Raw genomic sequence first — 72,089 nt, 5'->3', positions numbered from 1 at the left:
CTCATGCTGGTGGTGACAATGTTGTTGGAGAAGTTGCCAAAGATTAAAAAGCTAGTACTGAACGTACCCCAAGAGGAAGCAAGCACATTTAGGGTGTTTAAATGCAATGCTCTTTAGTGCAATTCAATCATGTATGCATTCACATTAGGATTAGTGATATCAATATACTTTCTCCTAGACCATGATGAGATAATAAAGAAAACCACGATCTATTCACTTTATTTCCTAGGGTTGGTTGTGTTCACCTTGATCGTTAATATCCTCCAACAGTACCTTTTTGCTTACATGGGAGAGTGCTTAACAAAAGAGGTCAGAGAACAAATGCTTTTAAAGATACTCATTATTAAAGTTGGATGGATGAATTCCAAAAGTGTTGTTTGCTCTAGACTTACCAAAGACGCCAATGTGGTATGTTTTTATTGCTATTTATATTTCGCACCAATATCTTATGCTTTTTGGCATGCCATATATGCATTAATTTTAATTTATTTATACCTACTATATAAAGATCAAACAATTACATTAACTCGCATTCCTAAATTAGTGGTTGATCCGCAACATTTATTGGAATTTTGACCTATATTTTTTATGGAATGTATGTACAAAATCTTGACAAAAGTTCTTTCAAATAGGATTAAAAGAGTTTTGGGAGGTGTCATTGATCAAAGACATAGTTTATTCTTGGAATGAAGATATTTGTTGCATAGTACTTTTGTGGCAAATGAGGTGGTGCAAGAAGCAAAAAGATAAAAAAAAGAATTGCTCGTTGATTAAAGTCAATTATAAAAAAGTATACGATTCGGTGATTTGGAAATTCTTGCTTTACATGTTGAAGATCGAGGTTGGCATTCCATGATAGGTGGATCAAGGGATGCTTGGTCAGTAGTAGGATCTTAGTCTGGGTGAATAGTAGTTCTACTAAGGAGTTTGGTGCCTCTAGGGGATTACGACAAGGTGATCTGTTAGCTCATTTCTTATTCAACATTGTGGTGGAGGGTTTATATGTGGGATGGTAAGAAAAGCTATTGATAAGAAGCTTTTTAAAAGCTACCTAATTGGTAAGAAAAAGGTAGAAGTGAATATTCTCCAATATGTGGATGATGCCATCTTTATGGGAGATGTCTTTGTCAAACATACTCACTATAAAAAGCATTTTAAGATGCTTTGAATAAGTATCTAGTCTCAAGGTGAATTTCTTCAAAAGTCGGTTTGGTGCTATTGGAGTGGAAAAGCAATTGTGGAAAGGTATGAAAATGTGTTGAATTGTAAATTATTGCTTTTGCCTTTTGTATATCTAGGAATTCCTATAAGAACAAACCCTAGGAAAATTTAAACTTGGCATCCTATTTTAGAAAAATACAATAAAAAAGTTGTTAGGTTGGAAATTCAAAAGCCTATCCTTTGTAGAGAGAATTTGTTTAATAAACTTGGTGATCTATTAGCAGGGAAGGAAGCATCTTGAAATGGTTTGATTCTTTGGTAAAATGTAGAGTTGGGAAGGGTGAAAAAAATTCTATTTTAGAGGGATGCATGGATGGGGGGACAATCCTTGGCAAATAAATACACTAGGCTCTTTCTAAACTCATTAAAAAAAAAAAAAGCAATTCATTTGCAATGTGGATGGATGAGAGGATGATAGGTGGTAATTGATTTTTTTATGGAGGCGTCAGTGGTTTTCTTGGGAGTGTGAAATGGTGTAGAATTTTCGACAAGATTTGGTGGGTGTGAGTTTATAGAGAGAAACGTTAGACATTGGTATTGGCTTGGAAATAAATCTGGGTCATACTTAGTGAAATTTGTTTATTTTAACTTGCATGACCTCACGTATGGAATCTGCAAGGAGGATATTTTTTAGTAGTTCTGGGATATCAAGGTGTCATCCAAAATCAAAATCTTTGTGAGAAGCTTGGTAAGAAATAGGATATTAACAATAGGTAACTTGAGGAAAAGGAATGTTGTTGTTGTTGGTAATCCATCCGTGTCTTTTTTGCAATCAAACGGAAGAAGTGACACAATTTATTTTCTGATGAGTGAAGGCCAAAGAGGTTTGGAAACTGTGCTACTCATGGGTGGATATCATTACAATGCAATCGGTTTGTATCATTTCATTTTTGGCAACTTTATCTAGAGTTTGCTACCAATAATGTGAATTCGGAGTGGAGAGTAGTTCGGTGCAGGGTGGCATGGTCACTTTGGAAGAGTAGAAATGATATAATCTTTAGGGGAAAACAAATTTGAAAAAAATGATGGTATTCACTAACCAAGAAATGAGGGGGTGAATTAGTTTTCAAAACAAAACGAACTTTAAAAACTAGAGTTACAAAAACTTCTTTTGTACAAATTGTATCACAACTTTCATAAACCAAACTCAATCAATACTAAATCAATCCACCCTTTACACAAGATTATTGTTAAAGTTCCTTCTTTCAAAAAATATTTTCTCGAACCTTTAGAAAACTGATCAAGACTAGAATGAGAAAGAAAGATAAAAAAGAAGAAGTACACAATCTTTTTATACTGGTTCACTCTCTATCATTAGAGAAGTTACTCCGATTATCTAATCCAAAACTTGAATTAGATTTTTACAATGCATATAGAATCCTTACAAGCAATCGTTTCGAGACTAATCTTGAACACACATTTGTCGGTTTGAGACCATCATAAGCCACATTACAAAGTTAATTCACCTTTAAAAGATTTACTCTATCACTGTTTTTTAATTAAATTATAATTAACAAAAGACACAAAAAAAAGAGGCTCTCATTCTTTATTTATAATATTTTTTGGAGGTTCTATTTTTATTTTTTCTTAATTAAAAAATATTGTTTCTTAATCTTATTAATTAATATTATTTAAATATGACAAGTGATCCTTGTAATCTTTCTCTTTTTAATGTCATCAATTGAGACTTAATTATGGAAGATCTTCAATTGTTTAAGTGGCGCATGATGCAAGTGGACCATAGACATACAAAATTACTGCATGCATACAAAATTAGTATGTTATACTTCTCTTTTTTTTGGAAGAGGATTGAAGAATTGAAGTGTCGCGCCCAATGCGGCAACCTCACTTAGCACATAAGGACCGCTCAGCCCAAGAAGCCCGTTTAGCGCAAGAAACAACCTTGAAAGCCAACTATCACATGCAAGCACGCACCCTACAACTTACCGCGTGGTCACTTAATCTAGCTAGACATACGCGCTTAACGCGAGCATCACGCTAAGAACATAATGGTGGTTTTGAGCTAATAACAAGTGGGAAGATATTTTTGAAAGAAGATTTTCCTTGATTCTAAAAAAAGTAAGAAGCAAAGGAAGAAAAGAGCCATTTTTGGAGAAAATCACTCTCTGGAGCACTAGCTGATCCATTTCGTTCCATTTCTCTTCCATTTCATATTACCTTTTGTATTTGTAAGCTTCTCATGACACTGAGAGGCTAAACTCACCGTTGTTGGGAGCTCTACAACCCAAACTCACTTGATATAATGATTCTAAATATCTATTTAATGTTGATATTGTTGTTCTTTTATGTGCTTATTGTTAGTTGTTATTCATGAGTTAGTTTGGTATTGAATATTTGTAAAGAAATAGCGCTCTGTCTCCAACTTATGATTCTTTTGTAGAATTGTACATACTTTTCTTTATTGTGTGATTTTATAGAGTAGAAACTCCATTTTTGTGACTTATTGTTGAATCCAACTAAGTTTTAGGCCAAAGAAGAGGAGGTTCAAGCAGCTGATGACTCGCTTAGCGAGGTAGATCCGCTCAATGAGAGGCATCCACTTAGCGAGGCATCTAGCTTGCTTAGCGGATGGGAAATCCTGGAAAAGGATGAGCCAGAGATCTGCACGCCCAATGCGCAGCCAGCCCGCCCAGCGAGGATGTTGTCTCTTCTCGCGCTCAGCGCGCCCACTCTCGCTAAGTGAAAATTCACTAACTCTCGCTTAGCGAGACATGCTCACTAAGCGAGCCTTCGGAAGCTGAAAGGTCCAAGAGCCTTTAAAACACTGAAGTTGGTAGAAATGAAAAAAAAATGCAGTAGAGAGATGAGTTTTAAGCAACAGAGGGAGCTTAGTTTAGGAAAATAGAGAGATTTAGGGTTTAGAGGCTGGAGGAGACATCCTCCATCATCTTCTTCCAATTTCTTTCACCAAAAATAGTTTCTTTCTTAGTTTTGATGCTTTGCTTGTAATGGAAGGCTAAGCCTCTTTGTTGGGGAGTACTACTGAACAATCTTGATGTAATATTCTCATTATCTATTTAATGTTATTTTTCTGTGTTCATTGCTTCTATCCATGCTTATTTTACATGCTTGTAGCTTGATTACCCATTTGCATGTGTAGTTAGGCTTTTTAGTATTGAAAAATGCTTTAAAACCTTAGAACTTGATAGAGCAAGCTAGAAATTTGTATGTTTAGAAATGAAGTGTAGTGATCTAGTCCATATTATATTGTAGGCTTAGTGCAACTCTTTTAGAACAAGTTTGTTGAGGGATCAAGGATGAAGTCTAAAGAGAGTTAGACTCATTCATGTGAGGAATCATGGTTTAAGTAGTTTCTTAGCATAAGAACACTAGGATAATGTTAGATAGAAAAAAACACATTTTATACATCAAGAGAAATTCAGTAGAACACTCCCCAACGCTCTTAACTTGATAGTTTTCACTTTTAATAACTTTAGATATTTTGTTTATGTTCAAATAGATTTTCTAGTACATAATTCACATTTGCTTTGTTTTTAATCCGTATAAGTGTTTACATACTGAATGTATATGGTCTGGGTGAAACAAATTCCCTGAGGATACGATACACAGTCTTACCGTTTTATACTACTTGTGTGAATCGATACACTTGCCAAACGTTCAACACTTATTATCATGTATTGTGGTCTGATTGTCCATGCTCATGTAGTGTTTTAGGATTTAGACATTGAGAAATGCTCATATTCTAAGAACTTGGAAAGAACATCTAGCTGATCCATATCTAAGGATATGATGGTATTGCTTAGCTTGATTTATGCATCTCTGCTCGTAATGCAAATCATTTGATATAGCTTAAGGGATTATGAGCATATTAGATTATTTAAGCTCTCTCACTGCAGGGATCATGGTTAGAGTAGACTAGTGGATGTGAGTAATAATCAGTTCAACGCTAAATAGAGAAAAATCAGTAACGATTGCATCAAGAGTTGTTTCGGTAGGCTGAGCCCCTAACATATCCTATAACTCTACATCAACGTCACTTTATAGCTTTGAGTGTTTATTTTTCTCACCCTTGCATCTTTACTTTGTAGTTTAAATTACGTCAAATTTATATTTATAGATCATCATTGGACAAGATTCGATTTGATTCATTAATTGTTTAAGAATTAGATATATATAAACTCTGAGTAAAGTTTCCGTGGACTTGATACTTGATCTTACCATCTTATTTACTACTTGAACAAATTAATACATTTGTCAAGGAGTCAACCATAAATTAGAGAGTATTGACTTTTATTTTATTTGAACAAATTAATATTTTACAATTATTCAATGCAATAATTCAAGTTAATATTCTAATATCTTCAAAATATATAATTTATAACCGTGTAAGATACAAAGATGATTAAGGGAGAAAAGAAAGAGGAAAAAGTCACATGTTCAATCTTTCCCGTTATTAAAAACTAGTAATTCTAACAATTAACATTTACCGATAAAAAAAATACAAATCTCTATTATTTTAAAATTAATTCTATCATAGTTAATTATACCCAATTTTAAACAAACCCGCCCTGAAATTTTGTTATCACATTGCAATGAAACCTGCTTTGTTCATGTTGCATGGTCTAAATTCGAAAAGGCCCTGCATTCTAGCAATGATGAATCACGGCATGTTTTGCATAGGAGTAGAAAATGAGAAAAGTTTGGGAACGCAATGAACCGAATATTCTTTTTTATATTAGTTTTTAGTAGATTCCACCCTTTCTGATCAATGATATTTGTATAATTCACAAAATTTATATTGTAAATTTTTTCTTAGTTGGACTTAGACCTTTCAACAATAGACCTAACATCCACCTTGATTATCAACACCAATTGTATTTACCATGCCTTGTCATCTAACAATAACCTTCCAAATCCTGCTATCCAAAAAAATGTGGGGTTTTAGGAAAAGCAATTATGTGTCATTTTTGTGATGACCATGACCTGGCTGAAAATTTGTGTCACCCCTTTAAACGAAAGTTTTATTTGCTAGTGTTAGCAGCCTTGTACATTCTTGGTTAACGACGATAATAAGGAAGATTTTCCGTCTTCATCTCCTTTGTTCATCCCCTGCCACAATTAATGGGAATCATGAGCTAAGAATATGAACACTTTTTTTTATATAGTTAGTTTGATTTTGTCACCGTGATTTAGATGATTTTGTCACCGGTGGCTTAAATAATAACTCTTACATAGAATACCGGGAACTTACATTCTTGGGATTCAACATTGTTGGGGGGATATTATGCAACCCCATAAGTCCTCTGTTAGATGATTTAATTTCAATCTGTGTAGAGAAAAGTGCTGAAACGGGGCGATGATCAGAGAACTTGCTTTCACTCCGAAAATAGTGAAGTTGCTCCACTCCTTTACCATACCATAGAATTCTATCACACCTGACCACATACAATTAAGTAACCACTTGTTTAATTTTTTTTATGCAAACAAATTCATGTATGATGTAACTAATCCATGGTCTATACTCTATACTAATATAATTTAATTCTACTTATTGTCAATGTAAAAAAAAAATTATACTATCAATTAATAAAAAATTATTGGTAATATGACTTTTAAGAGTTATGGGAGAAAATAACAAATTTATCATTCAGCAACAATATAAAAACTTTATATGTTATAGGTGAATAGACCAACTACTCTATTAGTAGAGTATAACCAAGAAAACATACAAAAGAAAAGTAAAAGTGATTGGTTAGTATGTATATACCATGCTGGAGTTCTTTGTTTTTCCCCGGATCTACTAGGGAGGCTACCACAGTATCTATTGGTAGTGGAGGATGAGTACTTATATGTTGGGGCGAATTCTATGTCACCTTCTTTCCAACCCTCGAACACTCCACCTTCTTCTAGTTCTTTCTGGAGCTGGTCAAACTCTTGCAAAGCCTTCCAATCTTGTTTTCTTATCAAATGCCTCGCAAAATTGTCCTCCAAGTATAGCCTATAGTTCAGATCCCCGAACCAGAATATACGGCTGGTACAAAGTCAAATGCCACATGCTTAACAATTATCATAATATGTTGTCTAGCACATACAGGGAATTAATTAAATTCGTGCTTTTATTAGAAATAATAGTATTTTATTGATATCAAATATTTATTGACTTTGTTAATGATTAATCTTTATCAAAAAACTTGAACTAATATTTACCTTTGTTAGAATTCTCTCACTCCAATCATATTATTTTTCATTAAAAAAATTCAAACTCAAAATCTTATTTAAATAAGATCGATACCATTCAGACTTTTTTTAAAGTAAGGATTAAATCTAAATTTATATATATTAAAGTTTGACTACTAAATTTATCAATATCAAAATATAAGAACTTTGACCATGTTCTACTAAAAATACAGAATTAAAAACACATATTTTTCCTATAAATTTTATGAAAACAAAAATTGCCTTACTGTTTATATTTATTGATAATTATGGATTGAGTAATAATGTTGGATCATGTTATGGACTTTTAGTTTAGGCCCAATTCATGTATACATACGAATTATATCATTTTATAAAAAGCACAGTAATGGTGGATAGTGTTAAGGAACAACCTAAAGTTTAAATTCACATTCATATTTTTCTCTCTATTCGCATTATATTTGTTGGGAATATTCTAATATTATTGGCTTGTAACTTAGAGACAGATGTCATGTGAATTATAGTTAGCGAGATACTGTAGTTAATTAGTGACTAAGTTTTTAGTTTTTTTTTTATCATTCAGAAAATCACTAAGTTTATAGTTTAGTTAGTCAAGTAGATAGTCAGTACCAATAATTATAAACAATAAATTGGGAAACCAATTGCATCAATCAAATCATTGATCTGAAGAACAAGGTCTAAGATCTAATGTGGGTAGAGGACCCAAAACATCGACTATAGAATGGGCATCCAATATTTTTTATTTTTAACAAAAAAAATTCAAAAAAGGAAATATGACAAGATATAATTTTGTATGAATTTAGTGTGCACCTTTTTTCTTGTTACCTTTTTTTTCTTAAATCTCTAATTCATTATAAAAATACAAATACTGATAAATCTGAAATTCAATCAAAAAATAAATAAAATCTGACTGATAATAATTTTAGTCTATAATCAAACTTGAATATCACTTAAACAATCTAATCTTAACTTTAACATATTAATTACTTATTCATAAATCAAACAATCAAACATATAGAAATACTGCCTACTACTTAATTTGATGTATACGCGAGTAGAGTGACTTCTTTTTATGATGCAAGCTAACAATTTTCTAGCATTTAGGAGGGAATTCGAGCCATGTTGCTCAATTTAATTGACATGACTCTAGCTACCACACGAGATATGTTTTAGTCTCATAATTGAAAATGACCTGCTGGTACACAAGATATATCCCATTTTTTTCCACTCTGTCAACATCTACAAATTGTGAGCTCATCATTTACTTTTCTTTATCACAACTTTTATTACTTAAGCTACAATTTAAAATCATATTCTCAGTTATTGGATTGGTATTAAATACAAACTCTATAGTCGAATTAATTTTCAGGTTGGTTTTGACTTAATTGGCAACCCTGAAGATTTTCTCTAGCACCATTCAAAACCAGTTTTATTAATTATTATCCTAAAAACAATAATTAAATAATTAAAAGTAAAATAATTTAGACTTAATAATTAATTACAATTTTAATCCCTTGTTTATTTCAAAAATTTAACCCTTCTATTTTTTTCATAAATTTAGTCTGATAATTTTTTAACTACAACGTAAAATTTAATATTTAACAAAAATACCAACGTGACACTCTATTACACATCCACCTCTGCATTCTGTTGTTACATTACCAATTCAATTAAGTATTAGAAGTTAACGATGAACATATTTGCGAAATTAGGATAGTAAAGATATCAAAATGAAATTAAGCCAAAAGACTATCAAATATCAATTACTTGTGAGAACAATAAAATACTAGTAGTAAAATGCAAAGTAGGGACAAACTTACTCGTGGCCTAAGATGGTTAGAGGAAAATGATGATGGTCTTTTGTGGTCCTAGAAAAAGAGGTTCTCCTAAAAATTTCTGCTACCTGATGGTTCCTTCTCCCTTCATCACCCTTCTTCTCCCCAGATGCTAGGTGTGCTGCTACAAAACAAAAACTTGTTCCTTCAATTGACATGCTAACTGCCACTGATCCTTTGTTTCCCAAATACCCCATCACCCCACATGCCACTGAGCACACTCTCACATTTGAGACACAATGCTTCCTCAGCACCTCTTCCCTCATCCACACACTTATGAACACTCCAACCATCTTCTTGCTGGCCACTAGTGTGTACTTATCATTGTTGCTGTTGTTGCCACCTTTGGTGTTTGGATTCTCCACATACTGGTAATTATTGTCATCATCATCACATGATGAACAATTTAGCATTGGTGTCATCCAAGGGCATCCAAACTTGGCATTCAGTGTTTTTCCTATTAGCTGGTTCCAGCTTGTTGCCACAGCTGGATCCTCTGCTCCTATCACAGTTAAGGTCTTCAAAGGTACAATCTCTTGAAACCTAACAAGATCCAAAATAAATTTCTTAATCAAATACAATATTGAGAATTCTATCTTAATTAATTAGGCCAATTTGTGAACTCCCTATCCTCAAATTAACAAAATCAAGAGAGGGGTGCTACTTTCTTAAGAAAATGATTCAAATTAGTAATTATATACATACCCCAGAACATATACATCTGCAGCATTCTTGAGATTCAACCACTCATCCAAGTCAACAGCCAAACTTCCTACAGGAGATCTTCCAGCAACATTCCAAGTACCAACAAAGACCCTGAAATATGCACAGAACTATATACATGTCACACACATAAAAACCAGACTAAAAACATTACATTAACATCTGAGCCAAATGGGAAGAACTACACACACATATATCACAGTTGATTAAAAAAAGTGATCACATGAGGAGACACCCCAATACTACCTCATGAAGGCGTCAATGATATGATGGAGCTGTCAGTCGAGGCCTACCCAGAAGATTAATATACACATATATAGTAATTAATTCATTTACCTTAGTTTATTTGTTGAAATGCATGGATCTAATTCCAATGACCGCAGGGAGAGATTGCCCTCATAGTCATCACTCTCATCTTCTGCTCCATCTGAAATACATGGTGCATGAACCCACAAGATTAATTCAAGTCTTTGAAAGCAGAAGAAAAGCATAGATAGATACACATAAGGAACATATATATGTACATATTTAATAATAAAGAACCTTGTATTTCGTTCAAACTGAATGAAGATGGCCTATCTTCCTTTTGCTTGCTATTGAACCAATTGCGTAGCTTTTGATATCTTCTTTGCTTCTGATTCTCCACCTCCATGACAAGAAAGGAGGGTACGTAACCTCTTCTGAAAATTTTTTTTTACATACAGTTCAATTATAAGATGACAAGTTGATGTGATATTGCTGTAAAGGTTTATTGTGTTAATCGCCCTTTACCAACAAGAGGAAGTGACAAAGAGGGTTGCTTTAAGAAGGGGTTAGGCTAGTTTTTTTTAGCGTTAAACACGAGAGAGGGAAATAAGGCATGTAAGTATATATTTATATTTTATTTTATATTTTGTTAGATTAAGTATCTTTTCTACAAGATAATCTTATTATCTTATGCGAGTTAAATAGAATTATTATGGGTGTCAAAATTTCCTTTCTAAATACTCAGACTCAAATTCAAAACATCTATCTAGTTGAACTGAAATAATTACAAATCAATTGAACCATGTGCTTGATGTTATTTGATTTTTTTTTTTCAAGTCAACCAAGTGGGTAAGAAGCCTCATTTTCCAACACTTGAAGGTGAGGGTAAAGGTGCAATAAATGATCTACATCCAAAGGGGAAGGAGAAATTAGATATAAGCCTCACAAGGTTCCATCATTTGTTTGATTATTAGAGCCCCGTTAGGTGGTGCTGGTCACGTATGTCTCATGAGATATCTACGTGACATAGCTGTTGTTTCGTTATTATTGCATGTTAAGTCAAATAATTTTTTGTATACCCTAACGTTCCTCCTCCTGTTTGGATTGGACCATTGTTCATCGAATGAAGACTAATAATATTATTGTACTACTTAAATAGAGTCTCTTGCTTTTACATTGTTAGGGAGCTAGCATATGGTTACAGGGCTACCTGTCGAGGTTGTTTTGGTTATCTATCACAAATATTGTCTTTGTTGATCGCATTTATATAAACAAAATATTATATGTTGTGCATTGTATTTAATGTAATTACAAGGTTTTGAAAAATTGAAGGCCGTGTCCTCCTACAACTATTGTTGAAAGATTATGAGAGTTATTGTAACGCCCTCTACCCCTCACATATATGTACTAATAATAAAATGAATAAGAAATCAGAATTAATTAAAAGTTTTTAAAACACATTTAAATACAAGCCTTTCAAAAAAGTAAAAGGCTCACATTCACTTTTCTAACATCATAGTAAAATTTGTCCAAATAAATAATAAATTATCTCGGTTCAAAACAAGGCTGTCATGCAATTAATATAGAAATTTATATCTCAGTGTCACATCCTATCAGAGTATTGTGTTTCCGTGTTCTCTAGCATGAGGTTTTTCATAGTCATCCACCTAGTCATCTGCTTCCACGAACATAAAGTTTGAGATCATCACAGGATTCAAACACAAATAGCACACGGGGGGTGAGTTATCACATTCCTAACTAATAGAGAAAAATAAGACAACATGTAGGTATAAATATCATATAAATAAAATACAACTTACTTAAGCATAGCTTACGTTATTTCACCACTTTATCGCGCAATATCACATCACAACACCACACGTCTCATTCGTTTTCACAACATTCACGTACTCAATGATCAAAACACAATATCACTAAATCAATCAATATCGATCAATACACAAGCGTTATGCAATAGATACACTAAGACTCAATCCTATATACAATGTGGTACTATGTCAGTGAAAAACCTCGTCGGGCGCCTATGAGTACATGACAAGACAAACCACACACTAGTAAGTCAAGTCACTCTCACTAGGTAAAATCATAGGGAGACCAGTCAGGGTCACGCTGTTTTGCGAGAATGCTCCAACCATGTGGGATCGGCACAGGCTTAAAGGAGCACTCAAACTGGGTGTATTTATCCCCAAGGCCTACACTCCAAAGAATTCGTCAGGGCCTCTCCCTCCTGATTCAGGTTCAACCCAGAAAATATTTTAGTACACAGACTCTATCTATGAACTGTACAAAACACATGACTCCTCAATTATTCTCAAAATAGTTTTATCTCGTCGCGCTTGTGATTAAACTCGTTGGGTCCCCACATTGGTTCCCATCACAATACTCGTCGTTCTTAAAGGGTCTTAGCATTAACTCGTCATCCTTAAAGGGTCTTAACATCAACTCGTCGCCTTTAAAGGATCTTAACATTAACTCGTCACCCTTAAAGGGTCTTATAGTCGTGTGACTGTATAATTCATAACTCACAACTCAATGCACACAACATTTCAATGCACTAATATATTACGAGTCAATACATACTCAATTTATCACATATATTCGGTCTCAATCACAATGGTATAATCCCAAAATAGCATGTTATCACATCTCATGAATCATACACACTTTACATATGAGCTATGCAATACACACAACTACTTAATTGTTTTCAAAATCATTTTAACTCGTCGCGCTTGTGATTAAACTCGTCGGGTTCCCATAGTGGATCTCATCACAATACTCGTCACCCTTAAAGGGTCTTATAATTGTGTGATTGCACAGTTTATAACTCACAACTCGATACACGCATCTCATCTCAACACACGTGTATTTCCCCATTCATCACAGGTTCAATTTATCACATATTCACAATTTGCATCACCATTTCATAATCTCAACATAACAATTTATACAAAAGGTTTATCACAACATGGGGAGTAAAACCCCTCAAATAATTTTACACAATTATATCAAAATCAATTAATCAAAATCGTAGGTCAAAACACAAAAACATCAAGAGCACTCAATTTTATCAATCAATTTTCATCAGAACATTAATTGGTACGTAAAACACAACAATATTGTATTTATAATCGTAAAGGGAAAATTATAATTCAATAAACATCCCAAAATAAATCTCAATTTAATCCTCTAAGGATTCCTACGCATGTTCATTCTAACCCCAATTGCGATAAACTCACCTCTTACCTCTAAGCAGGCTCACGTGTGTATTCTGACAGTGATAGCAACATCTCTAGCAATTTCCTGTGATTCCTCAAGTTTTTTCCTTTAACTGCTCTAATAAGGTTCTCAAACGTTTGAGAGAATGAGAAGGGATTGAAGCCTTCATTCTACTGTCTATGTGCGATGACTATTTCTCCCACCACAGGCGTTATTTTACAAATCCCAACGGTCAAGGTGTGTGGAAATGATCTTGAACCACATATCAAAATTTCACGATAATCCAACGGTTAACGAATCTGGGATCATAATTTTATTGAGACGGTTTTGAGTTTCTGCGGGAAAAGAAAAAACTACGATGCAAAGGATATTTCTCTCAGCTCAAACATTTTTTCTTAATTCTCAACGGTGAGAATGTTCGGAAATGAGTTCCGAACCTGGTGCTCAAATTTCACGATGATCTAACGAAATTAAGAGGAAGAGGAGGCGTATCTTTGGTCTCAAAACTAACCTAAATGTCTCTATTTATATATAGGGTACTCATAGCCTATTATTTACTTTATTTATTTACTTTTATTATTTTATAAAAATGAACTCTATTTTATTTTCTATCAAATGAATAAATCAAATATATTTTTTTCTTCAAACCATTATTTTAATACAGTTATTTCTCTTTATTTATTTAATTATAAAAACATCACCATTTTCTATAACTTTATTTTATTTTTTACTAAAAAGTCTTTTTAATTTATATACGAAAAAATGGAATGTTACACTTATGATGGGTCACGACTCATGATAAATGGAGTTAACTAAAAGACATCTATGAAGACCAAGATTCAGAATAAAATGAGTGTATTTCATAGTTATTTTGATCAAAATATAAATAATGTTAATCAAGATTAAGAAAATTTACATCAATAACATCAATTTCAATCCAAAAGGTAACATTAAATGTATATGACCACTTAATCATATATTTTTAGTTGTTTAAATCCTATAAAATTTGGATTACATTAATTTAAGTATAATTCAACTGCATTAGTTGAATTTTTTTTTTACTTTTTTGTTCTACTGCAGAATTTTTTATATTCTCTTGTAAAAAAATATTCAACTATCGTAATTAACTCCTTTTATTCCGCAATTCACTTGTTAAATTATGTAAATGTGTCAATTTTTTTATAACTCCTTTGTGAGACCTTAGCTGTTTGTTCCTTTTTTCGTTTCTGTTTTATTGTTTTCTACCTGATAAAAAAAAAAAATTAACATCTTGCATCTATTATTTTACATATGATCTAATGTGGCTTTATGCAATGAATAAAACCATCGTTTTCTCGAAAAGGTCTTAAAATCGTATCAAATTAATTGTTAGCCTATCATAGAGTTTGACTTTGGGGCTGTAGTTTAATTTCATATATAAATGGTATGATGCCTCTTTAGATATTATCTCATTCAAAATTATTATTAAAATGTATATAGTTGAGAAGTGATACATTTCGTACGGATAAGGGAGCTTCCGTGGTGGTCAGTTGAACTTGAACAAGGCCAATAGTAATGTTGTTGGGTAGCCACAAACTCAATGTAGTTATTAGGAATAACCTTTATTTGAAAAAATAAATAAATAAATCAATCAAAACTTGGACTTATTAAGGCACCACTTTCTTAAATTTTATATTATAAATTTAAGTCTCTATCGTAAATGCCAGGACATCTTTTATCATGTTCTGCTTTTTTTAAGTTTATTTTTTTAAAAAAATTACAAAATAAATTCAAACCACTAATTATTTTTGATATTTTTCTTTCTTGTTAATTTTTTATATTAAAATTTTAAATTCATAAATATCAAATTTAACTATTATAGTTTTTTTTTTGTTTTACGTTACAATTTCTTCTTAATTTTAAATCTTAATAATATATACTTTAAACTTACTCTTTTAATTTATTATTTTTCTCCTAAATTTACTTCATTTGTTACGTAAATTAAAAAAAAAACTAAAACACAATGAATGTATTTGAATTAATATTTAAAAGAATTTTAAAAAAATCATTTATAAAAAAATCTTGGAATATTTAATTTCGACTTTTAAATAATTAATATAATTAAATAAGTCTTGTGTGTTATTAAACTAGAACAATCAAGGTATTTTAGAAAGACAACAAAATATGGTGATATCATCTTTTTCTTTCAATCCAACACACCTTCTCAAGAATCAGCTAAAAACTTTTTACGTTTTGTTTTTGTTTTTGCCTTTTTCAATTTGTTTGAACAACAAATTTCCATCTTCAATATTAGTAGTTAACCAATATCATATCATAATTTTAAATCTATTATTCAAACTCAATGGAAAGATACTAATAGGCTCTTATAGTTTTAAATATGTGGAAAGATGCCACTTAGAACAACGTGCTAGAATCAAACAATAACCATTAACAAATAGAAATAATTGGATTGATTTTATTTTTCTTTATTCAAATCTTATAATTTTTTTGTTATCTTTTTCATAGACATGTAACCTTGAATGTTTTCATAAAATCTATGAAATTCTTTTCAATCTTATAAACCTATTAAGATCTTTTTTTTTTATTTCTTATCATATAAATATATTAAAATTTAAATTACAAAATCTCAATTATAAAAGTCTTTTTAAACAAAATTATAAGTCATTACATTTTGATATAATCTTATAAAATTCAAATTTTTTTTATCAAAATAATCTTTTAAAAATCTCAATCCAATACATCCTTAAATTTTAAAGAATTTGACTTTTCTTAACAAAAATATGAAAAGTCTTATGAACAAAATATATGAATAAATACAGCGAGAAATTGATCATTTTAAATAGTTCATTCAAGTCAAATTAATCAGATATAAAATAGAAAGACACTCAAATATTCGAGCGGTGATTAAAAGTGTAAATTGACAGATTTTTCTTGAAGTTTTACGAATTTTGAAGCTGTCTGATGGATGAGTTTCATGCTTTTTTCTTTCCAAAGGAACATATACACAGCTGTAATGCGTAATGCATAGTAAGCGGAAAAGGAAAGTTTATTACTTTTTAATAAACGTGTATTATTGATGTAAAAGTTTTCATATTATTAATTAATTAAAAACTATTTTTAACAATCAACATAATTATCATAAAAACTAACTAACAAACTAAATGCTTGCATTTTGTGAACCAAAATATTGTTGCTCTGTTTTAAAAAAGAATTGTTGTTAATTTGAGGGAAAATGAGTTTGAATTCCTTAAATCAAATTTTATGTTCAGTAACAAAAACTAATGATCAATAAAGTCATAAATATTATTTATTTTAAAATCTGAAATAGTTTTAAAAATAAATAAATAAATCTAAAAGTGTACGTCTTCTGAGAAGTTGAATGTTCAAAATCTACCCTCAATTAATCCCTCCCTCACATGTTGTCCATATTTGAACCTTAACACCCCACCGTTCATACATTATCTGAAAACTCCCTCATACAGTATCCAACACCGATCTTCTATGTATAGTCATACATCGCCATCATCATCTTACTTAATCACACATTCAGCTACATCATTCTTTTTTTATAGCTATTCTTGAGAAATAATATTGTTCTAGTGGGTAAAATTATCATAAACAATTAATTTTTCATCTTGAATAACTAATATAATTATATATTGAGGAATCACTGATTTTAAAACACATGTAATATTTGGTCATACGTTCGGGGATGAATAACACCAATTTATTCTCAAAGAAAAATAAAATCGACCATATTAAATATTAATTCTCTAAAGGATAAAAAATACCTATAAAAGATGAAAAATTAATTTATTTTATTTCTTAAACACTGATTTAGTTTCTAAAAATAATTAAATGGATAAACATTTGTCTTTCAAACATAAAAATAAAAATATGTTTTTTATCGATAAGTAAAATAAAAATGACAATCTAAAATATTTAGACTTAATTGCATTTTTTACTCTCAATTTTTTTTATTTTTAAAAAATTTTATCTCCACCAAATTAATTTGATATGTGCCGAACTTTTGAAAATATTGCCAATTAAGCCAAATATTTTATGAACTACGATGACATTTGTTTTACTCTAAAGCAATCCATTCCTCCTTATCCCCACACCTTTTTTTCCCCGGCCCAAGGCCCATTTCATCAACTCACCTTGATTAATGTGTCTTTCATTTTCAGAAGAGACTACAAACTTCTAGCATGTGACACTACTATTGCTCTATGTTGTACACCAACATTTTCCTTTACTTTTGATAGTAATTTCCAATTGATCATATCCATATTGTTCTGTTCCACCATTTGCTCTCTAATCATGTTATGTATATCTTCTACATGCAGACAGAAACGAGTCTTTAGATATATTTTGTGTATGTACAATAAAAAGATGGTCTTATGCTGGAGAATATATAATTGATATAATATTTATGGTTAATAAACACATACTAAAAATAATTAACTGACATATATTTCAATTAAAATATCCTTATTCAATTCTCTACTCCAACTAAAAATCCTAAATTGCATTTCCCCCAATTACTAATTTCCAACTAAATCAAAAATTGCAAATGAGAATATAATTAAAAAAAAGGTAGTTGGATTTCTAAAAAATTAATAGTTGAAATAAAATTAAATAATGTTTGTTCATAGTGAAAGCAAATTATTATTTTAGATAAACTTTACTTACAATATCAATCATTTGAATTTACAAGTTATTAGACTGAGATCGAGCTTTACCTAACCATAAATTCTGTTCAAGGACTAATCTCACAACTTTGGCTAATGAGAGTTTTCCATTAAAGAAAAAAGGAAAAATAATAATAAGTTGGAACTCTATAGAAAAATATTTGTTGGTTTATTGATGATTTCAACATTCAAATGATGCCTAAACCACAAAACATTGATGGTTCCTAGAGCATGAGTTGTTAAGTCCACCCCGGCCCTAGCTAGCATCATCCCAAATCAAATGAATCATCGTTTCTACAGTTCTCAGTTAAATAGAAAGCATCATTATCATTTATTGGTTTTCTTAGTTTCGTAGAAAGCATAAACAATCATTTATTGAGAGGTTCACAGTTAAGTGGAGAGCACAATTATCATTTGTTAAGCTTCTCAGTTAAGTTTCTGTGTGATTGGATTCAGGTTTAATTTGGTTGAAAATTTGACAACTAATAATTTCATTCGAGATATAATTTAGTGGCCAGGTTGACCCATCTACTCGGCTTTTTTACTAAAGTGTAAATTTTTTAAGCTTTTTTCATATGGATCAATTTTTAATTATTATCGAGGATGGATAAGTCGTAACAGGTATTACAACGTCTGAATTAGAAGTCATAACATTTATTACAATTTATTAATTTTTTTATATTTTACGACTTTAAAAGTCATAAATTTTTTTACGTGTAAAGTTTTTTTAGGATTTTTTATTTTCTTTTGTTTTTCTTTCAGTTTTTTAAAAAAATTGTAAATAATTTTATTTATTTATTTAATTATTAAATAAACAATTTTAAATTTACTTGTTATTAGTTTTATTTAATATATTATATATACTTTTTATATAGTTTTATTTAATATGTTATATATTTTTTAATATTGTTTTATTTAAAATGTTTTATATATTTTTTGAATATTATTTTATTTAATATATTTTGTATATTTAAAAGTTAGATAATTTTTTATAATATTATTGAATTTGATTTATTTTGTAAATGAAATAAATGATACAAAATAATTAAATTTTAAAAAATCAAATTTTAAAAAAAATAATAAAATATGTTGTTACTAATATTAACTTATAATTTATGAAATAATATTATTTAGATTCATATTTTATGCATTATCCTTCAAAACGACGACAGATATTAGGAAAATCGATCAATACTCGTATACATAATGAGATGAATAAATCAATTTTATATAAGTCTACAAATATTCATTGTATAGGAATAAAGGACACAACCATAATAAATGTCTATACAAATAAGTAGACGACTAGTTTTTTTAAAATTCAAGTATTTTGTATTATTAGTTCATTTACAAAATAAATAAAATTCAATAACATTATTAAAAATTATCTAACTTTTAAATATACAAAATATATTAAATAAAATAGTATTCAAAAAATATATAAAATATTTTAAATAAAAAATATATAACATATTAAATAAAACCATATAAAAATATATATAAGATATTAAATAAAACTGAAAACAAGTGAAATTAAATTTATTTATTTAATAATTAAATAAATAAATAAAATTATTTACAATTTTTTAAAAAAATTAAAAGCAAAACAAAAGAAGATAAAAAATCATAAAAAACTTTACACATTAAAAAAAGTTACAAAAAATATAAAAAAAAACTTACGATCTCAAAGTTGTAAAATAAAAATTATATATACAACTTCAAAGTAGTAAATTAAAAAAGTAAATTTAAAACTTTTTACAAATTCAGTTAAGACTTCTAAATAAAAAGTTATAATAACTTATTTCATTTTCAGTAATAACTCATAATAACTCAAAATCCACAGCAAGTGTGAAAAATTTGGAGTATTTTTTTTTATAGGGTAATGTTATATATGCATGGAAACAAAAATCTTAATTTATAATTCAAATCTCTAATTTATTTAAACGATAGATATGTATAAATACTTCTTGCCTCTTGGACTTTGGAAACATTATTAATGCTTTCTTTTTTACATTTGATATTTTTATTTTAAACAAACATTATATTTAATATGATGTAAGATTATTTTATATGGAAATCTTTTATGCAGTGTTTTAAAGTACTGACGGAATCAAAAGCAAAAGTTTTCAAAATAAAATTGCATTTTGAGAAGAAAAAAAATATCTCATTCTTTTCTATTTAAAATAAGATTTATTATTTTTTTAGCCCTAAAACTTTTTAGAAGTTTTATTTTTAGTTCTTGAACTTGTTTTATCTATTTTTAGTCATCTAACTTTTATTTTGCTCATACATTTAGTCTTTTAACTCTCCTTTTTTCATCATTTTTTTATTCTCTTAAAAGGACTAAAAGTAAGGACTGAAAAAAAAAACTAAAAATAAAAATTATTTAGAAACTAAAAGGATAATTAATCTTTACAAATATAATATAATGAGAAGTATTAAACATTAATATATTAGGTCATTTTGTTATGATTCATTCCCCTGCGGATATTGCAACTCCTACAGACGGAAAGATGGGAATTTCTTTCCATAGAGAATAGTTTTGTTTTAGCCATTTTGCTTTTTCATTTTCCTTTGTTTCTTGTAATATATATATATATATATATATATTAATGCTCTTGTCACAACCATCTAGTTATATAGTAAATAACTTCTAAATGTAGTGAATATAGTTAAGAAAATAAATAAATAAACACTTACCTCTAACGAACAAAACACGCACTATATTATTAGCGAACTAGAGGGGCACTTCTTTTGGTACACGAGAAAAATATAATTGTTAACAAATTAAGGTTATTTTCAAGATTCCCGCTAGCAAAATATAGGCACAATGGACAATAATAATTTCGAATGTTATTTAAGTACGCTCATAATAATTTCGAAAGTTGTTTAAGTTGGCTAATAAGTAACAACTAAGAATGACAATGCAACTATTAGGAGGAAAATATTTAAAGATGGATAATGTCTATCTCTATATAATTATTTTCTATCTTTCTCTAAAAAAATAATTATTTTCTACCAATGATTGACTTAGAGACAGAATTAAAAATAAATATTTATCCACCACTAAAAATAGCATCACAAAATAAATAGAGAATATTTTCTCAATCAATCTCTAACTATTGGTTTTAGTCTTTAACTTCTGAAATTAATAATATTAATAATAATAACAATAATAATAATAATTTCTTTTTTAACAAATTTTCATGTGTTTCAAGATGAATTACTATTTTTATCCCTAATTATAACAAGTATGTATTTTAATTCCTTCGTCTAATTTTTTTTCTCTAATTAGAGACGAAATACTTTTCTAATTACAACAAACTGTATGTTAACTTGTCTCAATTTTTCATAGGGCTTGATAATGCACAACCCTTAACAAAAAAATGTTCTATAAATAACTATACAATATCAAGAAATACAAATTTTAGAACAAAAATGTGTAATTAACTATCACGCGCATGGACCAATTAGCACAAGATTGTATCAAGTCTGTTTGTGGATTCAAGCTCAAGCTGAGTATATACAGGTGCATTAAATACTCAAAGAAAAACTTGTTACCCTCGGTGGCTTTAGTCCCTTCAAGCATAACTGTCTCTCATAAAAGATACTTCTCATCTGTACCGAAATATGTATTTAATTTTGTCTTGGTACAAAGTGGTCTAATTACAATATATAACATATCATAATACAAAAGAAAAGGCAAAAACAATAGGACCACCAAAATGCATGAGCTCAAGTAATTTCTGTGGCCCATGCAAGTAAGGGAAATTTTAGGATCGCCGATGCATATGTTTCATAGACACATTATTAACATAATATTCAAACCAACTAAGTTAATAGACATATTATGTTATAAACAAATAGTGTCGCTATATATAATAGACACAAAAATTATATAATAAGTTTTTCAATATATAAAATATATTTTTCAAATCTGTTTAGAATTTAGTAATCTTGTATTTTACAATGCAAAATCAACTATTAAAATTTAGTTTTTTTTAAAAAGCAATACTCATTAAATCTAATAATCAACTACCAATGGTGTAAATTATAATTGAAAAACACCTAAAATTCTAAAATATATATTGTTTGAAAATAAAGTATACATTTTTATAAAAATATCCTTAATTTAGTATCAACTCTTAATTACTAGTTTTTTAAAAATAGTTTACAAAATTTCTGAAACCTTACAAAAGTAGGGCCTTAACGACCTAGTTTATATATTATCGTGATAGTAAAAAATTTTTAAAATTATTTTTTTAGAATTTTTTTATTCATTTAATTTATTTACAAAATTTGATAATTAAACAAATTTATATTTAATTTAATGATGTATTTAGATGTTTATTATAATAATTAAAAATTAAATAAACATGATATTTAATTGAATGATGTATTTAGATGTTTTTTTATAGCAATTGATAATTAAATAAATTTGATATTTTTTTACATATGTAAATACTTATTAAACCTATGGTTTTTATTTATAATTTATATATGTAAATAAATTAATTATTAGATAAAAAATAATCGTCACAAAAATTATTATATAAATTTCCATATACATTAAATATAAATTAGAAATTTCATTGTTATATATAGCAACACTATTTATTTATAACATAATGTGTTTATTAGCTCAGTTGGTTTGAGCGTTCTATTAATAATGTAGGAGACACAAATTTGATTCCCTAAATTGACGATCCATACGAACATACGGATCGGCAATCCGTGAAAATTGAAGGATATTTTTGCCCTTTCATTGTGTTGTTGAGTGCCCCTAGAAATTCCCCAGCAAGTAATTGCATGTATAAAGCCCAATTGTAACATAGGATATTCTATGTTTCCATGGGCCACGGCTAACATTTCGATCATTTTTTTATTCCTATGCTTTTATTTAAGCAACGATCGATATTCAAAACACTTTAAGCACATCTATAGATTAAAATTGGTAAGTTAGAAACTCAATTATTAAGAATTTAAGTGAGTCAAGATGTGGTTGAAGAAGTAGAGAATGAATAATCTAAGTAATATCGGTATAATTAGTTAGGAGGGTACAAAAATGTAGGGGAAATGAACCTAATGACAAGGACAAGCTATTATAGGTTAATTCATTGAAGTTTTAGGCCATTGATTGTAAATACTACTAACATGGGATATTTAATAAAAAATGTTGAAATTGGAAAAAATTAATGGGTTGATCCAAATGTCATGTTTATTTTGTGCAAGAGTGTGTTGTCTAAAAGAAGAATCTATAATTTCCAGAGGTCAGAGGTCAGGAATCACAGGAAGAAAGTAGTTATTGCAAAACAAAGGTGGTGGAGACTAGAGACTAATTCGGAATCATGACTCCTTAGTAGGCAAGAACAAGACTTTGAAGGCAAGATATTTCCCCTTGAATCATTTGTAACATAATAAAGAGGGACACACACACCCCCTTAGCTATACTTGGTGGAGGAGCATAAAAGCAACAACATGGTTTCTAGAAGATGTTTGTATTTGGATGGATTCCCCACCAAAATAGCCAAAGAACATGAAAAAGTGGCAGAGTTTTGCGGATGATTTAATTACATGTCAATGAATAGTTAAAGCCGCAGCAAACTTTAGGAGAAAGTGTACTTATACAACAAAATTGTATAGCTTTTTATAACTAAAAGAAAAAAGGGTGAGAAAGAAATAATATTATGTAAAGCGTTATAAAGAATACTAGTATAACACTAGTAGAAATATATGGTCAAGGGTAGAAACAAATAAAGAGGTGAATGTCAAGAAATGTTTGTTTAGACCTTGGAATTTATCCTACTGGTTGGAGACCAGTGAACTCTAAACAAGGATGCTTTGAAGGAAATACAAAAGAAAAATGAAATCGTTTTCTTTTAGGAGAATTGACAATAAGACCGAGTAAAATGTTTCTTTCTCAATAGTCTAGTGTTTTTACAACCTCTTTGTACTAATTATTATAAAGTTTCAAATTACTAGACAAAGATCAGAACCAAAAACTTTTTTCAACAGATATGAAGATGAGGGTGAAAAAAAAAGTGAGACTGAGACAATGATTAACTATTCTTATACTGATTTCAGACTTTTCAGTCAATACTCTACTGTCACAGTACACTTTTGCAAGCAAAGAGATTCTTGTTACTTTGGAAGACACATTAAGTTTAAAATTTTATTCCAGATTTCTCTTTCACCTAAATAAAACCTCTTAAACCAATGCATGGGGATTTGAGAGAAATACCCTTTTATTAGATAAAAAGTAGGAATAGAAGCAGTTATCCTAGAAAGAGATAAGATTGTGTATGAGATCAAAGCACAACTAGAGATGAGAGCATATTGTTTATTGTTAAATGTGTACTAGATTTTAAGTTTCTCGAGGTGGGATATTGGTCCAGTGATAATAAGTTTGGATAATTTCTAGATTCAAAACTCATCAATGTCATTGTCACTCAAAAAAAAAATATTGGCAAAATGCAGAGGAAGCACAACAAAATATCTGCTGTAAATGAACAATTTTCAGCACTGATTAGATTATCAGTAATAAAAGGAATCAAGATAATGTGAACAAGAGGCCAGCAAATGATCAATCCAAACAATATAGCAGTGAAGAACATACTTAATCATTTAGAAGAAATAAAAACAAAAAAACAAAAACAAAATTTGTAGCTGTTTTTAGAACACAAGCCTCAACAGCAAGACACTTCAATCTTGTGGAGCCTGAAACTTTCAGCTTGTTTGACATCAGAGATCAAATGCTGCCTAAACATTGCAATGAAAGCTTCCACCCTCTCATTCAATTCCTCCTTGGACAGCACTGGAACCTGCTCTTCCTCCTCCTCCTCTTCCTCTTCCTCATCATCTTCTCTTTCATTCTCAACAAGAGCATAGGTACTACTACTACTACTACAACATTGTTTTATGTAGCAATCTTTTCCTTTTTCAGTTTCTTCTTGAGACCCCCCACTTGGCCACTTTTTCTCTAATTTATTGTCACTTTTCACTTCTTCAACACTGCTTTCACTTTCTGAACTGTGATCCTCCTCCAACTTGGCTGGCCTCATAGACATGAATAGGATAGCTAACAAAATGACATTGAGGATGAGGAACACCCAAGCACGCCACTGCTCAACTAGAAAGTGCTTTAGACACACCATCAGAAGAAATGTACCTGCTGTGAACACTATAGTGTGCATGCTATCCTCCTTGTGCTCTTCCTCCTTGGTAATTTCTCTCTTCATCTCCATATTTTGAACCTTGTTGGTGATGTTGGTTTGAGTTGAATTGAGTTAAGTTATTAGCTAGAATTGTTAGACCTTGCTATATATCACTAGGAGAAAGTGGCTATTGTGAAAGAGGGAAATGATACTCTTGTAGGTGATGTGGGGGACTGCATAAATCACAATGAAGGGTAAAGTTGTATTTGTAATGATGAGAGCTTATATCACAGCAAGATGTGAAATGGTGTAAGGTGCTGAGGAGACAAGCAAACACATACGTACAAGGACTGCTACTTTGCCACTATATGCTAAGGTCCATGTGTGGATGATGATATCTTAGGAATTTTAGCTTTGTAAGTTAGTGTGTGTCTCGGATTGGCGTGCACACCAAATCATGGATATAGCCACTACCCTTAAAGGAGTGATAGGCTCGTGACACTGCCACAGTGGTGTGCTACTCCAACTCCTTATTCAAAGTTCAAAGGCCTTTGGTCCCTCTACTTTCTTGATCTTGTAAATTTTGTTCCTCTATTTTGTTTTTTACTAATTTGATTTCTTCACTGTTTTGATTGTCAATTTTTGGTTCATATGATAACTTAACATTCAATATTTAACAAACATATATATTACATAGCACTCCACTGTATTGTCACATCAACACATCTATGCTGAGTTGCTAACGTCACACTACTGAACAATCATGTTATTAGATGTTAATTTAAAGGATGAATCGAAATTGTAAAATTAAAATAGTAAAAGATCAAATTCGCTAAAAAAACACAGACAAAATTTGCGAAATTGAAAAAATAAGGAAATTAAAAATACAATTAACCCAAATTGAAAACATGTTCAATTTTCCACTCTAAGTTTCTCTTAGGTGTGCTTATTTTTGAAACAAAATTAGCTGGGTCAAATGAGCACAATGGTGTGGAAGTAAGGCAAGCACATAGAGAAGTGGGGGAATTGGAATCTCTCTCTCCCTAGCCAAAATTGAATAACATGCTGCAAGCCTTTTGGGAGAATAGGAGATTAAAGAGGCACTATAGTTACTGGTTGAAAGACAAAAAGGGTTGAAAACGTGATAGACCGGAAGCACGCTTGATATGCACATGTAACACAGAGTGTCCCCACTTGTCCAATGATGTAAGCTCTTAACCTTGTATATGTTTCTTCCTTTTTTGCTGGTCCTGTCAAAAGTGGCCAACCATAGTTCAGCAAGTTCTCCTATGTATAAGATCATGTTGGATTTTGGAGCCCTTGCATGGATCACCTGGGCTCTTGCCTATGAGCCCCTGCTAATGGGCTTTGGATTCTGTGGTCATATGGTGTGAGTGGAAAAAAATACTGTTTATGTTGTCAAGGATTATGGTGTTTAAGTGCCATACATGGATCCTAATATGGCCATGCATCATCACCTTAGAGAGAGCAACAATACTTTTTAGAGATTTAGAGGCTAATTTAATCACCTGTTGATTAAATAAACCTCTATTTTAAGCGGATCAATTAAATATAACAATGTGTTATTTAAATGCAAACCATTTAGTGCATGTGTGATTTTCAGTTTTTGGAGGTATGTTTAAAAAGTAAAACTTAAAAAACATCTTATTTGATTTTCAAGTGAGTTGGATTTTAAACTAAAAGAAACAAGAGGAGGGTTGCTTTTGAAAACTGATTTTGCAAAATGAATTTTATCCAAACTTTAAGTTCCCAAGTGGTAATCCAAACATTGCCTTAATTTGCCGTTCGCGTTGACTTGAACCCAGTTATGCTTAGTTCATTTAAATGTGAGTTCATATAGTTTAACTCATTTTACTACAAATTAAATGCATGTTTGAATTAAAATTGAGGGCATAAAAAATACTTTTATTTTAGAAGCAACGATTTTTTTTCTTTCTTCATTTAATGCATTGAAATTCATTATTGTGCTAGAATTTGTAAAAGTACTTTCTAAAGTTTAATCCAAACACATAGCCTAAAGAGTAAGTGTAGATCATACTTTCATGGTGTATTATTTTTACACAAAACACTAAACCTTTAAGATTTTCTTGCCAATACCAAACTAAGGTGCCTTCACCATTGGGGGCCTTATTCCCACTGGCCACAAGTGTATTCTGTCTTCAATAGAAATGCTGTTAAAGGTGATTTGAAAATAAATTTGACAAAAGTTTAAAATGTTAAACTCTGAAAATAGTTCAGGAAGGAAATTATTAAGTCATTAGTTGTCACTTAATGGAAGAGAAAATAGATTCAACCCAACCAAAAAAAACTGACGACGTTTGTTATAAATTTAATATTTACCGTATGCATTACATAAACTAATTTTTTTTATATAATTAAAATTTATAATAAATATTTTTTTTATAAAATATATAAATTATATTTTATATTTATAATAATTAATTTAAATTATCATATAAGACTATTTCTAACTATGAACATTTTTTTAAAATCTGTCAAAAAATTGTAAATAAAATATTAGAATTCAATTAAGAGGAGATAAAATAAGACAAAATAGAAGGGATAGACGATTAAAAAGATTAAGTATAAAGGAAAATGATTGTGATAAATTTTTAAACTAATTGCGAGAGTAATGTGTAAAATACATTTTCAAATGAGAGAAGAAAATATTGAAAGTGTTTAGTTAAGCCTGTAATAGTAAGAGGACCACTCTCCAAGTTTTGTATTCTAAAATATGTATATAATATATGATTAAATATTCTATTGGTTGATATTGGTACAAAAGTGAAAACTCTGATTCCATTTCTGGAATACAACTTGATCTGAATCATCAACCTGTACCTAGCTTCATTTATTGTCTTACTTCAAAGTTTAAGATTATTAGATTACAAAATAATCATACAATTTTATCTAAATACTCAAATTGGGCGTTCCAATTCTAACAAATCTCAAACTTCAACAGCTCCCAAGTTCAATCACAAGCATAGTGATCTTCTTGAGAAGCAGACTTGAAACGAGACAATTACAATCAGTATAAGTTCTTATCTGCCAGCAATAATAAGACTTTTCTTCATATAAAGTTTATAATTTATAATAATAATAATAATAATAGTAATAATAATAATAATAATAATAAGGGTCAAATATGTTTGGATTCCTATCAAATTTAAAATGTATTAATTTGTTTATCATAAAAAATTTCATATTAAATTGATCCCTATAAGAATAAAATGTATTTTTTTATAATTCTTAACGATAACTCCGTTAGAATTCTCTTAAGTAACTCACTAAGAGAATTGATTACTTTCTCTCTCTACTTTCCTTCCCAAAAAGATACCAGGGTCCATTGTTACTTCATATTTCCCTTTAATCTCATTAGAAAGTATAAGAAAATTATCCAAAATGACAAAAAATTATAATATTTTGAGATTTTTAGCCGCAAAAAATTATTTAATTCATTTTGGGGATATAACTGTCACAAATTATTTAATTCATTTGTAATTAAATTATACATATAAATTTGTTAGTCGTATCATATTATATTCTAACAAAGTTAACACCGAGGACTGTAAAAAATAAATTAATATGAAATTTTATAAGGACCAAATTAATACTTCTCAGATTTCACAGGAACTCCAAACATATTTTACCCTAATAATAATAATAATAACAACAAAGATCCTATGAACATATCCATCAGCTATCAAGGGTTACCATCAACATGTCATGAGTCAAGTGTTAAGCACTTAAGAGACCTTGGCAATAGGGCCTTTGAGCCTGCACTGCAGAAACAGCATTTTTCTTTCCTATTTCGATAGAAATACAGAAATAATTATTTAAAAAAAAAAGAAAAAAAAAAACTAGGGTGCCTAGATGTTAACAAAAACATTTTTTATGTGCTAGAGGCCTCCTATAGTTGAATCCTCAAGCCTTCAGCATCCATATTGATATCAGTACCTTTTTGCAGACAAAGATATAAGCTGAATAAAGAAAATGAATAAATCAGACTGGAGCTCAAATACTGAATTTCTTTCTAAGAAAGCAACAACTGCAAGCAATCATTATATTTCTATAGCAAGCAATTTTCTATTACAATCTTATTTTAAAGAAAGCATTTCAAAATTCATCTGTCTATTAAATCTGAAATAAATAAATAAATATATATCTAAAATGAGGAAGGCTAGAAAATTATGTTAATCCTAGGCATTCGTGATCCATGATCCACAACAAACTATCAGATAACCCTTCATTTTGATTTAGCCAAAAACTTCTTAACACTTAATTCATATCCAATTATCTATGTTTGTGCTCCTAATTCAATCAGCATAAGATGAAATCAGGAAGAGTTATTGTATGCATAAGAATTGGACAGACCAGATGAGCAACCTGATCCAGGTGCTGATTATCTGTAGAAGTTTCCTCTATGATGCTAGATTTTGGTGTTCTAATGCACCATTTTGTTTGTCTTCCAACCTCCTCTTCACTATACGCTTCTCAGAATCAATGTTTTGGTCTGTGTTTCCCAAGGATTCCTTTTTTCGCTTCCTTTGGAATGTATACTTCAGAGGCCTACTGTCATTTACTTGACTGGCAGATCTATCATTTTTTTCAAAAGCTTTTGCATCTTCCAAATCAGTATTCGTGGATGGAACATCGAAAACCTCAACTTTCATATCAGAACTTGGACCTGTTAGATTCTGTGCAGCACTTTCTTCTAAATTTAATAACTCATTATCCTTCTCAATTGCCTTCTCCACAAGCTTGAATTTATTAACAGCCTGGACACTTTCTGTAACACCAGTGGTCCCAAGCACAGGTTCTACATCAGTCAAAGGTGCCACTGACTTCATCTTTGCATCATATTCATCTTCACAACATTTTTTATTATCAGAGACAGATGGGCACTGCTTAAGAGAAAATGATGGTTTACAACTCCTAAAAGCAAAAGATTTCATTCCCAAATGTGGATGTCTTCTTCTCTTTCTTTTCCATTTGCTAATGGCACTAAGCTTGATAGAAGGTAGAGAGCACACAACTTTGCTGGATTTACAGTTGTCATTTAAATGAATTTTACAAGAAAGAAAGTGAGACCAGAAATAGGAATATATCTTCCGTTTTGGTATTTTATGGTGCTTAATGTGCTTCTTAATTTCCATTTTCTCAGTCAAAGCACTATATTTTGCAACTTGCCCATTACTATCTTTAGCAATGATCCTGAGTTTTTTACCATAATGTTGATTGTGTACATCTTGCTTGAGCAGCTTTTCATCCAGCAAATTTCCTTCGAGTGCATGGATTCTCTGAGTAAATCCATTTCGGAAAAGTTCAGGTTCCTTGCTTTTCGTGATGATGGAAGCAAAGTCAGAGTCATGACCACAAGAATCCTCCAAATTAGAGATGCGCAATTGCTCAGTTTGTTGTTTTGCATTACAACACTTATTATCTAAAACGTTCATAGTCAATGATTTGTTTGCCACATCACAGCTTGTTACACATCTAAGTTCTTTATGAGGACTGGATATTGAAATCTCAGGTTTTGCACTCTCCTGAAAAGTTACAGCTTGCTTTTCATTCTGTGATTTCTGTCCACTCAAAGGCCGGACCTGGTTATTCCTTGCCATCTCTAACTCCAGATATACAAGCTTCAACTCTGCCCTTAGATCTGTTATGATATCCTCGGCTTCATTCAATTGTGCTTCAAGCTCATCAATTTTTCTTTGCTTCTCCAATGATGCCTTTTCTGCTTCAGCTGTCTGTAAACAAAGAAAACATTAGTTTATGGAAATGTATGGTCTAAAATACCAAAAAAGTAAAAACACATCAAAGTGGGAAATGCAATTACATCAGACGGATCAGAATAGTATTTCAAATCAAATATCCAAGGATTATTTCATTAAGGAGAAACCTAACTACATCAACACCAATAATTCAAGCCATGCAATAAACAAAATTTCCTTCTAAGTATTGATTTTGATAAGGTTTGATTGTTGTTGTTCTTGTACAGATTCTTACCGGGGAATAGTTTCTTGTCATGATTGACTACCCAAGATTGTGGAGAAATGCATATCCCCACTCTTCCAATCATTTGAACTTTTAGGACTTTAGTTATCAGGGAAATGCTAATACATGATAGTATCTATATACATAGTGCAACTATGTAAGCATACTTACAAATATGTTAATTCCATACATAACATGTAATTCAAGTTACAAACCGGTAAAGATATGTAACCTGAAGCTGGACATATCTCACTAGACAAGCAGAGAAATAAAGATTTTTATGACTTTCAAATACAAAAGGAGAAACAAGAAAACCCAATAGAGTTTATTAGATTATGAGTTTGCTCAGACTTCATTACAAAAAACAATCTAGTTTGAAGTTTGTCAATTAAAAGCCAGAATGAAGTACACAATAGTAATGCAGCCAAGAATTTTGATATAACATATCACTTCATCCAGAAAATGATACACATGTGAATTCCACTTGAACAATAAGAAAATCCTCATACCAGCACATCACATGTGATCCTAAGGATATTCCCCTTCAGATTCCTAATGAAACTCAAAGCAGGCAGACACTGAAAAATTGAGGGTGGAGGTGGGGATCCAAAACAAAACACCATTACTCAATCGCCTTGGTGCTTGTTTGGTTTGCCGTCAAAATCACTTTTGTGTCAAAAACAATTGATTCTAATAGTAGTTGATGAGTTTGGCTACTCTTGCTTCCAAAATAATTCATTCTATATTATATAATGATTCTGTGAGAAGTGAATTGTTCTTGATTCTGCATCATGAAATGGAAGTTGAATTGGGATTCAAATTGTGAATCGGAAGGCTCATTTTCTAAATCCTGAATCGATCATATCATGAATCGTAAATAATAAAACATAGCATATGCAACTAACAACTAACAAAAACATATCAAAGCACATATTCATGATCAATAACTAAAAAAACATAGCTCTAGGAGCATGAGATGCACAAGCTATATTAAATTTGAGTTGGTAAAGCCTTTATTTTAGTATATTGGAAACGAAGCAATTAAATAGATCAATAAAGTAAATGCATTAACTGAGTGAGCAGCAAATGAAATAGTGGAGTAATAAAAAAGGATAAGTTTAGAAGTGTTATGTCAATTTCTTTTCATTTAATAATCTAAACTTATATAACTTTTCAAATTTTTAATGAGAATTGGTGAAAGAAAACTAAAAAAAATAATGAATCCTTGAATCTTGTGAATCGTAAGATTTACATGATTCATTCAGGTACCCTAACATACAAAGTCTTTTAAGATTCCTCTTAGGATATATATAGGTAAGTAGTCGAATTGTCTCAAATCACAAGATTTGAATCGCGAATCGTAAGATTCTGATAACTGGGCCTACAATTGATCCTAAGTGTATAACCCATAAAGTTTTCAAAAATATACTCATAATTACATTTCAAAATTGACTCTACTTCACCATTCACACAAAATCAATTCTTATAAGCTAACTTTAAGAACATCATTGTCAAATACAAATCAACCCTTTCAACTTCAGTTCAACTAAAATCTAAGCAAAGCAAATTCTTAAAACAGAAAAACAAAATTTTACAATCATTACAGTCGTCAATAACATTAACTATAAAAACACAAAAAGGCCATCAAAGAACCATAACAACCGCATGAGTTGGGATTCAAAATAAAACCTTAGCATCCATCATCTGCTTCAAACGCATTAACATATGAAGAGCCTCTTCTTTCGATGAAGCATGCTCTTGCTGGAACATAAGAGCTCTCCTTTCCGCCACCATTACCCGACCTGCAGCCTCCTTCACAGTGTTCAGAATCACATCCGCATATGCCTTCTTCAAAGCCACCATTTCCTGAACAACCAAATACACCGTTAGGTTACTAGAAGAGCCACAATCATCAAAACTCAATCTCATAAACATAAATACACAAAACACCAAACTTAGATACAATATCTAAGCTACTTTCTGTACTCTTCTCCAATCAGATTTAGAGTTCCACATCGGTAACTCATGCTGAAACTCAACACCAAATTACAAACTTTCATTACAGAAATTGTCAAAAGTAAAATTTTAATTCTGATTAGAGATCAAAGCTAAAAACAGTTAAGCTGGCATTTAATATAAACCTTTATTACACAGATCATCAAAGTAAAACTTTCATTCTGATCAGCGAACAACACTAAAACACAGCTAAGCTGCAGACATTTGATACAAACTTTTATCAAGCAAATTGTCAAGACTAAAATTCTAATTCTAATCAGAGAACAAGACTAAAAACAGTTAAGAAACTGTATGTGTTTTGTATATAAATAAAAACAAAAAGAACCAAAAATCAGAACTAACAACATAGCATCAGAAAAATCAAATATTGAGAACATGGGTCAATTTGAATAACGGCAAACACAACATAGACATCGGAGACGCCGCTAACGGTGACGGAGATGGCAATTAGTGACGATGACGTTAGGTAGTTAGGTTAGTTTTTTTTTTTTCATTTGAGAAGAAAATTTCAAATTTTGAAGAGAACCCAACTTACATGAGATTGGTGTTGTTGCATTGGAGTGGAGAAACGGGAATGGGGGTTGTCGCGAGGTTCCGTTTGTGAGGTGAGAGAAGATTTGCTCTCTCTTCCCTCCATTGCTTGCTGCTTGAACAGTGTTTGCTGACTGTGTTTCTGTTATTTATGGGGGGAGTTATTGACATTTTTTTTTCTTATTTATTTGAATTTTTAATATCTCTTTATTCGAGTTTCTTTTTTTGGTACTAATTGTTCAAGATTTTTTTAATTGAAAGGAAAAAAGGTTACTGTTTAATTCTTTTACTGTTTTAGAAAATTGTTGACAATTTAACTAATTGTTTATTTACATTCTATGTTACTTTTATTTTATTTTTCAAAGTGTCCTTATTTGAATGTTTAGAAAAAGTCAAAGTTATTTAAATTTGTTTCTTTGAATGTTATCTGGAATATTGAAAAAAACGATAATAATAAAATGCAAAAAGAAAAAAAATAATATGTACATCCTATTCATACCTTTTCACAAAATAAGAATGTTTATATTTATGGTGATATAGTTTAATTAATGATTGAATCCTGCTTAGGGTAGTTTTGTTATTCTTAGCCGGTCCCAAGCCCGGATAAAAGGAGAGGGTTGTGTTAGGCTTTCGACAGCCAACGTTAAACTTTGTCGAATCTCTATGACATGGATCAATTACGTAATAATGTGAATGTTAGGTCGTTGCCCGGAAGCAACGCGCTGTATGGCTCGAGTACAGTGTCAAAAGAGCAAGGGCCGCTGCATCGCCGCCCGGATGTAGTGAAAAGTAAGCAAGGGTTCCCACATTTTCGTGAACGGGTGTGGGTAAAGAAGCTAGTTCATGACAGGAGGATTCGCTTTGGTACATGGAATATAGGCACACTTACTGGAAAATCTATGGAAATAGTGGATGTTATGGTGAGGAGGAAGATCAATTTTATGTGCCTACAAGAAACTAAGTGGACAGGTGAAAAAGCGAAAGAATTAGACAACTCGGGATTTAAGCTGCGGTATACGGGAAAAATCAGATCAAGAAATGGGGTAGGGATTATTGTGGACAAGGAGTGGAAGAAGGATGTCGTGGATGTAAGAAGAGTAGGAGATCGTATCATAGTCTTAAAATTGGTAGTGGGACAGGACACCTTTAATGTTATTAGTGAGTACGCACCTCAGGTTGGGTTAGCAGAACACTTTAAGGTAAAATTTTGGGAGGATCTAGAAGGGGTACTTCAGGATATATCCCAAGGAGAGAAAGTTTTCCTAGGAGGGTATCTCAATGGACATGTAGGTAGCGTGGCTAGAGGTTTTGAGGGGGTGCATGGGGGTTTTGGCCTAGGGGAGATGAATGGGGAGGGTAAATCCATCTTGGAGTTTTCAGAGGCTTTGGATCTTTCTATAGCCAATACATGGTTTAAGAAAAGAGAGGAACATCTTATCACTTACAAAAGTGGAGGGACATGTTCTCAGATAGATTTCTTCCTTATCAGGAAGTCTGATAGGAAGTATTGCTTGAACTGTAAAGTTATCCCGGGAGAGAGCTTGACTACCCAACATAGAGTTTTGGTTATGGATGTAAGAATTAGAGATAGGGCAAAGAGAAGAAGTCCTCTGGTAGCACCAAGGATCAAATGGTGGCACTTGAAGGGTGAGAAACAAGGAATCTTCCAACAAAAGATATGGGAGGGTTGGTGTGGACAATCACAAGGAAGTGCAAATGATATGTGGAACAAGATGTCCCAAGAGATTATTAAAGTGGCTAAAGAGACGTTGGGTGAATCTAGTGGTTTTGGACCTAGGGGTAAAGAATCGTGGTGGTGGAATGAAAATGTTCAGAGCAAAGTTAGAGTAAAAAAGGAGTGTTTCAAGGAGTGGTCTAGGTGTAGAAATTTTGAAACTTGGGATAAGTATAAGATAGCTAGAAATGAAACCAAAAAGGCGGTGAGTGAGGCAAGAGCCCAAGCTTTTGACGGACTATACCAAGCTCTAGGAACCAGGGACGGAGAAAGATCTATATATAGGCTTGCTAAGGGTAGAGAGAGGAAGACTAGAGATTTGGATCAAGTAAAGTGTGTTAAGGATGAAGAAGGCAAAGTCTTAGTGCATGAAAAAGATATCAAGGAAAGGTGGAAGGTGTATTTCCACAACTTATTTAATGATGGATATGGATATGACTCTAGCAGTCTAGACACAAGAGAAGAGGACCGGAACTATAAGTACTATCGTCGGATTCAGAGACAGGAAGTAAAGGAAGCGTTGAAAAGAATGAGTAATGGTAAGGCGGTGGGGCCAGACAACATACCTATTGAAGTGTGGAAAACTCTTGGAGATAGAGGTCTTGAGTGGCTCACCGAACTCTTTAACGAAATTATGAGGTCAAAACACATGCCGGAGGAATGGAGGAGAAGCACGTTAGTGCCAATCTATAAGAACAAGGGGGATATACAAAATTGTGCAAATTATAGGGGAATCAAGCTCATGAGTCATACCATGAAATTATGGGAAAGAGTGATCGAACGGAGATTAAGAAAGGAGACTCAAGTTACTGAGAATCAATTTGGTTTCATGCCGGGAAGGTCGACCATGGAAGCGATTTATTTATTACGGCGGGTGATGGAGCAATATCGCATGGCCCAACAAGACTTGCACTTGATTTTTATTGACTTGGAGAAAGCGTATGATAGAGTGCCTAGAGAGATTTTGTGGAAAGCTCTAGAGAAGAAAGGGGTTAGGGTTGCATATATTCGAGCTATCCAAGATATGTATGATAGGGTATCGACTAGTGTTAGGACACAGGGTGGAGAGTTAGACGATTTTCCCATCACAATTGGTTTACATCAAGGGTCAACCCTTAGCCCCTATCTTTTTACCTTAATCCTGGATGTCCTCACGGAACAAATCCAAGAGATAGCGCCGAGATGCATGCTTTTTGCAGATGACATAGTCCTCCTTGGAGAGTCGAGGGAGGAGTTGAATGAGAGGTTGGAAACTTGGAGACGAGCTCTAGAAACACATGGCTTTCGCCTAAGCAGAAGCAAATCGGAGTATATGGAATGTAAGTTCAACAAAAGAAGGAGGGTTTCTAACTTAGAGGTGAAAATAGGAGACCATATTATCCCTCAAGTCACACGGTTTAAATATCTTGGGTCTGTAATACAGGATGATGGGGAAATTGAAGGGGATGTGAATCATCGCATTCAAGCAGGATGGATGAAATGGAGAAAAGCATCGGGGGTGTTATGTGATGCAAAGGTACCGATCAAGCTAAAGGGAAAGTTTTATCGGACTGCGGTAAGACCGGCGATTTTGTACGGAACAGAATGTTGGGCGGTCAAGAGCCAACATGAGAATAAAGTAGGTGTAGCGGAGATGAGGATGTTGCGGTGGATGTGTGGTAAGACTCGACAGGATAAAATTAGAAACGAAGCTATTAGAGAGAGGGTTGGAGTAGCGCCTATTGTAGAGAAGATGGTGGAAAATAGACTTAGGTGGTTTGGGCATGTAGAGAGAAGATCGGTAGACTCTGTAGTGAGGAGAGTAGACCAGATGGAGAGAAGACAAACAATTCGAGGCAGAGGAAGACCCAAAAAGACTATAAGAGAGGTTATAAAAAAGGATCTCGAAATTAATGGTTTGGATAGAAGTATGGTACTTGATAGAACATTATGGCGAAAGTTGATCCATGTAGCCGACCCCACCTAGTGGGATAAGGCGTTGTTGTTGTTGTTGTTGTTTGTAGTTTAATTAATGATTGAGTAAAAATAATTAATAAATGATGAAAAATTGTAATGGCATATCTAAAAAATAAGTATTATCTTTTCATGAATATATTAAAACAGATTAAAGTTGAAAAGGAATATTTTGATTTTTAAATTTATTGAATTCAATGCAACTTTGTTTTTATGATTTATTGAATGCAAATTTGATAAGAATAGGAAAAATTAACAAAATAAATTGGGGAAGGATCAAAGATTTTTATATTTACTACCCTTAATATTTTTTTATGAAATGTGAAATTTACAAATCTAATTGTTAAATTATGTGGCATCATCTACATAATCGTACACCTAAAATTTTAGATAAATTGAATATTTATAAGTATGCAATTTGATATCCAACTTTATTTTTTAATGTGAACGATATTAAACTTAATCATGGTTCACTTATTATATAACTATTTATATAAAGTAAGATTTAAAATTTCCAAAGAATTAGTTTGTATTTATACTGGTATTGTTGCATCTATTAAGTGCAGAAATTGTCAAAAAATTTAAAGTATATATTTCATTTTCTGCATAAAGTAGTTATTTACTTTCAACCCTTTCCATATTTTTATTTATCTTTATCGTATTTGAATGCAGAAAGTTTAACAGGTAATGTTTTAAATAATATTACAAAGTTAATCATGTTGAAGAAAATTTTTCTTTATGTACTTTTATAATTTCATTATTTTTTACTTATTAAAAACAGTAAAAATAAAATCAAATAAGGAATAACAAAACCAGAAATTTGGAAACAGAGAATTTATTTAAATTAATTTTTTAATTTTAAAATTTTAAAATAATGATAAAAAATTAAATTAAAGAAAAATTTATATATTTTTATATCTATTTTTTTTTACCCAATTCGAAAAAACCATTTATTTGAGTTGTATCAAATATTGTAAATAATGTATTTTTACATTATTAAAACAATCGCTTAATATATATTTAAAGAATATTTTTGACCATAAATTATGGTCTTACACAAAAATCTATGATTATAATAAGAGAAAATAGAATATACAGTGTAATCTTTCTTTTTACACTTATATTCAATAAAATTTAATCATTTAGATTTTAGTCACATGAATTAATCGTTTTATATTAAAAGAAACTTTAAAAAGAAGTGAAAACTCATCATTTTTTATACACATTCTACTTTTGTTATATTTTTTCTTCCAACAACTCTATCCTCATATTTTTTTCAATCATTATCTACATCATTCCTTCATCTCAAACCTCTAGCACATTTTACTTTTGCATTTTTAGTTCTCTAGTTTATCTCTAATTTTGGATTTGGTCCCCCTATAATTTAATTCACAAATTTGGTCCCCCACTTTTATAAATTTCTGCAAAATTAGTCTTGAAGCTCGAGTTAGACGTTGACCGTTAACCTCAGACGTTGACTGCTACGTGTCAATGCCACGTGTCAAAGTTTGAGTGATTCCCTATAAAGGCTTCATTTTTTGTAGGTAAAATTATACTTTTGGTCCTCCAATTTTACTCCAATTTCGATTTTGGTCCCCTTATAATTTAATTCGCACATTTGGTCCCCTAGTTTTATAAATCTCTTTATAAATTCAGCCAAATTTCATTTCTGGAGAAGTTGTATTTTAAATTTCAAACAAAAATATCATTGTCATACATAGGCCACTTAAGTAGTCGTATACACATAATACTGCATAGGGGAGCAAAAAAAGAAAAAAAAAGGGTTATTACAGAACATGCTAAAGTAAGAGATCTGGAAATTTCAGACCCAAGTTGAGATTCATGCGCCACTTTTCCAAGTTGAACAACCTCGGAAGTAGAAGAGAGACAAATAGTGATTTTTCTCTGGATTTCAAGTGAGTGAAAAACTTGCGATGAAAAAGAAGTGCGAGATTTATCAAGACCTATCATGTCTCTAGCACCAATGGCTAAACCATTCAAAAGACCAATTTTGCAGGAACAATTTATAAAGGGATTTATAAAACTGAGAGACTAAATGTGTGAATTAAATTATAGGGGGACCAAAATCGAAATTGGATTAAAATTGGGAGACCAAAAGTGCAATTTTACCTACAAAAAATGAAGTCTTTATAAGAAACCACTCAGACGTTGACACGTGGCAGTCACATGTGGCATTGATACGTGGTCGTCAACGCCTGAGGTTAACAGTCAACATCCAAATCGGACTTCAAAGACCAATTTTGTAGGAATTTATAAAAATGAGAAACCAAATTTATGAATTAAATTATAGGGGAAGCAAATCTGTAATTGGAGATAAAATTAAGGACTAATTTTACAATTTTATCAGATAAATATGCGCGTGTCATTGACTTGTGAGTAAAAAATGTTGATAATTCTTTACATAAAAATTTAATATTTTATTTCAATAATAGATTTTAATAAAATTATATGATCTTGAGACTAATATCATCCTCCAAAAGAGATATTTTCGGATTCTTTGGATTCATATATTTTAAGAAACCGTTGTTGACTAGACCAATGGCTTCTCTTTCCTGCAACCCATCAACCCCCAAACGCCCAAACGATGTTAGCTGCAAACCCCACCTTAAAAATCGAAGCTTTATGATCACCACCCTAGTGTTGTGTTGGTGATGAATCCTAGGAGCAGCTTGTGTTCTTCTCTGTTCATGTTCATCACCTTGTTGGGGCTTCATGTGTACTTCGCTTCGTCGCAGGTCGAAGACTACGTGAGATGTCTACGGGGCATCGAGGACACTGTCTCCGACCCTCAGGCTCGGCTCGCCACGTGGAGGTTCGACAACACAACCTCCGGTTTCATCTGCGACTTCGAGGGCGTGTCATGCTGGGGCCGAAGGGAGAACCGTGTCTTAGGTTTGGACCTCCGAGATACGAAGCTTTCGGGTAATAAGATCCCTGAGGCTTTGAAGTACTGTGGAAAGAGCATTCAAAGGTTGGATCTTGCTTCAGATTCTTTTACTTCGAAGATCCCACGTGAGATATGCACTTGGATGCCGTTTTTGGTTTCAATAGATTTGTCAAGTAACAAACTTTCTGGGCATATTCCCCCTACGATTGTGAACTGTTCTTATTTGAATGAGTTGGTGTTGTCAAATAACCAGCTTTCTGGCTCAATTCCCTCTGAGTTTGGGAGTTTAAACAGGCTTAAGAAGTTTTCTGTGGCTAATAATAGGCTTAGTGGGACAATTCCTGAGATTTTCAATGGGTTTGACAGGGAGGGTTTTGAGGGGAATAGTAAGAAGAATGATATTATTATTGTTGCTGCTGGGGGGTGGCTGGTGTGGGAAGCGGCATGGGAAGGAGTAATAAATTTGTAAAGTTATTCATCAAACACCTTACATTGGTGATTAATCAACACTCAAGTTGTTATTAGACAATTAGTGTTTGGTTTAATTATACTTGAATATATTTGAGATAAAAATTTTAAAATTTAATGTGGCTCTCATATTCTTATATTTTATTTTAATTTAAATATTTTACTTTTTTTTCATTTCAACTAGGACTAGTGATAATTAGTATATAAAATTTGATTGTGCAATGGGATATATTCTATTTTAATCGAAAGATTATTTTATTTTATTATCTCCTTTGAACCATTAGATTTTAATTCGTGAAATTTTGTGTTAATTCTTTTTGTACTAAATAGCAGTGTTGAATATTACATGTGATATCTTAAAAAATATATTTTATATGATAGAGTATGATGTAATGTATTCTTTTTGTGAACTAGAATGATGTAATATGAAGAGAAAAATAATAAATATTTAATAAGTGTTTAAAAAACATGAGTGTCCAAATATAATTATTTAATAAATTTTGATGGATATTTGCAAAAATTACTCGTTATGATGAATAGGATAATTACATGTTAGAAAGATTCACACTCACTTGCTGCTGCAGAAGATTCCAAGATGCTATTTTTCACCTTTTTGCGTCATTCATCTACAGAAGAAGATAAGTTGAATTTCACCATTGTCTAGTGAATTGGCTGCTGAAATTTGTATCAAATTGGCAAACGGCTCATAAAAAGAGGAATGACAACACACAAGCTTAATTGGTTTCGGCCCAGCGTGCTAAGATATCCATTCGTGCCCGTCCCATGAACTCGCATGTATTCGCATATGTTAATTACTTGCGGATTTTTGTAAGTCCATGAATACCTATAGATGTTCATGAATATTAAAAAAATTACTTTTTTAAACAAAAAAATAATATAATACTCAATAATTTTATGAGAATTAGACTTTTTAAAACATGTTCACCGTAATTAAGCACTATCTGTACCCGTTATCATTCCTAGTTAAAATGAACTCATGTTGACATTCTGTCTTATAACAACCCAAAACTTTTTTGAGTTGGGCTTTATTGTTCATAAATGTAAACTCTGACTTAGTTAATTATAAAACGCTAGAATGCATTTTATTAGGAATAGGGACAGATCTAGAACTCTTTTATAGGGGATGTTAGAATTTTTTTTCTTTTTAATTATTTAAATATATAATTTTTTATAAATAAATAATTCATAAATAAATAAAATTTCACCAATAAAGTTACTAGCTTTACACGTAAAATTAAAATTAATTTTTATTTCAAAGTATAAATATAAATAAATTATAATAATTTTCATCATTGATTTTTATTCATTTTTTATGTCACTGACTTACAAAATAATTTAAATCTACTATATCCTCTAGCCAACCCAATACGTAGTAAAATTATGATAAAGTATTTCTAAACTTTGTAATTCCCACTTCATTCAAAGCCCAATAAAGAAGAATTTAATTCTACATTTTACATCCTTTGGACCCAACAGTAGCATGTTCCTTACATGCTAAGTAAAAAAAGGTGTCAAAAAGAATGCCCTGCACTCATCCCTGATTAAGAAATAAGCAAATCAAGTAGTTGATTTTCTGGCAAGAACTTTTTAATTTATGTTAGTCACCAAGTTTTTAATTTTGTTCCTCCTTTATTGAATCACTTATTTTGAATGAAATAATATGATTTATTTCCCCTAAAAAAAGGATAATTACATGTTTAATAAGTACCGATGCAAGTGTAGGTAATTTTCAAGAGAAAGTATTTTTATTATAAAAAGAGCAAGAGAGTGGTTGTGTGTGTTAAGAGAGAATAATTTGATTACGAAAGACTAAGTGTAGTAAATTTTGGTTATTAGATTAAATTATGAATGATTAAAATCGAAACACAAAAGTCATGTGATATGTGACATGGATTTTTTAACTTAACATTATCACACAATATTTAATTAGGAAATTCAATAGGGTTAATTTAAAATGTTGGATATTGTTAATATATTGTATTAATGAAGCTAAAAAAAATGAATACAAATATAAGTAATTTTTAAGATTGAATAGATGTTTAACATAAAATTTAATTTGTAATTATGTATGGAATAATTCTTAAAATTACTGTCAATATTCATCTATAATATCCGTATCCTACCCGTTAATGAGTAGGTTAAAAAAAAAATCGTATCCTGAAGTATCCATTTAAACTATTTATGATGATATTTGTACAATTTTTTTTGTCATCCCATATAAGTTATGGAAGAAAAATTTAATGTCAAATTATATATATATATATATATATATATATATATATATATATATATATATATATATATATATAATTTTCTTTAGCATTCTCTACCAATTCGTTTGCGATGACCGTGAACTTTACCTTAACCTTGCTTTAGACTCTTTTTTAAAAGTGCTTTTCATATTCCAACTTCCGACCGCCACGACACGGCTAAATCACTTTTGGCAAAAAAGAAATTTGAGAAGTCGACTTCATAGCTATAATTTACTTTAATCCCCCGTGTAATTTCCTTTTGGGTTAAACAATTAACATTACAACATCTAGCAAAGTTCCAACGACTAGATATGTTATTTCCTCTGTCATAAAATAATAATCATTAATATATAAATAAAAAAATAATTAATGTTACATTAATAAAATAAAATAATAATTATGGAATATTTTTTATACGATAATTAGAATAAGGAGGAAATATATATATATGTATATCATGCAAGATAGCACGAATTTTGTTAATTATACCAATATAGTTGGAGAATAGATGACTATTCATACAATGAAGTGGAAGTGAAAACGTGGAAAAGGAAAAGCCACTTATTTTATTTTATTTTTTTACCTTGTCTTATAAATTGTCTTGTAATACCAAGACAAGAATTTACCGAGAAATCCTGACGAAGGAGGTTTGTCTAACTAAGGCCATAAAGCATCAATGAGTAAAAAACAAATCACATTGTGGCCTAGTTGGCCAAATGTCTCACAAAAATACAAATGCTTCATTGCAGTACTCTGCTCAATAATTCCTTTTTAATATATTTTTTTTAAAAATGTTATCCTTCACAAATCACAATCACTTTGATGTTTTCTTTACTTAAGAATTACTCCATAAATACACGGGTTATATCCTCCAAATTTATTAAAATATAAACTATAGCTTTTTGGTAATAAATCACTGGCCAATTATTTTTAAATCAACTATAAACTATCAACATCACGCACCAACAACTTAAATTTGTATTCTAGAAGAAGATCTTAAAAGGAAAATTTCGAACTGCTCCTCTTTTCAGAATTAATTGAAACAACATATTTAGTTCGAACTGATCATAAATATGAACTTTCCAGCTTGTAGCAGTTTCTTGAGTTGCTATAACTCTGTGGTAAGTACAGATCTTGTTCATGTAAACTGAATCATTTGTTTATAAGTGTGACTTATCACCTTACCAATACCATATTAAAGTGAAAGATTTGAAAGTGAGGTGTATATCACCTTATTATAGCATGCAACTAAATCAAAATATAAGTGAACTCCTAAAATGAGTCTAGCTAGCTCCAGAGCATATGATTAGAACATAATAGAAGATCAATCAACAATGGCAACAAGGCCCACACCTTTTGCCTTCACCAACTTTTCACATTTGAAGATAACATTTAAAGCTACTGATTTTCATGGAAAGCAGAGGCTATCTTTCAAATGGGACCAAAAGGCTAGTGTTAATTATATCCTCCGATAATTAAGAACCAAATTAAATTTTTTTAAAATTTAAAGATCAAATTAAATCACTTAAAATAATTTTAATACGAAATTAATAATTAACCCTTATCAATTGGAGCCAGTCTCTCCTATTTAGATTCATCCATTATTGGTGAACACACTTTTGGGTTGGATAAAGTCGTGTCTATTTAATGACGGACTAGAATTTCTCTAGTCAAACAAGTATTCACAGGCTAAACTCTTTTTAAAAATATAAGAAAATTATTTTTTTTATAAAAAGTTAATTAAACATTTTTAATCTTTATAAAATAAAATATAAATTTATCATTTATATTATAAAATAATAAAGTATAATACATAATGAAACATATAAATCAGAGGGTCGATTATAGTATGTTAGAAATTAAAAACAAAAATAGACGTCAATGGCACATTTAATATTAAATTATCAAGTGATTTCATCAATAATAATAAAAAATCTGGCTAATGGGATAGTCCAATCCATCATCGACCAACCTAATTTGAGTCAGTAAAATTTCAAGTTAGATCAATAAATATATATATATATATATATATATATATATATAAAAAGTAAACTTTACTTAAAAAAATGTGTGTCAATAATTAATAGTCATTAGATGACTTTTTGTTTGTTTGCAATAATTGTATTTAATAAAAATTAATTTTCTCACATTAATGCTATTAAGTGTTATACAATTTTAATAATTAAAAATTAATTTTAATATTTTTATATTAAATAATAAGAATATGATTCTTGTGAAAATATTTTATTAGGTAAGAACATGAAAATAATTAACAAGAATAATTAGATCAAAACTAAAATTAATAGACCGTTCAGATTAAAATATTTAAAAATTTAAATTAAAATCTAATTAATCATTAGATCTTTAACAAATTCACCAAATGAACCACAATCTAACATATTTCAATAATCATTAGTGGAGGTAGTAAAAGCTACAAGGATAATAATTGTCAGAGGTAGAGATAGTGACAATTTACAATGGTAATAATAAGAACGACAATTATAATGATAGTTGTAGTGATGGTGATGAGAGTAAGTTAATTAAAATATTTTACCAATGAGTAATCTTTATAAATTTAGTTATTTTTTGGTTATTAGTTATTTTGGCATGACTAAAACATATTTTAAGAAAAATAATAATATTACAAATACATAGTTAAATTTAAAATAACTCATAATATGTAGTAATTAAGGATTTAAATTAGTAAATAAACTATTACATATATATATATATATATATATATGTCAATATAATTTATTTTAAATTTAGTTTTTAAAATATATTTTGCAAAAAATAAAAAATAAAGTAACGGTTTAAAAATAATGAGAGTAGTGGATGAGTAGTTGAGTTAATTTATTCAAATCATAATTATTATTATAGATGTTATAATAATAATATATTTATTTTAAAAATAATGATATATTATTAGTTTTTTATTTCTAATAAAATTAACTTTCAAATGAAAACATATTTAATTTCATTATGTTATTTTTTTTTATCAAAAATCTAAATATTTTATAGATATATAAATATATAAACATTATAATAATAACTTTGAATACTATGTTAATATTTATAGTTAATTTTATTAAAATTTTTAAATTAGTCACTTTAAAATGAATTTTATGAAAAATATTAATTAAAATTACTTATTTTATAAATATGTTGTTAAATTTGAAATAATTATAATATTTTTTATTAATAAATAAGGATATAAATTAGGAAATAAATTTGATGAACAATTGTAATTACAAATAAGAAGTTCATATATATAAACTAATTTTTGATAGAGAATTACATCAACTATATTATTAATAATTATTAATTTTTTATAATGATAAATTAATAATAATAATAAATAGAGTTCTTTTTAAATTCATATATAATGGTCAATTTTATTTTAATAAAAATAATGTATGAAAAATAAAATGTAATATTATTAAAAAAATATTAACACATTTCAATATTATTTCTTAGAGATAAATAATAATTATAATTTTTAAATTATAAGATATAAAATTTCGATCACATAATAATATTTTGAGATAAATATAATTTTTGGGGCAATTATAGATTAATAACTTAATATAACAGGTAATGAAATCAAAATTAAATAATAATAATAATAATAATAATAATAATAATAATAATTAACAAAAATAAATACTCAAATTTAAATAATTATAAATTTATTATATATATATATATATATTAGTTTATAAATTTTATATAGATATTATATTGCCATTATTAGTTGGAGGCTTGGAGCAAGAAGAAATCATTTTTTTTAACAGGTTTAATATTAAAAAATAGCATCTTCTGAATTAAAAATATAATTAATTATCATCCTCAATTTTAACATAATTATATTTAATATTCTAATAAATATTTTTAAAATAAATTTTATTAATGTATATATTTTTATATAGAAATACTAAATAAAAATATAAAAACTTAAATAATTTAATCAAGTTTAAAATCTACTGTGGAACTAAAATAAGCGCACCCTACGGCCTAACCCAACTTATGCACCGAATTATTCAAATCAACTTATCGATTATAATCCATTTTTATACCTACCAATTACATTAAATATTTAATTACTGTAAAAGTTTTTTTTTATATAAAAAAAGTAGATGTGGTTTAAAACAAATCCTTACAAGCAGCTGAAAAGAAAAAAAAATCCTTACAAGTAGATGCCAAAGAGATGGCATCTTCAACTTGTGCACCACATGATGCCTACCAAAGAACATTTAATCAAAACAAGCATGCTATATTTTTATAAGTTGAAGAAAGAAAAACAAAGGGTATGTATGTTGGTGGTTTACAAGTGATTCTTTATTTGATTATCTAAGTTTAAATCACATGCTACTATTTAGGGAAGTTAAAATTTCCTTAAATACACAAAACCACACAGATTCACTTTTCCTTCAATACATACACTTATGTGTAATTAGTAAAATTGACTATTATTTAAAATATTTTCCTACCAATTTTTTTTAATATTATAAAATACGATGAAATCTTTAAAATATAACTATCTTAAATGGCCCAAATAGTTTTATGCTTGAAAATAAATACAACTAGATATTGTAAAAATCTTTAAAACCACAAAGAATTCACATTGTGTCTCAGAAAGCACAATTAAGCTAAAACAAACAAGCCTTTAGATCCTACATGATGTTGATTGGATGAAAACTCAACAAGAGTCAACATCTAATCTAATATCATTAAACAATGCTAAACGTAAATCTAAGTATCTAACATGAAACAAGAATTCACATTCAGCGTGTTGCAAAAACCATAATCGAGTTGAAACAAACAAACCAGTCCTTAGGATCTTATAAAATATTGATAATTACGAATGAAAATTCAGTATCAACATCTACTAATGTTAAATCAGCTGAATGTAAATCTAAAATGAGACAAGAACTAACATTCAATAAAGTTTATTTGCATAAACTTTTCTATAAACACTTTGAGTTTGAGGAGAAAAAAATAAGAAAAAAAAAATAAATGAATTTTTCATAAACTAAAATTAGATTATGCATAGGTTAAAAATCATTTTTTAGAAGAAAAAAAAACTATTACAAGAAAACTTATATAAATTAGCCCGAGCATAATTGAACTAAAATAAGCAAATCCTGAAATCTTACAATATAGTATTAATTAAACTCAACAAGAGAAAATCCTACCACCTACCAACAATCAAATCAATAGGAGTTGGGTCCAGTGGAAATAATTAATTCCTTATAATAGGATAAATTAAAATTCGAATCCTTATTAACAATACACGTTTAATATTAACAATTCATCAAACAAGATGATTTCTAAAAATAGAATACTTTGTAAAAAAAAAAAAAAGATACTATCAATCACCAGCAATATATGTCGTGACTCGTGAGGTTACAATTAAAAAAGTTACGGGCTAAAAAAAACTCGTTTGATTTATTTTCTAAAAAACACAAAACCAAAAGAAAACCAGCTAAAATAAAAATGGTGTGTAACCCATAAAGTTGATATATTAGTATAAGATTCTGATTATAGTCAAATTTATTTATATACAAAATTAGTTTTTAATGTAATAGATTAGAGAATATGCGGGCTCTCTGCCATTGGAGAAAGAAAATGGTGTGCTATTGTATTTTGTAAAGCCAACTAAACGATTGGCATAATTCACAGTGGACGAGTCAAAGAGCCTCATCCAATCAGCAACTCCATTCAAAACAAGCACTTTTTAATCACCAAATCCCCATTGTACACACCTCCTCCAAGAACCAAAACAAACACCAACAATTTTTTCTCTCTCTTAATTAATTAAACCCCCCCACAGCAAGATCCCACCTTCAATTAACTTCCTCACACATTCTCTGCACTTTTTATCTCCGCATTACCTCGCACACCCCACAAGTCAATGGCACCACCTTCCCAACAACAGGGCTAGACCCTTACCCTTCTAACCCCACCATAAAAACCAAACCTTTCACACCCCAACAACCTCGTTTCCCCCTCCATGGATCGCAGCAACACCTTTTCCTCCTCGTTCCTTCTGCTGATCTTGTTGGGGTTTCACTTCCACGTGTTCTTCGTTTCGTCTCAGGTCGAAGGCGACGTGAGATGTCTCAAGGGCATCAAGGAAACCCTCTCCGACCCTCTGAACCGCCTCAGCGATTGGCGCTTCGACAACACAACCATAGGTTTCATCTGCAAATTCGCAGGTGTGTCTTGCTGGAACGATAGGGAGAACCGTGTCTTAAGTTTGACCTTACGAGACTTCAAGCTCTCGGGTAAGATCCCCGAGGCCTTGAAGCACTGTGGGAAAAACATTCAAAAGTTGGATCTTGCTTCAAACTCTTTCTCTTTGGAGATCCCACGTGAGATCTGTTCTTGGATGCCTTTTTTGGTTTCTTTAGATTTGTCAAGTAACCAGCTTTCTGGGTTTATTCCACCCACGATTGAGAAATGTTCTTATCTGAATGAGTTGGTGTTGTCGAATAACCAGCTTTCTGGGTCGATTCCCTTTGAGTTTGGGAGTTTAGGTAGGCTCAGGAAGTTTTCTGTGGCCAATAATAGGCTTAGTGGGACAATTTCTGAGTTCTTCAACAGGTTTGATAGGGAGGGTTTTGAAGGGAATAGTGGGCTTTGTGGGGGTCCTCTTGGAGGAAAGTGTGGTGGGATGAGTAAGAAGAATCTTGCTATTATTATTGCTGCTGGGGTGTTTGGTGCTGCTGCTTCGTTGTTGCTGGCTTTTGGGTTGTGGTGGTGGTACCATTTGAGTGGGAAGAAGAAGAAGGGGCATGGGGTTGGTTCTGGTGTTGGTGGTGGTGGTGGTGATTGGGCTTTGAGGTTAAGAGGGTATAAGCTTGTGCAGGTTAGTCTCTTTCAGAAGCCTATTGTGAAGTTGAAGTTGGGGGATTTGATGGCTGCTACTAGTAATTTCAGCGGGGAGAATGTTCTTTTCGCGACGAGGACCGGGACTACGTATAAGGCTGATCTTCCGGATGGGTCCACGCTCGCGGTGAAGCGGTTGAGTGCGTGTAGGATCGGGGAGAAGCAGTTTGGGATGGAGATGAATCGGTTGGGGCAGGTTAGGCACCCTAATCTGGCGCCGCTGTTGGGGTACTGCATTGTGGAGGAGGAGAAGTTGTTGGTTTACAAGCACATGTCGAACGGGACATTGTATTCATTGTTGCATAAGAATGGTGGCGGTGCATTGGATTGGTTGATGAGGTTTAGGATTGCATTGGGTGTGGCGAGGGGGCTTGCGTGGCTGCACCATGGCTGCCACCCTCCGATTATACAGCAGAACATTTGCTCCAGTGTGATTCTTGTCGACGAGGAGTTTGATGCCCGGTTGATGGACTTTGGGCTTGCGAGGCTCATGGCTTCAGACTCAAATGGTAGTTTTGTGAATGGTGATTTGGGGGAGCTTGGGTACATTGCGCCGGAGTATCCTAGTACACTTGTTGCATCACTGAAAGGGGATGTGTATGGGTTTGGTATTTTGCTTTTGGAGTTGGTGACTGGGCGAAAACCTCTTGACGTAAGCAATGGGGAGGAAGAGTTCAAGGGTAGCTTGGTGGATTGGGTGAATATGCATTCTAGTTCTGGCGGAATCAAGGATTGCATTGATAAAGCTATATCTGGAAGGGGACATGATGAGGAGATTCTGCAGTTTCTGAAAACTGCGATGAATTGTGTGGTTTCTCGCCCCAAGGATAGATGGTCTATGTACCAGGTTTATAATTCCTTAAAGAGCATATCCAAAGACCAGAGTTTCTTTGAACATGATGATGAATTTCCCTTGATCTTTGGTAAGCCAGAAAACGAGGTTGTGGCGTAGTTCTTGAGGAAGCATTGCAGCATGAGAAGATGATGAGAGATTGTTCTCACTGAATTGCTATTTTATAGTGGAGAGTTCTCACAATGGTGTTAATGTTTATGGTTTGAGCATGTCCATGGGTGACCCTAATCAGGTATAGTTGTATTGTATTGTATGATATATAATAAACTTTCTGGCAGGTTAGGTTTTTTGAGATCTTATCTGTTTCACTGTTTGTTGTATGCAAATGCAATCTCTAATGATGTCCAAAGTGTTTGGTATATGCTTCGGATTTGAATCCTCAAATTATATATATGTCTTCAAGACAAAAAAAAAAAACTGGGCATCTACTTGTACTCTGTAAAGACATCTCACCATGATGTTTTTTATTCGTTTAGATCTAATTGTTGGAATGTTTGAAACATTTAATTTCTGTATAAATAAAAAACTAGGTAAGCATTTGAAAGTGTTTACGGGAAACTTATTTGAGGTTATGAAAATGATTTATTATTTCTAATTTATAGTTAACTGTATGACATAAATTTCCATGTAAAAGATCTTGTTGAATCAGCACTTAATTAAAATGTTTATCCTTAATGCATGTAATATGTAGTGTTATATCAGGATTTGATCTATTAGACAAGTTGGTCTTGTGCTGTAACTACTACTACTTCCTACATGAACCAAAATCAAACTCATCATTAACATTGTAAAATTGACTTGTCTGTACTCTAGAGAAGTGTAATGATTATATCGCAAGAAAAATTATATTGATCGTAATGGATGTTTGAGAATCCACGTCAAATTAAAATATCAGCTGAATCATGCTAAGGATTGTTAGTTCAGATTCAAACGCTAGTTTGTTCTTCCCTTAAGCCATAACACTTATAGTGTTTGGATTAAATTTATGGTGAGAAGCAATCACTAATTTTCATGGTAAAGGTAAACAACAAATGGTTGTTTTTATTTTTTCATGGTACCGCCATGATTTGGAGGAACATAATTGATTTTTGGTGCTAATTCAAGCACACTATAAATAACTGATAAATTACAGTGTAACTATCACCACGAAAACATTTTGGGCAATATTAGCATCCCAAAAGTAGAAAGAAAGATACAAAGAATCTGTGTGAATCATGGGAAGGGATTCTCTAATGTGGTAAATAATTAATTGAAGGGTTAAATATGATTTTGGTTCTTAAGGAGATATTTTTTCATTTTTGATTTCTGTAAACTTATTTTTTTAATTTTAATTCATTTAAGTTTGTGTTTTTTTAATTTTGATCCCTATAAAATATTTTGTTTATTCTTAGTATCGAAAAGTTTATGTTTTGTTAATTTTGGTTCCTTTAAAGTTTTAATTTTTTATTTATAGTCCTCATAAATTTATGTTTACCTGAACCAAAATTATAAAAACATAAATTTACAGAAATTAAAAATAAATAAAATATCTTATAAGAATAAAAATTAAAAAATATAAATTTATCAAGAACCAAAAATAGGAGAAGTGATAACTTACATGAACCAAATACCTGATTAAGTCATAATTGAGATAGTCAAGTTGTTTGATCCCACGATTATTCTTTTAATTTTTCACTTAATAATATAAAACAAATATTATATTAATAAAATTTAATGAAGAGTTGATATCTCGTGTAGCTGTAATGTCACTGCAGATTTATTCTCTTGAACCATAGTAAAAAAAATTAATATTATATTTTTTTACCAATCCTCTTGTAAATCTTCCAAATATTTTCTAAGAAAATATTAAATAAAAAATAATTATATTTAATATTTTGAGAACTTGAAAAATATTTAATATCTTTTTAATCTAATTAATAAGGGGATTAATATAAAGATTTTGCAAGAAAAAATAGAATTATATTAATTCTTATTATTAATTAGCTTGTATAGGAATGTGGGATGGATTCGATAATTTAATTATTTTACTTCTCAGAGATTTAGCTGTTGGACCGGTCCAACATAAATAGTTTGAAGAAACTATTTGTTAAGCCTTGACAATTTGTTTTTAGGGAAAAATACAAAAGACATGAAAGTAAATCTTATGTTGTAGGTTCAAGTTATATTTATGTTGATTGTTCCATCCTTCCTCACTGTTCTGCCACCACACTGGCCGCCACAAACCAGTGCTTCAGCAGGTACTATGACCTCTTCGAAGGTCTACGATGAGTCATTTGCACACCCACTTTGTGATTGTTGTCTGCTATGAACTTATTTGCACTCAAATAATGCTGACAAAACCATGGAAGCACAGACAGCTTGTTTTCCTCTTGGGTTTTTGTCGTTGCCATGCTCCAATGTGGGAAACCCAGTTTTGGTTTTCTTGCTGACAACAAAGTCATCGGGTAAGTGTGCGTCACTGATGAGGGACACGACCATTGTCAAAGATGACGATGACAAACTATTCTTCTTGTTCTATGTCCCCACAAGTTTCGTTCTCGGCGAGGAAGTCGGTGGTGGAAAACACGCTTGCCGTAAAAAATGTCGCACCGAACCATTCGACCCTCTAATCGCACAATCATGCTCAGCACCAAGTGCCAATCCTGAACACTCAAAAGCCTCACTGATAATGATTGCCAAATCGTTCCCAAACAAATAAACTAGGATTAATTCTGTAGTAGATGAATAACCTACGTCGACTTAGATATAATTCAATTTGGTTCCTCTTCAATTCATTTATAAACAGCGGGGAGAATTTCAACAAACAATTTATACGCAATGAAAAGAAATACAAAAACACAAAAATAAAGTTCGAAATCTATACTGAAACAAAGTTTTGGAAAAGAATTTGAAACATATTTAATAGCATCAATCTAATTTACCAAACCAAACAATTCAAATTATCATAGTTATTATAAATGATGTTTAGATTGTGAAAGTCCAGTTAATGTCATTAGAGATAGTTCAATCGAATTAATCCCTAAATTCATTAAAATTACAAATCAAATCAAAATATCATCCAAATAATATGTGATTAAATTTGAAATTAGGAAATGAATCCATGACCTAATTCATTTCTAATCCTAAGCATATTCATAATCATGAAAATCGAAAATAGAATTGAAGAAGAAGACGAATATTCAAACAAAAATTGAAATACTGAACCAAAACTCAGATTCAACCTTATTTGAATTGGATCCTTGGATTGATTGATTGTTTAACTTTCCATGATCATCACCAGTGGAAGAGCAATAAAATTTGTACAAGAAAAAGGAAGAACAAAGTTAAAGAGAGAAAGAAAAATGAAGAACGGTTGAGAGAAAATGAGAAAAAAGAGTTTAATCATGAATTAGATAAATCTAAAGATCATCATTAATGGATCATAATAGACCACCTATCAAGGTGTTTCACGAAAATATTGTCCTTATTTAATATCTAAAATAAAAACTTATTTAATATATGACAAAAAAAAGAAGAAGTATAACTTATGATGTTGATTCAAGTTGCATTTATTTATTTAATATCGTCATTTGAAAACTTATGATTTAAATTTCACCATGAATTTTTTAAAATAAGTTAAAATAATCTATAAAAGTCATAAATCATTTGCATAGAGATGTAAAAGCTTTTTCAAATGCTCCTCTTTAATTTAGAATGAGTTTAGAAACACATTCTACAACCAATAAATCATTTTTTTTTTTACGTGAGAAACGTAAAAACTAAAACTAATAGTGTGTTCATTTGATGTTAAAAAAACCAAGTCTCTAATCCCTTTCCAAACACACACTTAATAGTTAATAAACAATAGGCAAGCCATTTATCATGGACCCTAGTAAAACACTTTGATCGTTTTGGCCGAGTCAGAGACATACTTCGTGTGGAAGGAATTTCCTTCGTTAAATTTCTCCTGTTAATAATAAGAGAACGGAAGATTAATCGGTCAATGTTCCTAGTATAGAAAGTAAAGGCTGTCAGCAACTTATGTGGAGGACCGTTGCAATCAAGCTAAGCAATGACTTAAACAAGATGATTGAATCAATGACTTTGAACCTTATGTTGTGTATTGTGGGGGAGGAGTATTGAAATTTCACTTTAAATATAAAAAAAGAACAATTGAAGGGTACATGTTGAATCTTAATTTAAGTTTTTTTTTTCTTCTTGAATGTAGGATATCCGTAGTCAAAGAGTCGGAATTAATCTCTTGAGTTACTCGAATTTATTTAAGAAATTGATTATTTTTCCAACCGATGATATTCCATATATACAAATATGGGAATCGAGCTTTTGACTAAATACGAAAAACATCATGACACAATCTCGACACTAGAGGCTTCGTGCTTCATGAATGTATGAGAGTATACAACCTTAGTCTTTCATATGTAAAGATGATTTTTCCAATTAAAGGAGTTTAACTCAATTGGTTGAAAATATAGATAAAAAAAAATATCTTTTCCTATTCGAGCCCATAACACACTTTGTTGTTATTTTTCTAATTCATTCGAACTTAATTATCAAAAAATTTACAATAGTTTAGACACTTGAATCGTTGATATATTTCTAATTTTATTCTTAGTAAATATAGCTTTTTAAGTGCAATGCAGCCTCTGCGCCTAAGTTGCACTTTATAGTAGGTAGACAAGCCAGGATGTGGGACCCCCTTAGAGATCCACATGCTTTTGATAATTGAAAACATGGACATGTAGGACACTTTGTGATTCAATTGAGCAGACTCATCTGGTTTTGCATCAGCCAATATATTCAGAAAAGAGAAACAAGAACTGGCAGGGGTGAGAATCTGTCTCCCATGCAATCGAGGAAAAATGAAGAAGATTCATTATTTTGAATCTCAGTTACTTTGGACCAAGTCACATCCTTCTCGAATCTATAGAAATCAGACCAGAAAGAAAAAGCAAAGATAAAGATAAAGCAGCGGGCAGGGATTGCTCCTTTGCTGATTTGCCTTTAGTGGGATACCTGAATTTGCAACATCTCCTTAATTGATTAATCTATAATATTCATTAGTTTAGGATTTGCAAAAGATGTGGTTTAACCAACAATGGCTTGTTATTAGACTATTCATAGTCTATTTGAAACCTATAATTGGGCAAGCAGTTATGATGTATGTTTTATGTTTATAATTTGTATGTTCATTTTGCCTTCTTAATTAGTAACTAAGTGGCATCACCATAGGTCCACATGGCAGGGCAAACAGAACCCATGTTATTTTTTTATATAAGAAAAGAAGTTGTTTAATTGTATAAACTTTAAATTAAGGAAAGTGCTTTGTTGAACACAAGGCACTTAAAAGAGGGTGCCACCATAAAAGGAATTCCCAAAGATTACTAAAAAAATTAAAGCCTAATAATATGATGCATGGAGACTAGGCCTTTATTTCTTGTGTACCGCTCCAAATAATCCAATTTGGAATGGTTTGTCTTGTTTTTTTCCCCATACTATATTCCTATCCATAAATCCCTCTCCCTCTCTCTTAGATTTGAGTAGGGGAAAAGTAAATAGTATACTGTGTAGCCTTCAAAAGTGTAGTCTTTCTCAAGGTTCCCACGTGTAATTTTTAGGATAAGAATGATCATAAAAACATCCACCATTTCACTTATTCACTCATTCCTAGCTATAGCCATAAACTCCACATTTCTTTTCACTTCAAGAATTTAAGGACATAATTGAATTGCATCCAAAATGTGGTTACTTCATTTCCTAAGGTCTTGATTTACAACACCATCAAAGGTAAATTTCCAAGAGAAGAAGAAAAAAATAGAGAACATTAAGGATCGCACTTATAACCTCCAAAACACTTGCAATACTATATAACATCATCTTATAGAACACACTCTGAATTCTTCCACAAGAGAATAGCAAAAATTCTTGTATAACTTTTCCACAAACTAGTTGTGGAACTTCCCAATGCAATGCTCAGGCTTGTGTAGGTGGCTGTCTAGTTTTCACTGCTCTCCTGAATAATTCATTCATATACATTAATTACACTAAAATGTTAAGAATATGAGAGAGACAAAGAGGTGAGCTAAACGATGTGAATAGAAATGACATGAAGTGAAATGAAATTCCATGGTACGGCAAGATGTGCAGTGCAAACAGGAATAGTATGATAATCATCATAATGGGTCCTCAAATATAGTGCTTAACATCAATAGGCAGAAAAAATGAAATAAGACATGAATTGGATTGTTAAATTCAAATGAGGCTAAAAGTAGTTCATGATCCTCAAATAAATTAATCAAGCTTTCCATAGAAAGGAAAAGGAGCCACCGAATTCTTTTTTCCCCCCAATAACTAAAGTGGTACAGTTCTTCACCCAATGTCTTTTCTCGGTTTCTCATGAAAATAAGAGAAAGATTGTTAATTAAAGAAACTTTTGATAAAGAGTGAAAAATTATCGAGTATGAGTCCATCATGCTCCAGCTCCCCTTTAGCAAAGTGGCAAAAGAATTTGTACAAAGCTATGCCTAATGTAATGAATAGAATGAAATGGCTTTCGACAATGTCTATTCTTGATTTAACCTCTTCTGAAGAAAACCAGGCTCCTAGCACATTAGCCACAAAACCAAATTTGAAATGAAACAAAATTATAACATCTTGGATTTGTCTTTCTATCTTGTGTTCATGCAATGTGTTTGGTTTCACATTAAGCAACATGCATATTATTAGAGACAACTATTTGTTGCTTCTGCATTCATTCTCATTATTTGACGTGAAATTGAAGTGGAACAAGCATGTTCAACGCATTCCAAGCACATGCTTCACATTTTTCTCAAGCGTGTTTGGACATGCATCAGACCCGCACGTTTTATTTCAATTTCATGTCAAATGATGAAAATAAATACAAAAATAACAAATAGTTACTTCTCTTCAGATGCACATTGCCTGAGAAAAACATGAAAACAAACACGCTAGTATTATTTATTTGCATGAACACAAAAAGTTAGGGCCCCAAGCTAGGATGGATTACCTCACTCTGATCCTGCAGCTTTACCAAAACACTTAACCACCCACAATTCTTCTTTTTTTTTTTTTTTTTTTACTTTTTTTAATGTAGTAAGCCATGCAAATTACATAACAAAACTACTATCATAAAGTAATAATTTGATAAATGTGTGTACCTGTTGTGTATTGGATCAGGACCATTTGGCACTCTTCTCTTGCTCACGATGAATAGTCCAGAATTTGAATGCAGGGCATGCCTCTGCATGCTAACCAACTTTAAATGCTTGGAGATAACATTCATTGGAACTAGCACTGTCCTCTTGGTTTGACGGTTTACTGAGATTGCAAGGAACATAAACCAGATGACTCCTAAAGATACCAAGGCTCCAAGAAGCAACCTTCTACAACTAATGACATCACCAACACCCATATCTTCACCCCTCTTTATGAGTGTGATTTTCCCCCCTGTGGCAGTGGCTGGCAAGTAAAGCAAAAGGTGTGAGAATGCTTCAGCAACATTGTGGCATTGATCACTCAAAGATAATATAAGAAGTATAGAGAGAGAGAGAGAGAGAGAGAGAACAAAAGAAAAGAAAAGAAAGAGAGAGCAACAGAGAAGGACTATCTGATTCCTAACTTGGCGGGCTTAGAGAGACTGGTTCTATTTAAAGGCAGACACTGTAAACTGTTAACTATTGGGGTGTGTGAGAAAAAAATTTCAATACTCATAAAGTATTATATAAGTACTCCTAATAAAATTCTGACACTAATACGTATGGTTTTTATTTTATTTTATCAAAATGATAAAAAAAAACTATTAAATTATAATAAGTAATAGAGTTTAATTGTCATGTGTAATAATAAATTGTCATGTGTGTTTGGAATTAGTGTTGTAGCGTAGATCGCCACTCTCTACTCATCCATAAGAAACAATAAGAAGTAACTTTTGCATCGGTTGGGTCTGATGACATGATTTTTATAGTTAATTTGGTGTGAGGATGTTGTTTCACACGCATTATAAAATTGTTAGTTTTTATAATAATTATTTTGAGAATTATGTTTAGAATGATTTTTAATTAATCTAAAGTGTAAAAAAAAGTTTTATACTGGTAATGTATCAAAATTAGACTGCAATTAATAACCTATGAATAGATACTATTGGGGTACTAAAAATTTTACCCGTGTGTGTTGTGTGGGGAGAGAGAGATAGAAAAAATGGGAGTTGGGAGAAAGGGTGAAGACAGCATGGACAAACATAAAAGGCCAACGAATCAGAAAAGTTAGTTATTTGAGCCTCTTTAGGTGTAAAAAAAGTGTCCACTTGAACTCTCTTTTGCTGGGGTTGTGCATTTTCATGCAACTAGGAAAGGGGATCTCATTGTGATATCTCTAACTCTTAACTCTCACTGGGTTTGTACTTTGTAGGAATGAAATTGAAAACCTTGGCAAGTTAAGTCAAGTGCTGACCACTTGAGCATGCAATGCAATGTACGGAACAAAATTACAAAAGCATCAGAATTAATTTCAATTGAAGTTTAAATATATTAAAAGAATGATGACAGTGACCTGCTTTCCCTGAAAGACATTACGATATATAGGAGATATTTATCTAAGTCATCAAGTTGCTATAAGTTTAAATTAAACATCATTAAAGTGAAATTCAAAGCATCTTAAAATTATATATATTAAATATAGTATAGTAGTATATATTATTTTAAAATTCTTTTCACAGTAACTCAAGATCTGGTCTGAATTACAGAACATTAATCTAATCCTTAAAATACCAACGCATCATGATTTTGTTATTGGACATCTAGGACCGAAATGGGGTTACCCTTCTTTTTATATATTAGTGCAACTCTTCAAGAATCCCTGAAAACAAGGATTCAAAACTTGGGAAGTTGGGGATACTTGTTTTTTCCCCTTGTTGCGGGGGTTGAAGTATTGGATGTGCGTTAAGTAGAATAAAGCTAAAATCACAGACTAAAGATTTGATTACATACTAAAATATCGTCGGTTTAATTGAGAGAGAGAAAAAAAAATTATAATAACATCCGCTGATATTTTGAGTAATTATACAAACATTTTTTTTTACTTTTTTAATCATTACTTTAATCCCTTTTGAGGATATTAGGATAAAATTTAAGGAAATGTTGAGGGATGTCACTATAATATTTTCAAACATAATATAGAGTGTGAATATAATATTTTCAAACTAGCTTAGGAGATATTGCTGCTCAAAAAATCTGCATACACTACAAAAGTAAAAAAAATAAAAAAATTACACTCTAAATCAATTATAAATCATAATAAATTTTTTTTATAAAAGTTAACAACCTTAACCTATGACAATTTATAATTAGATGTCGGTATAAGAAAAATATACACGGTCTACATATTTCAATTAAATTGTTAAACAAATGTTTAATTTTTCATCACTCTTAATTATAGAAATGTTATTTTGGTTCTATTTTATCTTTATTTTAAATATTCACATAAGAAATAATGAAAATAATGTAACATAACATTGTTTTCATTATTTCTTGTATAAAATTTCAAAAATTTATACAAAAGTAAAAGCAAGATGATATTTTTATAAATGAAAACAGAATCGTGGTAGAAATGTTGATTCTAGCTAGTGGACATATGGTGTTTGGATTTGTCACTGCATAGTGTAGAACAAATGAATGCACCTTCAACGGTGAAAGTACAAGTCTAAGTTCAATGAATGGAGTGTTAGTGGATGAGAAACTTTATGCTGTTGTTTAGACCACGAGCTTTTTATCACGAGATTCATCTCGTTTTCAGTTTATATTTTTATCATGTTTTCTACTAGTAGATTTTCCCTCTTAAATAGACCTATAAAAACGTGTTTTGCATGGTTGATGTTTGGATGAAATCGCATTCGCACTTCAAATGTTTCTCGAATACTAGAATCACGTTTTCTAGTACAAATGTGATTCTAACATCCCACGTCCCACCTATAAAAGTAGTACTATACTTATTCTTTTTTTAAATAGAAATTTTATTTGTACACTTTTATATAACTTATTTGCATCTAAGAAAGAGGTTGTAAAAGATGAGTTATAAAAATTATCGAGAGAATGCCTATTTTTGTATATTTAGATATATATTCTTGAAATCCATTTCATGAGTGTGTTTGAGAATGTATTTTAGTTGAATTTTAACTTTTTTTATTAGCTGAAAAGTTTGTCTAATTATTTGATAAACAAACTTTTTAAAGTAATTTGTAGTGTTTTTTAAGATTTTACTTCAAATAATATTTTTTAAAATATTGTTTTCTAAATTTTTATATTTATTCTCTCTTTGTTCTTAAATATTTATTAGATTTTCTATTTAATCTTTTCTATTTAAGATACAAATTTATTAAATTTTTAATTATTTTTATAAAAATGTTGAAAAGACATATGATTCTGCTAGGTAAAATTTCTTATATTATATGATGAGGAGGATGAATTTTTATGAAAGATGGATAGGATGGATTAAGAATTACATTGAATCGGTAACAACTCTATACTTATCAATGAGAGTCCAACCGAGAAATTTAGTGTTAAAAAAGGTCTTTGACAAGGGAATCCTTTGACACTTTTCCTAGTTTTGCTTGTTGCAAACGGTTTAGGAGGTCTTGTGAGGGAAGCCATAAGGAGAAACATGTTTGAAGATGTCAGTGTGGGGACAAAGGAGTTGTCCATTTCTTTGTTGTATTTTACACTCTTAATCTATTATAAGTTATTACAAATATTAATTAATAATCTAATAGATGAATCAAAATTGTCAATTTATAAAACTAGAGTGACCAATTATTACTAATAAAAATCAAGAAATCAAAAATGTGAATATGATAAATTAGGGGGATGTTTGATTTGATTGTTTTCTGTTTTCATTTCTCCTAAAAACAAAAAACGGTGATGAAAATGTATTTGGTTGGATTTTTAAAAACATTTTCTGTGAAAATGAAAACAGGAAACAACCAGAAAATGAAAACAATAAATTCTCATTTTCCAAATGAGAATAGAAATCTTATTTCGGGTAAAATGAAATTGCGGTGACAATGAATATAATTTTAAGCAAATCTAGAAATACAAAAAGACAAGAATTCAATATATCATAAATTTTCAGTATTTTTATTTCATAAAAATAAAAAACAAGAAGTCAAACTAAACATATTTTTAGAATTCTAATCTTTTAAAAATGAAAACAATTTTTATAAAATAAAAATAGGAAATCAAAATAGAAAATGAAAATGCAAACCAAACATATCCTACCAGGAGATCAAAATTATAATTTAACCTTATTATTATTATATTTGTGAGATTCTTTACTAAATTGAGCATTAGAGTATCTTATTCCCGTCATTGAATGCAGATCTACTCCTTCACATCTCTGCGGCATTTATTCGCCAATCCAAGTCACCTACTAGCGAGAGTTCGTACCACCATCTTACACACTTTGGATGAAGCAAAAAATGAAGCAATAGAAGAAAAGGATGATATATGTTTAAAAATATTTCAGTGTGTCTATATATAGAGAGGACCAGAATTTTTCTTTTTTAAAAAAAAGAGAAGCAGCAGAGGAAAACTAATTGGAGAAGAGGGAAAGTTTAAAGAGAAAAGGACAGTTTTCTCAAGAAAGAAGGAAAAGAAACTTTAGCAGATATGTTTTTCTTTTTCCGTGATTCGAAGTTTACGTAATTGTTGTGTACATTGTTTGACAATCTTTCGTCTAGCAGAGATACATTGTATCGAATATACTCAATTTCAACACTACATATATAATTAATCTCTTATTTTCGTCCTATAACTTGCATTAAAATCTAAATATCAAAAAGATTATGAGGGGAAAGGGGGTTTCTCTTGTGTTTTCTGTTGTAAATTAACAAAACCTTTCCCAGCAACACCTCTTTTGTAAAAATTTTAATGGTTGAATCTACAAGGACTTGAAAGGCTCATGATTGTATAGTTCAAGGGGGACAACATAACTGAACTATAGGCATTTATAGGATGAAAGCTGAAGATCAAATAAAGACATGGTTGTGTGTTGAAATCAACTAAGTATAAACAAATGGTACAATATCACTCGCACAAAAAAACAAATCACGTATATCTCAGGTAGTGAAAGATTATCCACGTGTTTGGATTAGCATTGTGGATCTGTGAGTGGTAGTTAGATATAGCCCTCTTAGAAATAGAATGATTAGAGTGATGATTTCACTAATATGGTAGATAAAGTTCACCTACAATCACAATCCACTTCTACTGTGATCAACACTGTTGGTAATGAAACCTTAATCTAGATTTAATAATCAATTTTCAGCTGAAGATGGGTCACATTATAACAAAGAATGCAAGATTTTATGATTAACATTACAAGACATGACCTGTTGCAGGGACCAACATTAGACTGTGTATAACAGCTTTTGAAGAAGTGAGGTAGGTGCCAAAAACTAATTCCTGTTGACCACTGTAACAGATAAATATTGCACCAGCATGTTTTTCAGCCTTTACTGCAACTTAGGCATTTGAATGTGTCATCTCCTCTTCTTCTGGGACCATGTTGGTCCATAAATTGCCAAGAGTGTCCGTCCAAACCGTCTGTCGGTTATCTGTATCTCCACACAACCACTTAAACAGCTCAAATTGGTGTGCATATCATTAAAATCCACAAGATATGTATAACATAAATTCATAATAGCTATCTGGCTAAAAGAATTTTAAGAAAAATAACTATTGACAATTCAATGTGTTATGCAAACACAGTAATATTGGTTACTTGAATTACCTTTACAAGACTTCCACAAGAATCCAGCATGTCAGTTTTTAAAGGATACTCAACTACCTAGATCAGAACATGACAGCTCAATATAAACTTAGTAAGAAGAAGACCATTAGGTCCAAGAACAATAAGAAAGTAAGAAACTAGTACATACAATAAACGTGTTCTCTCCAATCAAGGATGATTCTGATATCTGCCTCATCAGCACCCCATAGTCAACTTGTGTATATGGAGGGGTGACACTAATGTAATCAAATGGGCCACTGTTTCCTGCATGTAAACAATTCAAATTTACAATAGCAGAAATAACCACGCTAATTTTAGTATTAGCATACTCACTTTGGCAGTTGTCAGTGGTGGAAGAAAATGATGGAAATATTTATTGCATTCTCTTAAATAAGAGTGTCAACAGTAGTTACATAATGAACAAATAAAAGTATATGTTGCTTCCAAAACTTTTTCTGATAAATCCTTATCCAGGCAATACTTTGTGCATCAAACATTTCAAATTTCAAGCATATAAGAATGAGTTGAACTTTGATACATGTCAATGTAAAGATTTTTATACTATCAATCAATTAGAAGTCATCGTAGATATGATTTTTAAAGTAATTATTACAAAAGTTAATAATCTTACTATACATGGCAATCCATGATTGAATGACAATATAGAAAACCTTTACACTGTTATGCATTCTAATTATATTCAAAGTATTTTGTGTTTGTGGGTCTGTGTTAAAAATCAATTTGTAACCCTATATTTTTGCATAACCCTAATCCCAGTTGACTAAGATGCTACGTAGATATGCATTAAATGGAATTAAAAGGGAAAAGATACACATGCCTACAAATTGCTCTGCACGCTCAAAGAATTTTTCTACACGGACAGTATGTATGACTGAAGCATCTAGGAATCCAGTTTCCTCCAGGTTTGGACGTAAAACATCTGATACAACCCACGGATCCATCTCAACAAAATGCACCTGATTAAGCATATAAACAAGAGACTTCAGGAAAAGATATTATTATATTCAGGAAAATTTAAAAACAAATTATTGAAAATCCTATAGTGCATCTCCTTGAACTAGATGAAAATCTGTTAATTCCATTTCTCAACAGAAGGCTGATTCCGTCAAATAGGAGATAGCTCAGATAGTCTGACAACTGTGATCACAATTTTGCAAAACTCACAATCCATATTAGTGAATATAAACTTGTCGCTGAAAACATTAATACCTGAGAACATCCTCGGCTAAGTGCTTCAATTCCAACAGAACCTGTACCGCTATACAAGTCTAACCAGCGACCAGGTCTCAATGCTGCAGGACAGCCACCAGCTGCCTTGGTGTTGAAAAAGTAAAATGATTAGTAAACAAAAAAGTTGCAGCAAGGAAATTGTACAGACTAGATGAAACCCAATATCAATAATTAATTAGCAAACAAGCGTGCTACATAGGAAATAAAACATAAAACCGGTACCTGTAATATATCAAAGGCTGCACCTTTCACCACTTCCATCATGGGGCGCACATCCATGCCCTTTGGTGAAAGTAGCTTCACTCTTCGAGCTGTTCCTCCAAGAACCTACATGGGTCCGTTTCACACCCAAAATCAATTATACCAATAGAAAAGTTAAAAATTTGCACTTCTCTCAGAATCAATTCTACCAGCCCCAAAATTGATTTAGAAATGATTTTGCAAAACTAAAAAGTTAGCCATACACCCATTGTTACTATAGGACTCAAATTTAGCGACCCCCTCTGTGGTTTTGAAGTCATTCTACCAGCCTCATAGTCATTGGAAATAAAGCCAAGGCTACTGTCAATATTTTTTAAATACTAATTTGTATATGATTTAAAGTCAGTAAATCAAGGTCATCAATCCTTAAGGTTTTAACATTTTGAGGCAAGAAGCACTAAAAAGGACATGCCCAACTAAAGGCAAGAGGCATTAGCATCAGAAAAGAAGACAACAGTTAAATATCTGACTGTATTACATTAATTTGTGGTTAACTACTTAAGCATAACATTTAGAACAAAATAAAACAGTAAAATGTTAAGTGTTAAAGCTTAATAAGTTGATAGCATGCTTCAAAGTTAGTTTACAACCAAAATAGATGTGGCAGCCTTAAAATGAACTATAAAAATTAAAAAAGAGATAAACAGATCTAGGCAATGATGGGTGGAATGAGATAGAATGTAGTAGTATGGAAGGAAATGGAATAAAATTACCATGCTATTTTTAGTTATTTTACACAAAGTGGTTCCATCCTATATCCCATAACTCGGGAAGAAAAATTTAAGTATTAGCCCAAGTTCATCAGACAAACAGAATATAGTCCAAGAGGGCATCCATGAAATGATCATCAGAATCAGTTTTGCCCATCAAATATCTTCATTCATTACCAGGTTAAGCTTTTAGAAGAGTTTATCTTTAAAAATCAAGAATGACCAACTGTAGGACTAGGAAAGTATGAACCCCATAAATAAGGGAGACAAAAGTGATAAAATCATAATTATCTTAAAACCTTTAGGAATGTTGGCAATTCATCATACACGTAGGGTGCAGCCAACCTAAATTACATAGGAAGGAAAAGAAAGCAGGAAAATGGGGATTAAATTAAACTCCTCTAAAGTGTAGGCCACACTTTCCTTGGAATGCATCACTTCCACAATTTAGTTCACAAACAACCTCACCCTAGCAATCTACGTATTGAACATACAAAAACAACCACCCTCTTATTTTCCTCTCGAAATTGAGAATACCTGAAGCAATTTATGGGTTACACGAGGAGGCTTAGGGTCCTCTGGTGGGTCCTGCACTTGCTTCCCTCCTCTTCTCCTTGGTTGCTCCTTTCTCCTCTTGGACTAAACAGTTGCATTCAGAAGAGAAAAAACACAAAGGAAACACAGTAAAATTTCACAAAACACGATTTTCAAACGGCTTTAATGTGATAGAGTAAACCATCAATTTCATTCTTAAGCTATTACCTCTCACCTAAGTGACCCCTAAAGTAATGGAAGTTTAATACTTGCTAGAGGATTACTTTAAGTTAAATAATTTTATTACTTCAGAGATCACTTAGGGGAAAGGGTAACACTTCGGGGTGAAATTGGTGGTTTGTTCTATTGAGATATGATATGACACATAAATTTTGAAGCATAAGTAACCTTAGAAGATGACTGTGAAAAGTACTCATCAGCATCAATATCGTAGCCATACTTCTCAAGCAAGATTTTTTTGTCCTCACTGGCCAACCCATTTCCGGATTCTGCAAAATATGGAAGAAACAAACACGAGATTGCAATGCAATGATATTAGAACATGAAAATGAATAATGTTTTATTATTTATGTGAGTGAAGTAGCATATATATATAGGAATAATGAACTTACTGGTGTAAGAGACGAAGAGGGGTGAGGAGGTGGGTGAGGAGGAGGAGAGGGTGAGAAGAGGAAATGGTGGTGACCCAAAATCTGTCTTGGTGTTTAGTAGAAGTGGGGAGAATGTTGGAGGCAACAAAACCGCCATTGTTAAAGTGAACAGAGATTGTTTGAGTGTGTTTTGAGTTTGGGTGTCACTGAGAGAGAGATATCACAAATCTTTTTTTTTTTTTTTTGAGGGTCTATCCATGATAATAGTGGTATATTCTAATTAAATTTTAGTAGTTTTTTTCTGTTACTTCCATTCTTGTGGGTGGGTTTATTAGTAAACAATATTCCTACACCGTTAGATATAATCATGTTATAATAGACAGTATAGATCTTTCACTTGCAACTTGTTGAGAAGGTTTGCATGAAATTGCAATTGGGTCCTTCTTTTACCATAGTCTCCTTGCAGCTTATGATTTTTTTGTTAGTTTCTGCAATTTATCTTTTTGAATCCTAATTGGGTTTGATGTTTCTATTTCAATTTGTTTAATCATGTACAAGAGATTCAAAGAGGCAGACCCATACAGATTCCAACGGTTGCTCCATCCAACGTTTATTCTTCTTCGAAGCCATTAAGGTAGCCGTCATCTCTGGCTTAGCTTGCTTCACTACAACCTCGACCAACACTCCAAAACGTTCATGCCAGTCGCCAACTGTAAGAGGTGTTAAGGTTATACAGTTGGCTTTGCCGCACAAGAGTGTTGTGGTAGTCTCGTAGATCGACGCCCATGGAAAATTTGAGGAACTTCGATTATGAAGAATTTTATGAAAATTTTCTGTTTCTTTTAAATAGTAGATCTAAATTGTAATTTGTTTGGTATTTAATTATTTATTAATCAATCACTACTAGTGGAAGAACATAAACTTGGTTGAGTTTGATTTTGTGATAATGGCGGTGACCGGTGAGAGTTTTCAGTATTAGCAGAGACCAACTAATAATATCAAAAAGAAAATTTAAAGAATCGGGGATCAAATAATAAATATAAAAGTTTTGAATAACAGGTGAAAATCACCTACTATTACAGATCATTTTAAGTTGTTCATCATAAATTATTCACAAGTCAATTCATCCTGGTCAAAACCTTTTTTTCCTGCAAATATATATATATATATATTTTTATAAAAAAAGATCGGTCATGTTAGACTTTAATATAAATAGGTGTCACCTATTATAAAAAATTAAAACATGATCTGAAATATAAGTCTATTAAGAATTTTTTATTTAGTCCTTTTTTAAATTTGGTTTAATTTATTATCTTTTATCTCAAATATTTATTTTATTTATGATACAATTAATTTATTAAGATATTAAATATAAAAGTAATATATATATATATATATATATATATATATGTATTAATTTCTTATTACGTATAAATGAACAAACAAGTCATAGTAGATTTTTTTTAAAACTTAATAAGTATTTTAAAAAGTTTAACTCTGACATTTTTATTAATCAGGTCAGGTTAGACCATAAACTTCTGCAGGCAGTTGGCCTATTCCCATCCTATTAGACACCGTAAAATACTAAATGGAATACTTTGTGAGAAGAATTATTAAAATTTATTTTATCACACAGAAATTTTAGTTATTTACTAATATGTAAATAATAATTTAATGTTTTTGTTGTACAGTGTGTCTGAATTATTATAATTTAGTTAGTGTATATACAAAACTATTAAAATAATCTTATTTTCTGCTGTAAAACATAATTCCCTAATAAGGTATGACATGAAACCCTTCGTCATTACTTGTTAAATGGTACGCCAAAGCTGAGATCGCAGGTAAACCAACTTCTTTCTCTCTCACGTAAAGAAACCAAACACAACAATGTCATCCAAACAAATGGGAATTGAACCAGACCGTGTTTCTGTTAGCATCCTCATCAATAAGAGAATTGTAAGTCACTTGATTAGGAAATTTTACGGAGACTTACAATTCCGTATTGATGATTTATGCAAATAGAGAAAAATATTGTAAGCGTGGAATCTTATTAATGAAATAATGCATAATAGAGGTCAACCAATCTATATAATGTCTATACTACTTATGAATAAAATAGCCTGAATGCAAGATAAATAGTAGAATTATATATCCTATACTAAACTCTATGTCGAGGATTATCAAAACGCAAGTAAAGTTTTACAGAAATTAATGAAATTGCTAAACTTTGTTTGTCCCGCGTGGCAGCAACAACTTTGCCTTTTAAAGTGATTTGCTAAAACTTACTGCACAATGCCACTAGATTGAATTTGGATGATTAGTCTACTATGGTTCATTTCTTTTTTCCTGTGTTTCTTGTTTTCTATATATAGTGACGAATAACTTCAAAACTACGTGCATATTTTATTGTCATCATGAAGTTGCCTCACATATTATATTTGCCAATATCTCTTCGTTGTAACTGCTGCATAGACTGGATGTTTTGAAATGAAATTAATGATTTTGGATAATGACTTTAGGAATCGATACTCAGTTTATCATTATCTGACATTTACCATTTGAAAAGAATAAACAGAAGAGATATCAGAAGCGTGGAATTTTTTGAAGGTTCAGATTATATTTTCTTGTAACCTTATGACCATTTATTATTTGACAATACTTTCATGTGATGTTGGTTCCATATATAGGTTAGATTTTGTTCCCTTTTTTTCTGCATGATTTTAGTTAAAAAGTGCGGAAAAAGCTTTCACTGTTTTGTTTTTTTTTGGATTCTAAGTTTCTCATACCCCAGGGGGTTGTTGGAACAGGTTATGGAGTGAGAAATTGCTCATAGATAATATAGTAACAACAATGAGGCTACAACAATTGATGTTTGTTGACCAGCGGCCACCATAGATAATATAGTAACAACTTACCCATTAAATATGAATCAAGTGTGAACATTAATTCTATTTTAGTATGCTCAAACAACAATGAGGTTATCTGTTTTCTTATTACTTATTAGTACTTATATTCTTTCTATATACAATTTGGATACTAAACTCTTTTGATATCGGTATTTAGAGGTGTAGTTATTTGTTGCTTGAGATTCTCTTGTCAAACTTACTATAACATCTTCATGTTTCCCTCTTTTCTTCTCAGATTTTGCTATCCCGATATCTTGAGATAACAAAAGTATTGTTCATGCAGGTGCTTGAATCTAGTCCTTGCAAACTACGAAACCTGTCAAATGTTGGGTACCAGAGTTATATACAAAATAATATCACTCAACTAAAATAGGAGATGACAAAAATAGGAATGCACACAATATTTTAAAGTGAAAACCCTCACTACTAGAAAAAAGGATATTCTAAGTCGGTTAAAAGACACTTTTTACAACGGTTATTAACCGTCGTTGTATGTAATGTTATAAAAAATCTTTCTATAACAGTTATATAAAAAATCGTCTTAAAAAAAGGTACTCTTTTAAGATGATTCTTAGTTCAAAATTGTCTTAGAATAATATCTTTTTACTATTTTTAGTTAAAAACATTTTTAGAAAGGTAGACTTTCTAATACGATTTTTCAGAGACTTGTCTTAGAATGTATTTTTTAAAAAAGACTAAAAAATATTGAGAATTCTAAAACATTTTTTAAAGAATCGTCTTAGAATGTATTTTTTTTAAAAAATTAAAATATTTTTGGGGATTCTAAGACAGTTTTCGTAAAAAATCGTTTTAGAATGTAGACATTCTAAGATGATTTTTCAGAGAATCATCTTAGAATGTGTTTTCTTAAAAAAAATTAAAAATTTGATATACATTTCTTGTAATCAATCTCTTAAGGTCCTGCAAATATAGCATAAGGTAAAAACTTAATTAATCTCATTAAAGTAAATCGTGATTCTAATCATTCTATAGACCTTTTATCTATGATTGTTAGGTTTTGTATTAATCATTTTTTTTTTGTTTAACCACACCAAACATTGTATAGTTTGTACTCTTGTAGGTTAGTCATTATAGTACTGAAAACACCAAGTACCAACCCTCTTCGGTTCAATGGAATCTAATTCATTTAATTAAACATGGTATTAAGTTTTTATAAAAAAATTTAAACTTTCTTTGACTCATGCGAATAAAATAAATCAGCCCTTTTCAGTTTTCACCTTTCACGATAAGGATTTTTATTATGCAATATAGTGTGAGTGTGATCATTGCAATTCACATGATGATTGTAAAGAGAACAACAAAGATTTGAACCCCTATATTAAAAAATTTGAAGAAAAAAAACCTTTTCTCAGGTCACCTAAAAAAAGTTCTCTTGTTTGAAAAGGAAAACACACAGAAACAAACAGTGTGTGTTGTCGCAACACCATGGTTCTTACTTCTCACGCGACACGGTAGTCTTCTAAATCTAAACTAACTTGCATCTTGGCGCAAAGCATGTGAATCTCACACCATAGGGTATTGCTAACAAAAAGAAAATAAGAGAGAGAGAGAGATATGGGAACTGGCCAATGGAATTAACATTGCCTCAATAGGTCTCCTTTTGAGGGTGTTCCAAAGTATCCCCATAAACCTGACTTCAATCCAAAAAAGCATAATGCCTAGGATGTAATAATACCAAATGAACCCTATACTGCAAAACGTGATTGAGTTCAAAAACAAGATAAAAGAATTATGTTAATAGAAAATCTACTTATATTAACCCCTGCTTTGTCAGGTTATCTTTTCTTTATTCAACCATGCAATGCTAGAGATCCCTTTTCCTAGTTTCACAGCTCTAGGAACTTGAAAAGAGAAATTGATAACAAGATGCTCGAACTCCTTATAATTAAATAACCCGATTCAATGCACGTCTAACTTAATGTGCTGAAGATCGTTCCTAAGACGAAGAAGAAGACACAAAGTTGACGTTTATATTCGAGGGATGGATGGATTACCCAACTTATATTCAAGGGTCAAATCTTAATCACGATTCTTCAAGCG

At 31.0% G+C, this 72,089-nt stretch overlaps 7 protein-coding genes and 1 non-coding gene across 10 annotated transcripts; 3 read left to right on the top strand and 5 right to left on the bottom strand.

Moving 5' to 3' along the window:
• Positions 1 to 5,915: 5,915 nt before the first annotated feature.
• On the bottom strand, positions 5,916 to 11,032 carry LOC100814018 (type IV inositol polyphosphate 5-phosphatase 6). Its single transcript, XM_003543792.5, has 7 exons — positions 10,521 to 11,032; positions 10,314 to 10,404; positions 9,960 to 10,070; positions 9,240 to 9,797; positions 6,971 to 7,234; positions 6,455 to 6,638; positions 5,916 to 6,312 (listed from the first exon to the last, which is right to left on the bottom strand). Exons 1-7 carry the CDS (start codon positions 10,627 to 10,629, stop codon positions 6,238 to 6,240), a joined length of 1,392 nt encoding a protein of 463 aa, XP_003543840.1. The 5' UTR covers positions 10,630 to 11,032; the 3' UTR covers positions 5,916 to 6,237.
• Positions 11,033 to 24,675: 13,643 nt separating this feature from the next.
• On the bottom strand, positions 24,676 to 25,572 carry LOC100781380 (uncharacterized). Its single transcript, XM_003543539.5, has one exon. It carries the CDS (start codon positions 25,396 to 25,398, stop codon positions 24,841 to 24,843), a length of 558 nt encoding a protein of 185 aa, XP_003543587.1. The 5' UTR covers positions 25,399 to 25,572; the 3' UTR covers positions 24,676 to 24,840.
• Positions 25,573 to 28,898: 3,326 nt separating this feature from the next.
• LOC102665456 (uncharacterized) lies at positions 28,899 to 34,104 on the bottom strand. Of its 2 annotated transcripts, none has more exons than XM_006593599.4 (4): positions 33,881 to 34,104; positions 33,019 to 33,195; positions 29,704 to 31,082; positions 28,899 to 29,309 (listed from the first exon to the last, which is right to left on the bottom strand). In XM_006593599.4, exons 1-3 carry the CDS (start codon positions 33,980 to 33,982, stop codon positions 29,751 to 29,753), a joined length of 1,611 nt encoding a protein of 536 aa, XP_006593662.1. In that variant the 5' UTR covers positions 33,983 to 34,104; the 3' UTR covers positions 28,899 to 29,309; positions 29,704 to 29,750. The 2 variants fall into 2 exon arrangements, with proteins under 2 accessions (XP_006593662.1, XP_006593661.1); XM_006593598.4 differs by having other exon boundaries at positions 29,716 to 31,082; positions 33,881 to 34,102.
• Positions 34,105 to 40,236: 6,132 nt separating this feature from the next.
• Positions 40,237 to 40,941, top strand: LOC102666152 (inactive LRR receptor-like serine/threonine-protein kinase BIR2). The gene has a single exon (XM_006595179.1). It carries the CDS (start codon positions 40,237 to 40,239, stop codon positions 40,939 to 40,941), a length of 705 nt encoding a protein of 234 aa, XP_006595242.1.
• A 7,894-nt stretch (positions 40,942 to 48,835) lies between these two features.
• On the top strand, positions 48,836 to 51,515 carry LOC100814544 (inactive LRR receptor-like serine/threonine-protein kinase BIR2). The gene has a single exon (XM_041008702.1). The coding sequence runs from the start codon at positions 49,227 to 49,229 to the stop codon at positions 51,054 to 51,056; it is 1,830 nt and encodes a 609-aa protein (XP_040864636.1). The 5' UTR covers positions 48,836 to 49,226; the 3' UTR covers positions 51,057 to 51,515.
• Positions 51,516 to 56,593: 5,078 nt separating this feature from the next.
• LOC100790281 (CLAVATA3/ESR (CLE)-related protein 25) lies at positions 56,594 to 58,593 on the bottom strand. Its single transcript, XM_003543556.4, has 2 exons — positions 58,133 to 58,593; positions 56,594 to 56,967 (listed from the first exon to the last, which is right to left on the bottom strand). Exons 1-2 carry the CDS (start codon positions 58,384 to 58,386, stop codon positions 56,928 to 56,930), a joined length of 294 nt encoding a protein of 97 aa, XP_003543604.1. The 5' UTR covers positions 58,387 to 58,593; the 3' UTR covers positions 56,594 to 56,927.
• Positions 58,594 to 63,158: 4,565 nt separating this feature from the next.
• Positions 63,159 to 67,528, bottom strand: LOC100794653 (putative rRNA methyltransferase YlbH). 2 transcript variants are annotated; one of them, XM_003543565.5, is made up of 9 exons: positions 67,144 to 67,474; positions 66,920 to 67,020; positions 66,515 to 66,616; positions 65,229 to 65,333; positions 64,986 to 65,090; positions 64,594 to 64,732; positions 63,904 to 64,019; positions 63,756 to 63,812; positions 63,159 to 63,579 (listed from the first exon to the last, which is right to left on the bottom strand). In XM_003543565.5, the coding sequence occupies exons 1-9, from the start codon at positions 67,277 to 67,279 to the stop codon at positions 63,505 to 63,507; spliced, it is 936 nt and encodes a 311-aa protein (XP_003543613.1). In that variant the 5' UTR covers positions 67,280 to 67,474; the 3' UTR covers positions 63,159 to 63,504. The 2 variants fall into 2 exon arrangements, with proteins under 2 accessions (XP_003543613.1, XP_006593663.1); XM_006593600.4 differs by lacking the exon at positions 63,159 to 63,579 and having other exon boundaries at positions 63,752 to 63,808; positions 67,144 to 67,528.
• A 1,534-nt stretch (positions 67,529 to 69,062) lies between these two features.
• MIR4413B (microRNA MIR4413b) lies at positions 69,063 to 69,130 on the top strand. The gene has a single exon (NR_126610.1). It is a non-coding gene; the product is annotated as a microRNA MIR4413b (primary transcript).
• The last annotated feature ends 2,959 nt before the right edge of the window (positions 69,131 to 72,089 follow it).

This window comes from Glycine max, chromosome 13, assembly GCF_000004515.6.
Source record: "Glycine max cultivar Williams 82 chromosome 13, Glycine_max_v4.0, whole genome shotgun sequence".
Classification (NCBI taxonomy): Eukaryota; Viridiplantae; Streptophyta; class Magnoliopsida; order Fabales; family Fabaceae; genus Glycine; species Glycine max.
The sequence above is the reverse complement of the archived record's forward strand: the minus strand, read 5'-3'. Positions and strand labels throughout refer to the sequence as shown.

Excerpts from the sequence above, each read along its gene's own strand:
- LOC100814018 (XM_003543792.5), bottom strand. The coding sequence starts at position 10,629 with ATGGAGGTGGAGAATCAGAAGCAAAGAAGATATCAAAAGCTACGCAAT. Across the intron at positions 10,405-10,520 it reads CAGTTTGAACGAAATACAAG|ATGGAGCAGAAGATGAGAGT; the intron begins GTTCTTTATTAT and ends CATGTATTTCAG. Across the intron at positions 7,235-9,239 it reads CTAACCATCTTAGGCCACGA|CCGTATATTCTGGTTCGGGG; the intron begins GTAAGTTTGTCC and ends ACTTTGTACCAG.
- LOC100781380 (XM_003543539.5), bottom strand. The coding sequence starts at position 25,398 with ATGGAGATGAAGAGAGAAATTACCAAGGAGGAAGAGCACAAGGAGGAT.
- LOC102665456 (XM_006593599.4), bottom strand. The coding sequence starts at position 33,982 with ATGGAGGGAAGAGAGAGCAAATCTTCTCTCACCTCACAAACGGAACCT. Across the intron at positions 33,196-33,880 it reads TGCAACAACACCAATCTCAT|GAAATGGTGGCTTTGAAGAA; the intron begins GTAAGTTGGGTT and ends TTGGTTGTTCAG. Across the intron at positions 31,083-33,018 it reads AGCAGATGATGGATGCTAAG|ACAGCTGAAGCAGAAAAGGC; the intron begins GTTTTATTTTGA and ends CTTTGTTTACAG.
- LOC102666152 (XM_006595179.1), top strand. The coding sequence starts at position 40,237 with ATGAATCCTAGGAGCAGCTTGTGTTCTTCTCTGTTCATGTTCATCACC.
- LOC100814544 (XM_041008702.1), top strand. The coding sequence starts at position 49,227 with ATGGATCGCAGCAACACCTTTTCCTCCTCGTTCCTTCTGCTGATCTTG.
- LOC100790281 (XM_003543556.4), bottom strand. The coding sequence starts at position 58,386 with ATGGGTGTTGGTGATGTCATTAGTTGTAGAAGGTTGCTTCTTGGAGCC. Across the intron at positions 56,968-58,132 it reads CCTGATCCAATACACAACAG|GAGAGCAGTGAAAACTAGAC; the intron begins GTACACACATTT and ends TGAATTATTCAG.
- LOC100794653 (XM_003543565.5), bottom strand. The coding sequence starts at position 67,279 with ATGGCGGTTTTGTTGCCTCCAACATTCTCCCCACTTCTACTAAACACC. Across the intron at positions 67,021-67,143 it reads CCTCTTCGTCTCTTACACCA|AATCCGGAAATGGGTTGGCC; the intron begins GTAAGTTCATTA and ends CATATTTTGCAG. Across the intron at positions 65,091-65,228 it reads CAGCCTTTGATATATTACAG|GCAGCTGGTGGCTGTCCTGC; the intron begins GTACCGGTTTTA and ends TTCAACACCAAG.